Genomic DNA, 72,089 nt, shown 5'->3' with positions numbered 1-72,089 from the left:
CGCACACTACTGCATACTTGCAAAAGTTACGTGATTTGCTAGGTGTGAGAATTGTACCTTTGGACCCTCAGATCTTTGACTTACTCCTTTGAGTCTAAGTATGACTGAACGATTAAAAGTTCATGCACCCATTTCAGTAACCCATTCACACTGAAGCTGAGCTCATAGATGTCTGGTTTCACTAACTGCAATACAATATCGTTGAGCACTGAGCATTCTCTGCCTCAGAGATTTTGTTACCCCTGCCGAAGTATTCTCAGTGATTCAACCCTTCATAGGGACAAATAACATGACAAATTCTATTCAAGCATTCAGCAAATCTAGGGAAGTGGAGTGTATGTTCTCGTGACGTGTGTAATCTCTTAACCGTATTTCATTACTCTTCATATCGTTCAAATGGCTCTGAGCACTATGGGACATAACTGCTGAGGTCATCAGTCCCCTAGAACTTAGAACTACTTAAACCTAACTAACCTACGGACATCACATACATCCATGCCCGAGGCAGGATACGAACCTGCGTCCGTAGCGGTCCCGAGGTTCTACACTGTAGCGCCTAGAACCGCTCGGCCAGTCCGTTCGGCCTTATTTCATAGTAAGGGGTAAATGATGTCAACAGAAAATAAACAACATTTAAAAGACACGTGAAACATAGTGAGAATTTACACAAATGAGAACCACAACATAAAACATGAGTCGATTTCAAACGTGGCTTGAATATTAGGGTAATTGTCTCATTTAATATTTTGTTAGTTTTAAATTTTAGATGAGAGTGACCTTGTATCTTATCGCACATATGAAAATGGTGATGTCCCTCACGATAAACACATTAGGGAAGAGTACAGAAAAATTACATTTACTCTAATAAAATAAATACAGCAAGTCACACATAAATAAGAATGAAAGTACATATTTTTAGTCTCCCACTGTTTTATTCTGAATAGTTTTCAGGGAGTTGAAAATTAAGCTTCACATTAGTCATACAAATAAACATAGTACTACAATGATGAGGTGTGTATTGGTTTGGATGTGGCAGTTAATGGGAAGTGAGTTGGTGCTACTAAGAGAAGGGGTTACTTCTTTACTTACCCCTGTGGCAGAACCAGTTTCCTGTCTATGACATCATCACATAGGTAGCTGGACAATTGACAGTGCAACAGTTGACAAGTCCTCCAGCAGCCGTTGTCAGTGTTGAGGCGAGTGTCCAGACACCCCTAGCGTTTGGTTTGGGGTTCACCATCCCTGCAGCGGTGTTAGTCAGGTCTGGTCCCTAAAGACTGTGACATCAAACAGCAGTGGCCCCAAATGGTTCCGCGACATCAGGGGGCAGTCCTCTACTGCCCACAAGCTGTAAGTGAGGCTCCGCTGGTGATGCATCACAGCGCCTGGAATTCCTTCACCTCTCTGTTGCTGTGAGTGGAAGGGATGGGCAGGACTGTGTGAGTCCATCGCCTGTGAGCCACCCCAATGTAGCCACATCAACTGGCTGCCTGCCCTGGCGCCTGGGTGGAGGTGGGCTGGGGTAGGGGTAGGGGTAGGGGTGTTGTGGGGGTGGTGATGCAGGTGGGTCACCCGTTGCTGTCAGCTGCTAGTGTGCCCATGTGGTGACATCACACCAGTTGGTCGCTAGTACCGGTTGAGCGCTGTATTTTAGTGCCGTGTTTTTAGAATGATTAATTGCAAAAGCAGAAAGATTAAAAATCGTAACAAAAGTATGATGAAGATGATGAAGTCCCATACTCCGAAGAGCGTAGGGGACGATGCGGGAGACCCGCTCCGCTGACTAGGCAAGGTCTTAGGGGAGGTGGTTTGCCATTGCCTTCCTCCGACCGTAATGGGGATGAATGGTGGTGATGATGACGAAGGCGACACAACAACACCCCGTCATCTAGAGGCAGGGAAAATCTCTGACCCCGCCGGGTACCGCAAGACCGCGAGCTGCGGACAACAAAAGTATGAACTGTTTGTAATTGAAATTTTACGATATGATTAATGCAACGAACTGAAACATGCCTCACTGCTTTCTTCTGTTTCAAGGATAACACTAAAGTTCCGTAAGAAATTGCAATCATTTAAAGATCTTTTATGATTTTAATAGATTTTGATCACTAATTGCTTATCTAAAAGGCATAAACTAATGATAAAGCCGGCACAGCCTGCACATTTATACCTCGGACACTCTCACACCATGCAAAACTTACCTCCAATTATATTCTACACATTACCAAGTCTACATACCATTTCTGCTTTACACTAATGTGCATTTTGATGCTTTCCCTGATATCAACTTACTGGGCGGTGACGCTGATGCGGCTGTCTGGCGCAGTGTATGTGTCAAATACCGTTCACCACAATCTGTGTACTCCTTACTGGGCTGTCGCGATGGATCAGATTTTGGCAGGAATTCACCTTTCCCTCCGAAACTTTACCTAAATACCTCAAAAATCGGAGGGCAGGTATCATCAAATAACAGCTACTGTAAAGATATAAAATTCAAGTTTTATTTAAATGAGAGAGCATAATGATTGTAATAATCTTTTTTACTGTTATCCCACTCGTCATATCTTTCCTATTCATCTAGAAACGTACTAGCGTGACTTGCAGTCCACGTGCTCACACTACGTAACGCAATGCTTCGATGGTGACACACAACTCTAGGGCTGGCGAACCACAATGGAAACACCACAAGGCAAACATCATCACACTACTGGCGATAACCAGAGTCTAACCCAATAGTGAGAACACATCGCTCCACTGACGATATCCCGAATCGAACCACAGCGGAAAAACAAAGATACCTGAACGTCGACAAGCCTTTGGCGTGAATGACCCATGTTCAGGTCGCAAGAAACCCCCTATCGATATCAGGGCATGATCAAAAAATCTCGTCCAACATCCAGAAGCGGATCACAAATCAACTTATGTGGCACCAATATCGCTCCCTCCCTACGAATGGTGGAACGGACTGTGTATTCGCCCCACTGGCAATCGACACAATATCAACGGAAGAAACCAAACCATTACTACACTCCAAGATGAATTCTGAGAATAATTGTCTCCAGGATTTGTGAAATTATTTCTGAACCAAAAATGCAAGCTTCACTCTGTTCCCAGACGGACTTTTGCTGTGGCGTGACAAGCTACTGTTATAGAAATGCTCAAGTGTTCGTCAAACCAGTTGTTTTAAACCTAAGACTTTTCCGTCGAGAAATCAGAAAATTATTTCGTAGATTGCAATGTGCCATCCGTGAAACATGCAAATTTGCTGTAAATGATCAAAGTGCAAATGCCGTACAGAAAACCACAAACGCCTAACTCACTGATCACATGTCACAGGAGACCTTATCCGCTAATTATCAAAATAAATCATCCACAAAGTGTAAGAGAAAACAAATGAAAAACAATGCATTAAATGACTACATAAACTGCAAGACGTCGATTTTTTAATAACAGTATAAGCAATTTGCACATTTTCATGAGGGGAACGTAATGAAAAATTATTTACATAATGGCCACGAGGATGTAATAAGGTAATAAGCAACGCAGAATACAGCTCAATGTTTCGAAATGACCCAGACGCGTCCAGGAGCCTCGAGGAAGCGAGGGGGGGAGGGAGAGCAGGTATAGCCAAAGCCACCTGAGCGGACCACGGCACCACAGGCTGCCATCGCAACGCTTAGACCGAAGTGACCGTTGGGGCTGATGTAGTAGTGGAGTGAGGCAGTGACAGAGAGGGCGTCTGGACGAGAAGGATTGAGGCGGGGCAGCAATGACACTGACTTGAATTTCCCACCACACCCAAGTCCCATCAAGCGTGTCTCACAATACAGTGTAATAGGACCAGGTTGTATCGACTTACGTAGACGCTTTGTAAAAAAGTATCAGCTACATTGTCACACGGTGGCGTGGTCTACTGCTGAGAGTCGATGTTGAAAAGTAAAAGGTACAACAGAATGACTTCGCTGGTATTTTGCTACGAGACACTAACTTGCACCTATCAAGTGTAGCGACTACAACTTCAGTGGCAAGCTTTTGGAGCTTGGCAGCAGGTGTCACATGAATTCGGAAACTCGCCGTTAGAAACGTAATAAGGCGGTGGGGAAATCTGAATTAGCAGAGAGGCAGTTATGAGGCTGCGAATGGTAATGGAGGTAAGACTAAACACCATCCCTTTCTACTATTTGTCGATCAAGAAAAGGCCTTCAACATTGGAAAATAGTGCACTTCTCACAAGAAGAGCAGTCATCCCTAGCTCAAGAGGATAGAATGCGCTGTGTAGAAGACCAATACGAAATAATACATTGAAGCGGCAAAGAAACTGGCATAGGCATCCATATTCAAATACAGTTATATGTAAACAGGCAGAATGCGGCGCTGCGATCGGCAACGCCTGCATAAGGCAACAAGTGTCTACCGCAGTTGTTGATCGGTTACTGCTACTAGAGTGACAGGTTATCAAGATTTAAGTGAGCCTGAACGTGGTGTTATAGTCGGTGCACGAGCGATGCGACAGGGCATCTCCGAGGTAGCGATGAAGTGGAGATTTTCCCGTGCGACGATTTCAGGACAGTACCGTGAATATTAGGAATCAGGTTAAACATCAAACCTCCGACATCACAGTGGATGGAAAAAGATCTTGCAAGAACGGGACCAACGACGACTGAAGAAAATCGTCCAACATAACAGAACTGCAACTCTTCCGCAAACTGCTGCAGATTCCAGTACTGGGCTATCAAGTGTCAGCGTGCGAGCCATTCAATGAAATGTCATTGATACGGGCTTTTGGAGCCGAAGGCCCGCCCGTGCAGCCTTGATGACTGCATGACTTAAAGCTTTACGCATCGCCTGGGCCAGTGAATACCGGCATTGGACTATTCACGACTGGAAACTTGTTGCCTGGTCGGACGAGCTCGTTTCAAATTGTCTCGAGCGGATGGACGTGTACGGGTATGGAGACAACCCTCATGAACCCATGGACGCTGCATGTTAGCAGGGGAATGTTCAAGCTGGTCGAGGGTCTGTAATGATGTGGGGCGTGCGCAATTGGAGTTATATGGAACCCCCGATACGTCTAGATACGACTGTGGTTGGTGAGACTTACCTAAGCATTGTGTCTCACCACCTGCATCCATTCATGTCCATTGTGCATTCCGACGGACTCGGCAATTCCAGCAGGGCAATGCGACATCCCTAAAGTCCAGAATTGCTTCAGAGTGACTCCAGGATTACTGTTCTGTGTTTTAAACACTTCAGCTGGCCTCCAAACTCCACATACATGAACATTATTGAGCATATCTGGGATGCCTTGCAACGTGCTGTTCGGAGGAGATTCCCGACCCCTCGTATTGTTACGAATTTATAGACAGCCCCGCAGCATTCATGGTGTCATTTCCCTCCAGCACTACTTCAGAGATCAGACGAGTCAATGCCACGTCGTGCTCGCTTGAGAACTACGCGTTGGTAGGCAGGTGTACCAGTTTCTTTGGCTCTCCACTGCAGAAACGGAAAACCAAGAACGAAGAGCGTAAGACAAGTGTGTAGACCTTCTCACCAAATGTTTAACGTACATATCGACGAAGCAATTACGGAAATAAAATAGGGAATCATCAGTGGTTTTAAATTTCGGGGCAAAATGGTATAGATTACAAGGTTCACTAATGATATTTTTTTCTGTAGTGATAGCAAGGAACAGCTGCCGTAGCTGCTGTATCGAATGAACATAGTGATGTACAGGATTCATGGAAGGATAAGAGAGCAAAGAAAGACTAACGTAATGAAGACGAGTAGAAGTTAGGTTAACGATAAACTTAATATAAAAACTGGGGACGACATCTAATAAAACCAGAAAATCTGTGAATCGTAGTGTCTGTGATCTCGTGTTAGTTAGGGATGTTGAAAATTGCATATATTGATGATGTCAGAAGCGATGTGGTTCTCCACAAAATCGGCAATGAAAGGAATATTTGGAAGAGACAGACTAGAAGAATGGATAGGACGACAGGACGTTTGTTACGATATCAGAGGGTAGCTCCCACGTTACTGCAGTCTGATGTAGAACAGCCGTGCTGTGGCAGGTGGCGGGCTGGCCTACACGACACCAGCGGTGCCCTGTGCTGTCGCTGCCGGCTGCCACTTCTTCGTTTCGTCTGCCAGACCTCAGTGAACCGTCTCAGCAGGAGATCCAGTGTAGCGTGTAGCTTCGCGAGTCTTGCGATGTGTGACGGGCGTACTCGTACCAGGGGAGACACTGAGGACGTACTGTATATACCACGGTGAATTTTGTAGGAGCCGCGCGGGATTAGCCAAGCGGTCTTGGGCGCTGCAGTCATTTACTGTGCTGCTGGTCCCGGCTGAGCTTCGAGTCCTCCCTCGGGCATGGGTGTCTGTGTTTGTCCTTAGGATAATTTAGGTTAAGTAGTGTGTAAGTTTAGGGACTGATGGATGACCTTAGCAGATCCCATTAGATTTCACACACATTTGAACATTTTGTAGGAGATGTAGGACTTAAATATTGGTTTGGGGCATAAGTTCATAACGTTTTTCCGTAAGTTTAACAAACACAACAGATACACACAACCACGACTTCCGTCATCATTAGTATGTTCTCCTCCACTATTTACCATAGTCTGCCAACGCTAGCTAACTTTTTGATTTCGTGACAGCAAAAATCACTTCGTTTTTAGGCAAAGAACTCTTCGACTCATCTGCGGAGCGTATTTCCAACCGGAATGGAAGTGGGTTGGAGGTTGGCAGATAGTGAGCGGGAAAAGTGAAAATATGGGGGTACGAGATCAGGTGAGTAATGTGGGTGCGGAATGACTTCCTCACCCAACTGCTGCATAGCGATTTTCGTCACTCTGGCAGAATGCGGGCAGGCGTTCCCGCACTCTTCTGGTAGTTGTTCTTGGACTGCGTCCGCAAGCCATTTCAATTTTTGACAGTAAATGTCAATAGTGATGGTGACTCATCCGGAAAGCAATTCGTAATACACCACCAGATGCATAACTTTACCTTTTGTCTATGAGAGAAAGTCTTTGCAGGGGGAGTTGCTGCTTCGTTTGGGTTCAACCGTTTTCCCTTTTCCTTATGCTGACATAAAGACAACATTTCTCGTGAGCAATATCGATACAGGATAGGAATAGTCGGTGTTGTACACAAACAATTTGTTGACGAGCAAGCAGAGATGCGCACATGCCCACCCTCTGATTTTTGTGATTTTGGCTTGGAGCAAGCGATACCCAGACACTCGATTTCTGACCCTTCCCCATTGCATGGAAACTTCGCACGATGTTGGAATGATTACAGTTCATAACAAATGCCAGTGGATCATCCTGGATTAATGCGTTTAAACGATCTTCATCAGAACACAAAAGTCTTTCCCGACCGCGGATGGTCACTAATGTCAAAACAGTCCTACTTAAAACGAGAAAACTATTTTGTTGCCGTGCTCTGACCAGTGGCATTATCCCAATACTCGGCCAAAATGACCCTGGATTCCTCCGCTGCTATCACCCCTCTACTGAACGGAAACAGAAGAAGGTGTCGGGAATACTCCGATATATCTACCTGGTATTCCATTTTGTAGTGTCCGCACCTCCACTAATTCCAAATGACAAAATTTCAATATGTAACCTCAAATAACAACACTGAACTACAAACAAATTTGTCAATCAATAAATAAACGCGTAGCAACTAGAATACCAACATACAATACAAAAAATGCTACGAAGTTATTCACCAAGCTAATACAAAACAAGTTACCAACTATTTGCTGACAAAGCGTTAGAAAAAACCATCTTGCCAAGATTTTATGTAGCCAACGCAGTGCGACGCGCAACTTTGGAAAGATCTGTTGCGAAGCTGATATTTTTGCAATCGACGAAAAAAAAGTATTTTCGGGTGCCTAATAGTTTTAAAAATATGATGTAATCAGATTGTTTTTATGACAGGAAAAGTCTACAAACCATTTTTTAAACGAAAGTTGCAGAACTCGACAGCATACCTGAATTTCAGATTTTCCTGCGATTTTAAAACGAGACAGCGGACTACTTGTCGTGAGAACAGTGCAGTTTGGGACAATTATAGTCAGACGGCGGACGGTGCATTAAAGGACAAGGCTAGCTACAGAGACGGAGACTGGAATTTTTTCAACAAATAACAGAGGATGTTAGGTGTAAGAGATATTTTCAGATGCTGAGGTTTCCACTAGGGACAAAGTCTTGGCGAGCTGTGATATATCTCCTCTCCCCTCTCCGCCACTGACGCTGCTGTAATGAAAACGTCAAAGAGATGGGTCAAATGGCTCTGAGTACTATGGGACTTAACATCTGTGGTCATCAGCCCCCTAGAACTTAGAACTACTTAAACCTAACTAACCTAAGGACATCACACACATCCATGCCCGAGGAAGGATTCGAACCTGCGACCGTAGCAGTCGCGCGTCAAAGAGATGTTCAGGTAACTGAAATCGTGTTCTTTGGTAGGAAGGGTATGCTGTCTTACCGCAGCCTGGTCCAATTTCCCGAACGTGTAGACTGTAGGCTGTGGAACTTAGCTGCCTCCATCGCGCATGTCCTACAGGACGTGAGACAGCATGGGATGCGTACCGGTGTGTGCAGACAGCCATTTCTCCCTCGAACGGTACGCGAGTTGAGCAAGACGGGGACTGGATAACAGTGGTGTAGAGCTGCCTCGGCCACGAACCGACCTCTGTCTCGAGGAGTATACAAGATGTCCCACACTGCTAGAGTAGGTACCGCTCCTCGAGTCCAGAAAACCAAGTAAGGCAAATAGATGTTTGCAAGCAAACACATGTACAGATACAACTGATTCTGTCCTATGGTGCCATCTTTCTGTAAACAGTACAAGAGCTGTTCAATGTTCACCATTCGTTCTTGCATATCCCGTAGCCTTCATTGTCAAATTATGACGAACTCGTGATAACACACCTGCCTACTTCCGTCTTTGCTCACGTGCTTCGGAAACAGGATTTTGTAACGTGTGCCTGCCCTCGACAGCTGTGGAAGCCGCGAACGTATTCAACGGTAGCCAGAAACATAAGAGATTAAGGACAGATGGGCGAGCTGCTACTGCACTTTCCCAAAGAATCCATCAATCATGCAACGTCTTGTGCTACGACGGCAGTAGGGTTGTCAATCTGGGAGTGTAACGTTACCAAAAAACGTGCAATTTGTCGACTAGAAAGGATGATAATTACTACTTGTTTGTTTCCCACTTTATGAAAATGTCCGTATAAGCGTTTCACCCACAATTCCTTCCAACGTATTGACACTAAGACGAACCTGATGCCTTGCTTCAATAGTAGCTACACAAAATCCATTTGCCCACTGGCGTAACCCGTTGGGCTTGGGCTACGAGGACCTGCGCACACTGTAACTCACACAGTATGTGATCAAAGTATCCAGACACTTGGCTGAAAGTGAGTTACAAGTTCGTGGCGCCTTCCATCGGTAATGATGGAATTCAGTATGGTGTTAGCCCACGCTTAGTCTTGTCGACGGCTTCCACTCTCGCAGGCATACGTTCCGTCAGATGCTGGAAGGTTTCTTGGGGAATGGCAGCCCATTCTTCACGGAGTGCTGCACTGAGGAGAGGTATAGATGTCGGTCGTTGAGGTCTGGCACGAAGTCGGTGTTCCAAAACATTCCAAAGGCGTACTATAGGATACAGGTCAGGACTGTGTGCAGGCCAGTCCATTACAGGGATGTTAGTGTCGTGTAGCCACTATGCCACAGGCAGTGCATTGTGAACAAGTGCTCGATCGTGTTGAAAGATGCAATCGCCATCCCGGAATTGCTCTTCAGTGGGAATCAAGAAGGCGTTTAAAACATCAGTAGGCCTGTGCTGTGATAGTGCCACGCAAAACGACGAGATGTGCAAGTTCCCCACATGAAGAACACGACTGCCTCCGAATTTTACTGTTGGCTCTACACACGCTGGCAGATAACGTTCACCGGGCATTCGCCATAACCACACTGAGACGTGCTTCTGTCCGCCTCGTTTAAACACGCGCCCTAGTTACGCCTTGGCTTCCCGCCGGCGCTTTTCCGCGTGGCGGCGCCGTCTGTTCTCCTCGTCTTATGCCCCGCCCTCTAGGTCGGTGGAGTGGAGTGACTGAGTGGTGAGGCGTGGCAGTACGCCATCGACTCCGGAAGTGCGTGTTTGTCTTACTTGCGGTGGTTTGTGTGGTGTCGGCCGGCTGATTCCACCGTGAGGTTCTACGGCATAGCGTGTCTGACTTGGAGAAGCCGTTAGCTCCGATTATGCTTGTTCTTGTCGGAAGAGAACTGAAATAAGGAGCTGTGATGTTACTGTTCCGAAGAATAGTGGGAGTCGCCGGGGACGGTTGCTCCGGGAATGTTTGAGCACTGAGGGCGGCAGGTTTTCCTCCGGGACTGAAGTTGAGTGTATTTCGCTATTGCCGTTGTGCTTTTGACTTGCTATTGCCTTGTATTAGGGTGGTGTTTGCGACTTCCTTTATGTTGCTGCCGCCGACATTGTGTGTTTTCCGTCCACCGGTTTAGCTCGCCGGTTCTGAACCTATGAAGGGAAAGGTTGAATGTTTGTTCTGCACTGCGTTGCGGAGTTTGACTTCGAGTGTGTAGGTCGTTCTTGTACTGCTGGGCTGGTTCCTCGGTTAGGCGTCGACGTGAGCGTGAATTGCTTGCTTAAAATTTGCAGTAGGCACTCCGGGCATGGTCGATGCTGTACAGCGAGGATGGTAGAACGTGTTGAATCAAAGGCTGTGACTGTGAACTGTTGCTCTGTCGTGTCACACTAGGAGACTGTCTAATTAGGTGCTGATGTATTGGTGGCGATCTGTTGATTCTTGTGACCAATTTGGTAGTCAGCTCCAAGCCTACGTGTTCTATGAATGTGAGAGAAAGAAAAGAAATTTGGGTAGCACGTGGCTGTGCACACCTTAAAGGTTGTTGGTGCATGTGTTTACCTTAAAGATTGTTTTAACACCGTATGTTATTATCAGCCCCCTTTTAGACTGAAAATTTTACAGGGTTAGAGAATTTTATTTGTATGTTTGCCTATGTGAACAGTGTCGATTGAGCTGGTGGCTTTTACGCCAGTTTGTGAAATGTGGCAGCTTTACGCTGCGGTTTAATGATTTGTAATTGAAGGGCATCATTTAATTCCTCTTTGGGGCTCGCCTTGTATTTTTCCTGTTTCGTACTACCTGAAGATTGTAAATCATGATATTGGGGCACGATGACTGATTGGTAGCCTTGCAGCTGCTTGTATTTCATACTCAGCAACTGTGGTTAAACTTTTGTAAATTTGCTGGCCATGTTGGTGTGCGATTGTTTGCATTTTAAATTTAGATTTTATGCAAGTTTACCTTTTAGAAGTATACGCATGTATTGTTGTCCCAAGGTTTTAAGCTGGATAGTATCAATTGATTTATTTAAGGTTGCTAAATTTTAGGGAATTGCTTCGCTGTATGATAGTTCTTAACGCTTAAAGTGGATTCTAAATGAACTGTGGCCCTTAAGGCTCGATTACTGATAAATTGGTTGATTCGCCTTCTATTTTTGAGAACTTGCCTAACCTTAACCATCGGCCAGCCCTTCAGGCTGAGCTGTTTATTAAGTACCTTGATGAATTGGCCCTTCAGCCCCCCCCCCCCCCCCCCTCGTTTGGAAGCTCTACAGCCCTTAAGGCTTTGAAATCCAGTTTTAATACTTAACTTCCCTTGTTAGTGTACTGAGGCCCTTAAGGCCGGCTTACTGATAAATTCCTGGCCATTACTTACTTATTGCAGAATTTGTTTGACTAATTTCATTTATTACCTGGCCCTTAAGGTCGAGTTCTTAATAAGCACTTATTTTCCGGCTAATATTTTTAAGATTTTCTTATCTTGTTAATTTGGCCCTTCAGGCTTTCTTTGCGATTGCATCCCTTAAGGCATACGCAGTACTATGTTGCGTGGTACAATGTTAAATTGTTGATGAACTAGTTTCTTGAGGTTTAATTCTCCCTATATTCATTATCTTGGCAGAGTGTATATTGTATTTTAGCTAGTTTTAATAAATGCATTAGAAGTAAGGTGTTGTGTTACTTCTCCAGCACTTGGCCCTGCCTCCTCGCCCGATCCTAGTGGCTCCTTACTTCCACGACTGTTAGAAGTTTTACCCGTTAACCACTATAATTGGTTTCATACACCTTCACACCTTGCCATCGGATCACCACATTGTGTTCCGTGATTCGTCACTCCACACAACGTTTTTCCACTGTTCAGTCGTCCAATGTTTACACTCCTTACACCAAGCGAGGCGTCGTTTGACATCTACTGGCGTGACGTGTGGCTTATGAGCAGCAGCTCGACAATGAAATGCAAGTTTCCTCACCTCCCGCCAAACTGTCGTAGTACTTGCAGTGGATCCTGATGCAGTTTGGAATTTCTTTGCGATGGTCTGGATAGATGTCTGCCTATTACACATTACGACGCTCTTCGACTGTCGGCGGTCTCTGACAGTCAACAGACGAGGCCGGCCTGCCCGCTTTTGTGCTGTACGTGTCCCATCACGATTCCACTTCACTATCACATCGGAAACAGTGAACCTAGGGATATTTAGGAGTGTGGAAATCTCAAATACATATGTATGACACAAGTGACACCCAATCACCTGACCACAATCGAAGTCCGTGAGTTCCGCGGAGCGCTCCATTCTGATCTCTCACTATGTCTAATGGCTACTGAGGACGCTGATATGGAGAACCTGGCAGTAGCTGGCAGCAAAATGCTCCTAATTTGAAAAACGTATGCTTTTGGGGATGTGCGGTTACTTTTGATCACATAGTGTACGTCACCACTTCACAAGTGTGATACGACAACAGTAAACAAAACCCTCCAGGAGGCGCCCATTGTCTTTATCAGGCAATCCATCACGTACCTGCAGCATGTCCAAGAATTTTTCCCGCGTCAAAAAGACTCGAATACGAGTGCTGATTAGCCATACCCTGCACTCGCGATAAAATTTATACTTCTGAAATGTTTTTTGGTCCTAAGCTCTTGAGTTTACTAAGTGAGACCGAAAAAGGCTGAATGAGAGCAGTTTTAAAGCAAATGAAAATCTAACAAAAAAGAAGTGTTTGTCATGAAATGACGAAATAATTAAATGGTTAAGGTTGCAGTACCAGCCTTTAAAGATAATATGTTCGTTATAAATGAAATGTCGTGTGACGAGGGCCTCCCGTCGGGTAGATCGCTCCCCTGGTGCAAGTCTTTTGATTTGACGCCACTTCGGCGACTTGCGCGTCGATGGGGATGAAATGATGATGATTAAGACAACAAAACACCCAGTCCCTCAGCGGAGAAAATCTCCGACCCAGCCGGAAATCGAACCCGGGCCCTTTGGATTGACAGTCCGTCGCGCTGACCCTTCAGCTACCGGGGAAGAAACGGGGGATCCCTCAAAGAAAAGCGAGCGCATTTCACAAACACCGCCTAGATATCAATTCTGGCACCAGCAGCTATAATTACGGAGATGTGAAGCATATCGTTTCATTAGAAACAAAGTCGAAGTCGAAAGAGGGGAGGTTCCCATGTTGGAGTAGAATGCACGTAATGATCATCTTTCAGTGACGAAAGCATTATGTAAAATAGACCGGTTTTTTGTTTATATAACAAAATTTGTAAGAGTTACGTCAAAAAATAAAATTGTCTATGTAATAAATTTCAGTGACGTCTAAAGGTTTCCAGTGTCCTACGAAACTACTTCGTGTACTTGAGCACACCTTTTCGAAAACTTTACACCTTTTCACTGTTTGCGTCGTCTTCACTAAATTAGTCCAAAACAAACTCATCTTGGACTTCATTATGAATACTTTTCAGTGTCAGGAGCGGCTTATATACCGCAAACTGCCCAGCACTCAGCGTAACTGAGGAGCACATATAAGACTGAACTTGATGGCTGGCTGTAAAGAGTGTTCCGACTAAACGATCTCTGGTTCCCACCTTTGCGAGGTGGAGCCCCGTGACACACATAGTTCGTAACTGGACGTCATATCCTGTGTTTCTGTCCTTACAAAGGAATTTATATATATATGTTAAAGTTTAGTAATTACTGCCACTTGGTATTTCGAATTTTATCTGTCGAACATTTCAAGGAAAGAAATTAAAGTTGTAAGGCATGTTACCGGTAGGAACCCATTTCTTCGTGAAACACCTGTGCTGTTAAATGAGAAATGATCATTAATTATTGTGTATTTTGGTGTGCTGATTCTTAATGTAATATTGGAATTGCTCTTTTGGGCTGCAATTTTTTGTAACTCTTTTAGTCTGCTAATTCTGAATATGAAGCTAGAATCGCACTGTTGGGTTCCAATTACTATCATAATGTGTATATAATTTAAGCTACATTATTTATTATTGCACAATAACGTTTGTTTCTGTTATTTGAAGCTAAATTTTTTACTATTGCATACTTACATTTGTTTCTGTTATTTGCAGGTAACACTATACTGAAATAATATCTTCCTCTTAGAAAAATATTTAACCAGAGTCGTAAATCAGTGAAATCATAAACCTTCTACATTGTTGACAAATGTAATTTAGAACTTCGTAATTTTTTTTATTGTTTCTTGATTCTGTATATTGTGTTTGTGTACTAACAATGTCCTGTATGTTTGTTAACCACCCACACACTTTTCGTTATATCTCTGGAGAGTTAACTTTCAAATCTCAAACGAGAAATATAACCTCACTGATTAGAAAAACATGCCAGTTTTATTGTGGTAAATCCTGGGTCCCATGCATATGTTGTGTTTCATGTGTGAACCTGTCACATGCGATTTTTCGTTCCCATAGTTTGGAGAGACCACAGAACCATATAACAGATAGCTAATTCTGCATTACACAGATCTCTGGAGTAACATCGAAGACTAGGCGCATTGTCGAGTATTCTGATCTTGCTTCAACTAAAGGGCCTGTGCCTCACAGTTCAAGCCTGCCCAAACCTCAAAGACCAGAAACATGGAATATAGACACTGATGAGACCAATTTTCCGAATTAAGGTACATTCTGATTGTGAAAAACAGGATCCATTGTTTTCCGACACAAACATGTCAACTGAACCTCATATGATTACACAGTCTGAATTAAACGATTTGCTTCGTGATGCTGACTTGCCAAAAAAAAAAAAAAAAAAAAAGCTGCGAGTGTGGTTTAAAGGATGAAAGGATAGAATGTTCTACATAAAAAAAGCAAGGATATGCTTTTTCGTAAATCACAACAACAGTTTGAATATCTTTCCTTCAAGAAAGATAACTTGATGTACTGTAACGACGTGGAGAGTTTATTTGAAGTCATTGGAAACCCGCACAATCCCAATGAATGGAAGATTTTCATTTATTCTTCTAAGATTTGTTTCAAAGAAGTCATTCTGCACGTTGGCAACCGTTGTCCTTCGATCCCTCTTAGATATGCTGCATATATGAAGGAATCATACGACAGCATGAAGCTTGTGCTGAACAGAATAAAATATGATACCTATGAATGGCATACAAGTGGCGACCTGAAGGCGACAGTCCTGCTTCTTGGGTTACAACCGGGATGTACGAAGTTCTGTCGTTTCTTTTGTGAGTGGGACAGCAGGGACAGAAAGAAACCACTACTTTCGGGAACAATGATACAATGGCCATAGAGAAACTCCCAATGCTGGGACGAAAATTGCAGTTGATCAACCATTGGTGAAATCAGAGAATATTTATCCTCCACCAGTACACATCAAGCTGGGCTTGATCAAGAATTTTGTCAAAGGTTTTGAGTTACTCAAAACTTAATTCCCTAGGATCGGTGACGCCAAGATCAAAGGGGACATTTTTATTGGTCCACAAATGGAAATAATTAATGATCCTGCATTTGAAGAAAGTGTGAAAGAAGCTGAGGCAGCTGCATGGAGATGCTTCCAAAGCACTGTAAAAACACTTCCTGGGAAACCATAATTCCTATAACTATGCAGAAGTCGTTAGTCAGATTATTGACAGTTATGGGAAACTTGGTTCTAATATTGCTCTAACACTCTTTTTCTTGGGCTCGCGTTTAGACTTCTTCCCTCCAACCTTGGCGTGTAAGTAATAAACTTGGTTCACAGAAATGTAAATTTTAGGCACTATACAGAAAGATATAGCTTTTCTCGGCTCTAAATAAATGTCAAATTTCATAGAATTTAAATGTTTGTGTTTAATAAAAATTTATGTCTGTAAGGAAAAAACTGTGAAAAGATTTGAAATTATCAGACAAAACAACATATAAATCACCTTGCAGTTTCCACTGAACACAGTAAAAGTTTAATTTTGTTGCTCAGTGCTACAAAAGCACCGAGTGTATTAAAAACAGTTACATTATTTACAGAAAAATGTGTGTCATGTCTTTCCGGTTTGATACCAGTCATTTGGTCACGTGAAGGGGAATTCATCTCCGCGTCAGGAACGGAGCAGCACCAGTCGTAGAGAGGACGTCCCCAACTGGCTGACTGATGTGTTCACGGTGAGAGCCTGCTGAACTGTGCAGTCTCGCTGTAGCCAGTTCAAAAAGGTCACTGAAAGAATTCTGAGGTTTCGCATTTCTGACAACAAGACATGTCTTAGGGCTAAGATAGACGGATAGGTTCTTGCACAATAATAACAAATGTAAATCTCAAAAAGATAAAAATTTTCATTGTCTATACAAAAAGTAAAGCACATTTTGTGCAAGTTGCACGTTTGGTGGGATTTATCTACAAACGGCGCACCTGGCAATCAGCGCTCCGAGATAAGCTGATACGCCAACACCTGTTGTCGGAATTCTCCACGCGGTGAAGTAGCATATGAATTTTCTCTCTGCGTGCATCAGGATCAGTCAAGGCTGAACTGACGAGAATGGACACCGTCTCGCACAGTCTGATGGACCGAGCAGCTGGACGGTCAGCAGCGCCTGCAAGAGTCGAGGCCGCAACTGGAGAACGAACTGGGAGAGGTGGTGGAGAAGTTAAGGCCGAGACCCGCGGAATTCTGAATTCAAAGGAAAAGAAATTCGTCGACGGAAAGAAATCCCTGCCTGACACTCTTGACTCCATTCTCGACATATCACTCGAATGAAAAACTATACCCTTCCACCACTCAAGATATGTCGCAAATAGCAGACACAGATTAACAGATACAGTAGATATTCTCACAGTTCGAAAAATTATTGGGTACTGTGTGTACCTTATTGTGGCGTGGCTGTTACGAGAAAGTCATACTATCGGCCTTCTCAGACATGTGCATAGCCAAGAGAATTTCGGAAATTATGAACCAATTATAGCATACTGACAGAGAAAAATCGATAGAAACGAAAATCGTTGCATAAGCTCCGTAGGACTGTAGAATAGAACACTAATATTCTGAGGACGCTAAGCGGTTTAGAAGAGAGGGTAAATTGCATTCTGAGACCAAGTCACGGTGTACAGGAACGAGTAACGTTGTTATGACTTCAAGCAGATGCAGAATAACATTGTTCTTTACTTTTCACTTGGTTTCCTCTATGTATATATGTAGCAATGCAATCATAATAGCTAGCTGCGCGGAGTGACCGCGTGTTTGAGGCGCCATGTCATTGACTGCGCGGCCCCTCCCAGCGGAGGTTTGAGTCCTCCCTCGGGCGTGTGTGTGTGTGTGTGTGTGTGTGTGTGTGTGTGTGTGTGTGTGTGTATGTAGTTCTTAGCGTAAGTTAGCTTAAGTTAGTTTAAGTAGCGTGTAAGTCTAGGGACCGATGACCTCAGAAGTTTGGTCCCTTAGTAGTTCACACACACAATCATAATATCTACTATTAAGAGAAGAATCTCGTGTTATCCGGTTGCTAAATTTCAGGAGCAGGTGATGTTTGCATGAGATGGTATAGTATATTTGAAGATACTCCAATTATAAAAATAATATGAATCGCTATGAAAGTGACACGAAGTTAAAAGCTTAGGAAGAGAGTAAGTTGGGGAAAGTAGTAAAGGAATTACGTTTCTTGGAAGGGTCTGCAAAAATGTATAGCATCTATTTGTGATGTTACATACGGCACTGCAGTAAGCCCTGTTCTGGAGGCCTATTCTAGTATTTGGGGTGCACAGCAGTCGCTGAAGGGGTTCAGAGGCCCACAGTTGGGATCCTAACATGTAGCTGCAGCTCATTCAAAACTGTATCACAAATGACAGATGAATTTAGGCTGGCGAGATATGGAAGGAACAAGATATTGTTCTTGTAAAACAATGTCATTTATTTCATTAAGCCACTACACATTGTAGGCTTTGCAGTGACTCTACTGTCTTCAGTATGTGCCTCTCACAGGATCATCACAATAAGTGTACTATTCTGCACAGAAAATCTTCTCTTCCTCGACATGAATTCAGTACGACAAGAACTTTGACATGAAGCTTCATCCACTAAACATCAGCCTGTTTCCATTGAAAAATATTTGCCTTTCAGCAACATCTACTGTTCGCAAGCCACAGGCTGTTACGAGTTTTTGTAAATCGGTTTTGTGTTGCAGCATCGTGCAGTGAATGTCAGTAAAGCTTGTACTGACGACTGTGCAACCCATGGATGGGCAGCAGGAACACCTTGAGGCAGGACAGTGAGCTGGTATCGCCCCCTTCCCCCGCCTCACAAAATGGTTGCCTCCTGGTATGCTGCATCGCCTGCAGTGTCTGCCGCGTGTGCGGGGCTCCAGTCACTGGCAGTCGTGATCTGAGGATGCGGCGAGCAGTTGTGGCCACCATTACTGCCCCATCCACAGTTGCAGGTCTGACACAGGATCCCACGACTGTCATGCGAATACGGAAGCAGTAGGTTCATGATGTGCGTACTCAATGTTGTTCAAGACCTCAGTAGCCTCGCCCCGTTAGCGTCCGTGAGAGGAGTCAGTGTTCGCTTGACAATCAAGTATTGTACATCCATCTCACGTATGGTGAATCGAGAAATCACTTTGATAACAGCAAGGCAAGTACCCACACGGACAACCAGAAGACGTCTGCAGCGCTGTCATTAATCCGACCGTTGTTTCAGCTTTCATTGACAAAACAATATAGACAGGCACAATGACAATCGTACACCAACAACAGCACAGCCCATAACTGTAGCGCCGTGTTATCGTATTGGAAGAGTCACTGTTATTCATAGAGAAACACAATGGATGTGTGTCTATGCCAAGGAGAATCCTATGCAGGATGACTGCGCGATGATTTTAAGGACATTCAGAGCTGGTGGGGAAGGGAAAATACTTCACTCTGAGATGAAGGACCCTGGTCCGGAAATGAACAAGCCGGCAGCGGTAAGTGAAAATGTTGCTGACTCCCCTGTCAATGGAATACGTGTTCCGGAACGTTTGGTGCTAAGGTGGCAGAGCAGGAAACTTTCAGACTTGACTCTAAAGACCAAAACAACACAAACGTCTAGTAAACATTGGCTCTAGAATGCATACCTTCATAGCTATGAGCACTTGATCATCTTCAATAATGTGAGACTCAACGCGTCTACTGAACGTGTTCTTAAAGTGTGCATTTTACTTCCGATAAATACCGGACGTTTTTCATGCTTTGCTCTGTACTACCTCCTCCAAAATTATGGAAAGCAAAGACCTTGCAGTAGGAGATGTGTTTCACGGTATGGAAGATGAACAAGTGCCCTTCTCATTCCATCAGTTCTCACATATGACTATGCACTCGAGCCAAAAAGAACTGAACAAGAACATACGAAAGAGAGCCACGCTCATTCTGCAGCAGTAACAGGACGAGAAGATATTAAAAGTTTGATGTTGTTCAAACTGAGATTGAGACAATGTTTTCCGGCATACAGCTTCGAGTTTTAACTAGCATCACAATACACTCCGATATTTTGACTTCAGAGAAATCAGATGTCTACGTGGGACTAGATAGACGGATTGTATAAGGCTACTAAAGCGTAGGTTGTCGCACCTGGTGACAGACGCTCGAGATAAAACACGCTCTGATATCGCCACATCATTACAGTAGCCCGGCACGGTGACGTCACGCAGCTGCCTTCAGGCATATAATGAAGGGCGGGTCGTGTCCCTGAGCTCACTGCGACTCTAGCAGCTGTCGGGACGCTCCGTGTGTTGGCCGCGGCGACGAGCATCACTTGCCTGGAGACACCCCTCCCTCACTCTACGGTGAGTCCAGTTCACCCTTACGGTTGCTTCATATACTGAGTGCCCAGTTGTACTTCGAGTCGGTAATTCCTCTTCCAACTTTGCAACGGTACGAAATAGAGACTAAATCAAACCCACTTATCAAATGAACACAGTCCAACGCTAATTTGGAACCGCGCGACCGCTACGGTCGTAGGTTCGAATCCTGCCTCGGGAATGGATGTGTGTGATGTCCTTAGAATAGTTAGGTTTACGCAGTTCTAAGTTCTAGGGGACTGATGACCTCAGACGTTAAGTCCCATAGTGCTCACAGCCATTTGAACCATTTGAATCCAACCCTAATTACAGCCAAAGTGTGCCACCTGGCTTGTATCTGTTCGGCATCCATGGTGTTACATTTTGCGGGTGGCTGGTGTTCGGTTTTCTTTCTTACTGTCATCACATTCTCACAGTTCAATGCACCTACCTCGATAGGCTTTTTGTCTGCTCTATGTTCCTTCATTCTGTCGCAGCGCGTAGTGTCTAGGTGGTGCAAAGCACCGTGTGGTGTGCGTACTGTAAGACCTTCGGTACAAACACCATCAAATTATTTGGCTTGGCGCTCTAGCGAAGTAGGCGAGTGTCAGCAATATGTCTCGTGGTCTTATCGTGGCGTGTTTATCTTCTGCCGTTAGGTCAGACGATGGAAATGCCACTTGCACGCTTAGAGTAGCAGATTGACGATTACCAACTTCAAACAGAACTTGATTAATTTTCACACACATTTATTAAAATAATAAAAAATATAGACATTACGTTACTTGCTTCTGGATGCTGTTTACAATTGACAATCTGAAGTTCCTTTGGTCTTGGTACGTTAATCTTATTCTCACATATCTATGATACTTGATAAGGTGTCTATACATTTCTCTTCATGGCTATGTACAGGAATATGATAATCTTATAAGGCACAGACTGAAACTTGACTATAGACTAATGCAGACTGATTAATCGGAGGCCTGTACACTCGTTATATTACCTCGAGCGTTCAGGTATCTCTGCGCGAGTGTGATCCGCGAGGAGGAAAGGTTCTACGTTAGCAGCAATCTCATTGCCTGCGTGACATATTAATACGCGGATCGGCGGAAGCAGAATTTGGTCCGTCTCTAAGACAGTGCTATCTCGTAGTGCGGACACGGACGAGAGCTGCGCCTGCGCTGTTGTGCTTAGAGGGGCGCGCTCTTGTGGGAAAGTTGTGTACGCGCTGACTACGCGGAACTATGTACACAACACACCGTTAATGAAATTACCATCAATCCCATACCCACTAGTCGTCCGGGCTAAACCTTCATGTAGCAAAACGTTTAAAGTTCTGTTGACTGTTTATTGCCACTAACACTCATGAAATGGCTACCAAGTCCGTATTTACATCTGCACCTAATATTGCCTCTGTGTATCACATCTTTGCAACTGTAAGCTTGGATAGTCACACGGAAGCAACCACAATTTTGCAAGTGATACGAGCTTGTTACATTGCTGTTTTGCTAAGGATATTAATGCCTCTCTGGTACACTATTATTAGGTGTTATGCTTGATATTTATAACTATGTATGTTTACGATTCATCTCTTTCCACTTAATGGTAATTTATTCTGATTGTTGGCTTTTAGAGTCGTGATAAGATTCACTAATCTACATCTACATCCATACTCTGCAAGCCACCTGACGGTGTGTGGCGGAGGGTACTTTGAGTACCTCTATCGGTTCTCCCTTCTATTCCAGCCTCGTATTGTTCGTGGAAAGAAAGATTGTAGGCATGCCTCTATGTGGGCTCTAATCTCTGTGATTTTATCTTCATGTTCTCTTCGCGAGATATACGTAGGAGGGAGCAATATACTGTTTGACTCCTCGGTGAAGGTATGTTCTCGAAACTTCAACAAAAGCCCGTAACGAGCTACTGAGCGTCTCTCCTGCAGAGTCTTCCACTGGAGTTTATCTATCATCTCCGTAACGCTTTCGCGATTACTAAATGATCCTGTAACGAAGCACGCTGGTCTCCGTTGGATCTTATCTATCTCTTCTATCAACCCTATCTGGTACGGATCCCACACTGGTGAGCAATATTCAAGCAGTGGGTGAACAAGTGTACTGCAGCCTACTTCCTTTGTTTTCGGATTGCATTTCCTTAGGATTCTTCCAATGAATCTCAGTCTGGCATCCGCTTTACCGACGATCAACTTTATATGATCACCCCATTTTAAATCACTCCTAATGCCTACTCCCAGATAATGCAAGGAATTAACTGCTTCCAGTTGCTGACCTGCTATATTGTAGGTAAATGATAATGAATCTTTCTTTCTGTGTATTCGCAACACGTTACACTTGTCTACATTGAGATTAAATTGCCATTCCCTGCACCAGGCGTCAATTCGTTGCAGATCCTCGTGCATTTCAGTACAATTTTCCATTGTTACAACCTCTCGATATACCACAGCATCATCCGCAAAAAGCCTCAGTAAACTTCCGATGTTATCCACAAGGTCATTTATGTATATTGTGAGTAGCAACGGTCCTACGACACTCCCCTTCGCCACACCTTAAATCACTCTTACTTCGGAAGACTTCTCTCCATTGAGAATGACATGCTGCGTTCTGTTATCTAGGAACTCTTCAATCACACAATTGGTCTGATAGTCCATATGCTCTTACTTTGTTCATTAAACGAGTGTTGGGAACTGTATCGAACGCCTTGCGGAAGTCAAGAAACACGGCATCTACCTGGGAACCCGTGTCTATGGCCCTCTGAGTCTCGTGGACGAATAGCGCGAGCTGCGTTTCACACGATCGTCTTTTTCGAAACCCAAGCTGATTCCTATAGAGTAGATTTCTAGTCTCCAGAAAAGCCTTTTTAGTCGAACATAATACGTGTTCCAAAATTCTACAACTGATCGACGTTAGAGATAAAGTCTATAGTTCTCCACATCTGTTCGACGTCCCTTCTTGAAAACGGGGATGACCTGTCCCCTTTTCCAATCCTTTGGAACGCTACGCTCTTCTAGAGACCTACGGTACACCGCTGCAAGAAGGGGGCCAAGTTCCTTCGTGTACTCTGTGTAAAATCGAACTGGTATCCCATTAGGTCCAGCGGCCTTTCCTCTTTAGAGCGATTTTAATTGTTTCTCTATCCCTCTGTCGTCTATTTCGATAGCTACTATTTTGTCATCTGTGGGACAATCTAGAGAAGGAACTACAGTACAGTCTTCCTGTGTGAAACAGCTTTGGGAAAAGACATTTAGTATTTTGGCGTTCAGTCTGTTATCCTCTGTTTCAGTACCATTTTGGTCACAGAGTGTCTGGACATTTTGTTTTGATCCACCTACCGCTTTGACATAAGGCCAAAGTTTCTTAGGATTTGCTGCCAAGTGAGTACATAGAACTTTACTTTCGAATTCATTGAACGCCTCTCGCATAGCCTTCCTCACACTACTTTTCGCTTCTTGAAATTTTTGTTTGTCTGCAAGGCTTTGGCTATGTTTATGTTTGCTGTGAAGTTCCCTTTGCTTCCGCAGCAGTTTTCTAACTCGGTTGATGTACCATGGTGGCTCTTTTTCATCTCTTACGATGTTGCTTAGCACATACTCAACTAATGCATACCGTACGATGGTTTTGAATTTTGTCCACTGATCCTCAACACTATCTGTACTTGAGACAAAACTTTTGTGTTGAGCCGTCAAGTACTCTGGAATCTGCTTTTCGTCACTTATGCTAAACAGAAAAATCTTCCTACCTTTTTTAATATTCGCATTTACGGCTGAAATCATCGATGCAGTAACCGCTTTATGATCGCTGATTCCCTGTTCTGCGGTAGTTTTTTCAAATAGTTCGGGTTTGTTTGTCACCAGAAGGTCTAATACGTTATCGCCACGAGTCGGTTCTCTGTTTAATTGCTCAAGGTAGCTTTCAGATAACGCACTTTAAAAAAATTTCGCTGGAGTCTTTGTCCCTGCCACCCGTTATAAACGTTGGAGTCTCCCAGTCTATATCCGGCAAATTAAAATCTCCACCCAGGACTATAACATAGTCGGGAACTCTACTCGAAATATTTTCCAAATTTTCCTTCAGGTGCTCTGCCACAACAGCTGCTGAGCCAGGGGGCCTACAGAGACAGCCAATTACCATGTTTGAGCCTACTTTAACCGTGCCCTTCACCCATATTATTTCACATTTCGGATTTCCTTCGATTTCCTTCGATACTATTGCACTTTTTATCGCTATAAACATGCCTCCCCCTTCACTGTCCAGCCTGTCTCTGCGGTATACATTCCAATCTGAGTTTAGAATTTCATTACTGTTTACATCCCTAGTACTATGTGCGCATTGTGACCGTTTATTAATGAGAGCAGTTCTGGGACCTTTCTCTAGACGCTCCTGCAATTTACTATTACCTTTTAGTGTGCTGCTATTGTAAGTTTGTTTCCTATGCACCAATTACTGAGTCTTGCAAGAACTTCCCTACTAATTTCCACTAATGTAGCTTATGCACTGGCAGATTCTATGCGAGTATTTATTAGCTCATCTGCAAAGGAGATCCAGCCTCTAGTTTTTGTTATGGTTTGAAGTGTGCTCATTAATGACAACAAGTAGAAAACTGTGGGCAGCTTTTGGTGACGTTTTCACAATTTACATTCGACGTATTCCAGTTTCACCTGTCTGTCTGTGAAGTAATCTCTTAGGATTTTATAGAGACTATTGGGACAGCCCATCTGCGTCAGTCTTTTAACTGGGTAGGCAACCATAAATTTTTGATCTCCCAGGCTTGATCAGTCATTATGACTATAACGTACTTGTCTGAGGTATTCTCAATATGCATTGCGTGATTTATAGCACCCTCGGTGTATTTCCATTTCGTGACACCATAATACAGGAGCTCATGCCTATCATGAGTCTAAGATGGCTCAGATGGACGCACGAGGCGTTTCCCTGTACTTTGGCGGGGCTTTTACCAAATGAATTGTGCTGTAAGACTTAAAACCTCACAATACCAATGTGGGCAGGGATAGGGGTACGTTAATGCCTGTGTATAGCACATATTGTAGTCAGTTTATATTTTAAAATTTCGAAAAAGTATGTGGTGTTGTTAATGAATTCTGTCATATTCGATATATTACGGCTACGAAGTCTTTCGCGACGTATTTCTTGAATAAAAATGCCTCGGTGTACATGCCGCGTCAAATCAGGATAAAACTCCAAGCTTTCGACCACTACCTCCATGGTCGTCATCAGGGCTAAAACTGACTGTCGTAAACTTTTTTTTTCCGTTATTGAGTTTCGGTTCCCCCTAAAGGGGGCGGGCTGGCAGCAGCTTATTACGCCACTCTTCAGCCAACAGAATTTGTTTTAAAAAGGTGAAGATAATAAAAAAATAATAACAGTTGGCGATAAAATCGGTGACTTAAAGGTAAAATAGCAGAAAATTCTGGAGCTTAAAACATAAAACACAGGGTGGATGATGCTAATAAAATACACAGGAGGCAGAAAAATAATAGGCAGACAATTCAAAAAACACGGCGACAGTCTGGGTTCTGTTCGCAAGAGATATAAAAAGCACACCCAGCGACAGCATGATTTCTATTCGCAACACTGCGGAAGGACGCACAACACTGAACACTCACTTAAACACTGCACTAAAAGTTGGCACAAATATGACATACCACACCCGAGAGCAGGTGGAGGGAAACTGGTCAGATGACCGGAAAAGAGGGGGGGGAAGGAGAGAAAAAGTGAAGGGGGAGGGGGGAAAGGAGCTAATGGAAGAGGAGGATCCATAAGAGGGGTAGGGGGTGCTGAGCAGACGTGCCAGGGAGTGGGGAAGGCAGAGGAGGGGAGTACAAAAGGACTCGGGGGGGGGGGGGGGGGGAAGGAGATAGGGAGAGGATAGGCGGGGAGAAAACACAGGATGGAAGGGGGGAGGAAGAGGGAGCCCAGGGAAAGGACGGAGGAAAGGAGGGGGGGAGGATCAGAGTTGATAGGAAGGATAAATGGAGGGAGAGAGGGCATCATCCGGGAGGGGGAGTTGATGGAAGCCACCTTGGGAAAGGAGATGTAGGGTGTAGAGATGGAGGGTAGGGGGGACACAACGGTGAAGACGTGGCAGGGGGCAGGGATGGGAGAGGAGAGGAGCAACCAGGGGGTGAGGGGGTTCAAGACGGCGGGAGGTGTAGATGATGCGGATATGTTCGAGGAATAGGAGCAGATGGGGGAAAGGAATGAGATCATAGAGGATCCGCATGGGGGACAGGAGGCATATACTACGGAAGGTGAGGCGGAGTGCATGATGCTCAAGGATCTGGAGGGACTTATAGAATTTGGGGGGGGGGGCAGATATCCAGGCAGGACTGGCATAACAGAGGTTGGGACAGATTAAGGATGTGTAGGTGTGGAGGATGGTAGAAGGGTGCAACCCCAATGTCCAGCCAGAGAGGAGTTTAAGGAGTCGGAGGCAGTTGTGGGCTTTGGATTGGATGGAGCGGAGATGAGGGATCCAGGTCAGGTGACGGTCAATGATGAGGCCAAGGTAGGTGAGGGTGGGGGTGAGGCGGACAGGACAGGCGCAGACAGTAAGGGAGAAATCCAGGAGCCAGAAGGAGCGAGTGGTACAACCTACGATGATGGCCTGGGTCTTGGAAGGGTTGAGTTTCAGGAGCCACTGGTTACACCATGCAGCAAGAAGATCAAGGTGATTCTGGAGGGTAGGAGCGAGGGCGAGGAATGCGGTGTCATCAGCATATTGCAAGAGGTGTACTGGAGGGGGGGGGGGAGTTGCGGCATATCTGCCATGTACAGGAGGTAGTAGAAGAGAGGGGAGAGGACAGAGCCCTGCGGCACACCTGCAGAGGGGTAGAAGGTGTGGGAATTGGCATTATGGATGGTAACATAGGAAGGGTGGTGGGAGAGGAAGGAGGCCACCAGACGGATGTGGTTGATAGGAAGGGCATAGGTTTGGAGTTTAAACAGGAGACCGGGATACCAGACACGGTCATAGGCCTTTTCGAGGTCAAGAGAGACAAAAATGGCAGAGTGACGGGAGTTAAGCTGGAGGGAGAGGAGATGAGTGAGGCGGAGGAGTTGGTCATCAGCAGAGAAGGAAGGTCGAAAGCCACATTGCGTGTTTGGGAGGAGGTGGTTTTGGTGGAGGTGGTGATGGATGTGCCAGGAAAGGATGGATTCCAAGAGCTTACTGAACACCGATGTGAGACAGATAGGACGATAGGAAGAGGCATCAGATGGAGGCTTGTTGGGTTTGGAGAACATCAGGATACGGGAGGTTTTCCACAGGTCGGGACAGAAGCCAGTGGCAAGGATGACATTGTAGAGGGTGCAAAGATTGAAAGCAAGGAGGGAGGGCAGTGTTTGAGGTGGCGGTAGGTAACGCAGTCGTGGCCGGGAGTAGTGTTGCGTTTAGTCCGGAGTGTGAGGCTGATGTCCTGTGTAGTGATGGGAGTGTTAAGTGCAGATGGTGGGGTGTGGCCCAAGTACTGGAAGCTATGAGCAAGGGGAGGAACAGAGGTATTCCCCGGTCCATGACATCAGGGAAGAGGGAATAATCAAAGTGGGGATCATCTGGGATGGAAAAAACATCAGAGAGGTGGGAGGCAAAGTGGTTGGACTTACTGAGGTTGTCAGGAAAGGGACGGTCATTAAGGAGGAGAGGGTACTGGGGGGTAGGGCGGTTCCCAGTAAGGCGGTGGAAAGCAGACCAATACTTGGAAGAGTTTATGTGGAGCGTGGCGTTGAGTTGTGTACATGTCTGGCGACAGGCACGGCGTTTCTTCGCAGTAAGCAGGTTGCGGGTGTGTTGTTGTAATTGCCAGTGGCGGGTAAGTGTATCCCGGTCACGAGTGCGAAGAAAGGAGCGGTAGAGGCGGCGGGACTCTCGAAGGAGAAGGACGGCCTGTGGAGGCAGGGCGGGGCGGTGAGGGTGGATGGCTTTGGTGGGGATATGGGTGGCGACGGCGTCATACAAGGTCTGGTGCAGGAAGGCAGCAGTGCGAGAGATGTCATCAGGAGATTGGAGGGTAAGGTCGTGGACGTCAACCTGGGTGTGAATGGAGTCCCGGTAGGCATCCCAGTTAGCACGGGAGTAATCATGGACAAGTTTAGGAGGGACGTCGGGGCGAGGAGCGTTGCGGGGAAGGCGACCATTAGAGGTAGTGAGGTTCCCACTTTTGTAAGCAAAGGACGGCTGGAATACGTCATAGCAACAGCGATATGGCGCGTAGTGAAGTGGTGCCCTCTACTTCCATAGATGTAGTTTCTATCCCGCGTTGCTTGCAGCGCCATCCCTTGAATCAGGAGGAAAAGTGCGGGAAGTTTTTCTCTGCGATTTTTCTTTATCCAGTGCACTCTTCCAAGTGTTGCTAAGTGCATAGCCGTTGTCTCTGTTAAAGTTACTATCGCTAAGTCTAATTTCGACTGCTTCCCAGATCACAGAGTCCCAGTAATTCGATGCGTGGGCTATTACTCTGGTTTCTTCAAATAAAATCTTATGCTTGTTAAGCAGGCTATGTTCAGCCACCGCTGATTTTTCCAAATACCTGTATTTCAGGTGGCGCTGGTGCTCGATGCAGCGGTCGGCAACGGTTCTCACAGACTGGCCCACGTAATTCTTGCCGCATTCGCAAGGAATAGTATAAATTCCCGGCACTCTTAAGCCGAGACTATCTTTGACTGATCTCAACATTCCCTTAATTATGTTTAATATATGTTTTAAATATTTCAGTTCAGTTAACGTAAAAATTTAAGTAACAGTAGTAGATTTCACTCTCCCCAGTGAAACTCATAGTCAGTATATCCAAGTTATGGGCCATACTTACTCATCAGTGCCTCTTTAAAAATTACGTTTAGAGTAAAATACAACAACACTGAAAGAAATGTCCATTTCTTATATTGCCTGTGTTGGTTATGACGTCAGTAGTATACATTTTCGAAGGTGCTTTAATATTGCTAATAATCTCTTAAAAGGTATTTTCACGTTCTGGACCCTAATTACACATAATTACCTCTTCAAAAGCGTGTAGTTACCATAATTTTAATTTTTTATCAAGGGCACGAAGTACCACCTTCCCCCACCCACTACCCCCCCCCCACCTTTTCGTAATGGACGTTAACTAAAATACCTCGATATTGTTAGGGCGAAGTTGTTTTGGATCTTTGTGTTCTTCCTGATTTTACTTGGGGCGTTGCACATAATGTTTGCTCATACTTACAAAGGAAATTGTGGAATGACGCTGTCGGATACGGTAAAATCTGGTCCACTAGCTGATGCAACACTTGCGCTGTAACTATATCAAGCTCTATTGCTTCTTTCTTTTTTTGAATTTTTTTACTGCTCAGGCCTATTGTGCTTCTAGCCAAATCGAATCAAAACATCATTATTCACATGCTGCTGGAGTATTTCAGAGCGAAGATACTGTCATGTCTTCCGGCAACAGAGTCCTAATGTCTTCTGGTCCATCGTCGTCATACCTCTAGATCATCTCAAGGTCGATATAACAATAGGAATCGAATCGTGTTTGTTGAAAGTTTGTATGTGAAACACTAGATGTCTGCTACCATGTGGCTCTTCAAATGTAGCTCGCGTTTTTCTGCTCTTGTTAGGTGTAACAGTTCTTTATATTGTCATTTTACTGTTCGATAGAAACTCAGCCTTGTCATTCTGTTTCCCCTGAGGTTCTATGGTAGTGCCTTATCATCTGCTGTGCTGTCTATGGGGTGAAACATCAGGGAATTTTAAAAACCGTTGGCTGCCTGACAAATATAGGGATCGCCTTAATGTGCGCCGTCTGCAACATTTGGATAAACTTGTTGTCTGTGGCGTGAACATCAGTACCGATTTTTGCAGTGGCAGTACATTGAATGCTCCGTTTCAATGTTCCCAATTCGCTTTACGTAGATTGCATACTCGCTTGGGCTGCATATTAGCGTCTGAGACACTAACTGCATCTGTTATTCTAAACTAATTGAGATAATGGCCAGACTTTCCACTCTGCAGTATGGTCTCTGCGTTTTTAGTTTGCAAGGCTGATATTTATACTTGGTTCTGCACATGCGCGATTTTCGAAAGGCAGAGGGTTGAGAGGCCTGTTCAAGACATGAAGGCCGAGTGTGCACATGTCAAAACATTTACCAACTTTCGCTTAACACTGTTCTGTCTATGGCTCATACAAGTATAGAGTGTGCCGTGCGAGGAGAAATGCCTGCTGAGTGTCGCCATGTTCCAGAGTCATCCACAATGGAACCCAACCAGGAAGTTATGGAGACCACAGCTGTGGACCTGGGCGCCCTTCTGGACGCAGGGGACGGCGCAGTCGTCACACTGGTGGCGGGCGGCACACGTCTCGTGGCGCACAGGGCCGTGTTGGCCGATAGAAGCCCCGTGTTCTGCGCCATGATTCGCCACGACACACTGGAAGCCAGCACCGGTGAGGTCGCAGTCCCGGACGTGGAGGGCCCGGTGCTCCGCCAGCTGGTCGCCTACCTCTACACCCTCCAGGCCCCTCAGCTGCCCAGCCTGGCCCCCCAGATGCTGGTAGCCGCTGATAAATACGGCGTGTCGGCCCTGAAGGCTCGGTGCGAGCAGCTCGTGGCAGCTCAGCTGTCCGTCGAGACTGCGGCGGCCGCAGCTGTTGTGGCGATCAGGCACTCCTGCACCAGCCTCAGGCAGGCCGCCGTTAACTTCATAAAGGCCAACGCCTTCCAGGTTATGACCACACAGGGCTGGGCTGACGCAGTGCGCACTCAGCCTGAAGACATCGTCACACTGGGTCAGCTGCTCGCGGATCCTTCAGCAGAAACAAGGTAAGCTTGTAACGAGACACTTATCTGTGTTGCACATTTCTGTGTGTTCTTGTATTTCCGAGCTAATAATTATACTTAGTGTACAAGTATTTTAGAGCATAGACACATCTTACAGGAAAAAAATCACAACACCAAAAACTATTAAATGTGGAGCAATGAAATTTTGGGAACACGTTTCTCTAGGTAACATACGTAACTGATTAAGATGACATGTTAATGTAAGCGCCAGATTTTCCATTGCAAATGTGACATTCTGGCTAGTTAATAAGCAGTGTAACCGCCAAAATGTTGAATGCAAGAATGCGAAAGTTAATGCATTGTACTGTACAGTTACCACATGTCAATTTGTGTGATGGAGTACGTTGCCTGGTGCACTTGGTTCGTCAATACGGGGAGAGATAGCGCTGTTTGTGGATGACACTGGAGTTGCCATCTAATGATGACCCATAAGTGCCCGATTGGAGGTGGATAAGGCCATCGAGCATATCAAGGCAACATGTCGACACTCTGTAGAGCATGGTGTATTACAACGGCTGTTACTGACCGAGCGTTATCCTGGTGAAGAACACCTCCTGGAACGCTGTTCATGAGTAGCAGCACAACAGGTCGATTCACCAGACTGACGCGCATTTGCAGTCAGGGTGCATGGGATAATGATGACAGTGCTCCTGCTCTCACAGGAAATTGCACCGATGATCATAACTCCAGTTGTAGGTCCAATGCTCCTAGCATGAGGACAGGTTGGTTGCGGGGCCTCAATTGACCTCCTCCTAACCAACTTCCAGCCATTACTGGCACAGAGGTAGAACCAGCTTCCATCAGAAATGCGACAGACCTCCACCCTTCTCTCTAATGAGCTCTTTCATCACCCCACTGAAATCTCAAATGACGGAAGTTTGGGGTCAGTGGAGTGCACGCTACACGGCGTCTGGCTCAGAGATGTCCCTTGATATAAACGATTTCTAACATCTCGTTGCGTCACTGTGGTGCCGACTGCTGCTCAGGTTGTTGCTGCAGATGCAGTTCGATGATGGCATCTTTGTCCCAGTCAACTCGCTCTGTCCAATCCCTTAAGGTAACTAACGCTGACGATCGTTGCAGTACACATTTAAGGCAATCCTGATTTTCATCCTTATAGTGGCACTACTAGCGCCATTCTTAATGGACTGGCCCGAAATCTGAACTGACATGATCTTTCAGGTCAAGCTTTCGTTTATGCCACACTTCTTGGTGATGTAATTTCCTGCCTGTAAGGGTACATGTCTTAAAGTTTTCCTAAACTTCATGTATCAACTTCATTCAATACTATAACTGAACTTCGGTTAATTACAGGTAAGCTATCTAATTAAAATCAAAGAATAGACAAATATTTCATAGCTTTATAAACTGCTTTAACATTACCTGCTGTCATCAGCTCCATTACATTCAATGTATGGAACAACCGGGCATTTAGATTCCGGTATCAATGCTCTAAATAAAAGATACATTGACTGTGGGCAGAGCAGGAACCTTTGTAGTCGTGAATACAACTATGTGCTGTTCAACACACAAGAAGACACAGTGATGTTTACAGTTTGCAGCCAGGTCATTGAAGTGTACTGGCCTTTTTCTGTCTCCTGTACAGGGTCACTGTTAACCTGTTGATGCAAAAGAGTCTTCATTGTTCTTTGTCTCTGCTGCTGCGGGCGAGGGGGTAAATATATATAGTGTCATGCTATGTACAGGGAAGATGAACATGAGGAGCAAGTATGTCACCCAATACTAGCTACTCCGTAGCAGGCTGTAGCATGGATCAAGCAGGCAAGCAACTATGTTATCATTTATGATGTTACGACACAGTAAGTTAGATGTAGTAAAGCAAATGGTCAGAGTAACCACTACTCCCACATCACTACTACAAATTTGCATGTTGCTTATCCCTCATTAGCTTCCTTGGTAGATGTATGTAATACAACCGTAGTTTCCATAACACAGTTCCCTTACTTTCCCCAGTCGAAGTACTTGAGTTAGGTATAAATTTTAGGCAGTATTCTAGGCCCTAAGAAGGGTGTGGTTCCCATTCAAAGCACGAAAAGACTACTCTAGTAAAGAAGTTAGACCAAAACTACAGCATCGTATCCCTTATTCACGTTTCCCTCGTGTTTCTGTTTAGTTTTTCCTGAGGATACATGCAGTAGCTAAGTACACACCCGTCTACTACACACACTGGGAGGAGTTTCTATTGATCAAAATACTGTGTTGCTTCTTTGAGGAGTAGTCAACAGATCTCTGCTCGATTGTTCGTGCGTTGCTTGAACTTCTTAGTGTTACTGAAACTCATATAAAGTATTCTTCTGTGTTTCCTTCTACTGCGATCTTCCCCATGTCATCTGTTGTTCTTACTGAACTATATCCAAACAAATTCAACTCTGATGAAATGTTCAGGTGCAAATATTATTTCTTACATACTGTCTCATATTACAAATACTCCGTACAAACCTAGGACCACGTAAATCTCAAATGGTATAAATATTTATACCATAGTTAATGAGCTGCTTAATAAACTGCAACTTTTGTATTTGATATAATGTTGCCTAAGCAGCCTGACTGGTTTACAACACTCAATTGAATGAGAAATATCTCTGACTCAAACTCACCTGTCCAATATTTTATAAAGTATCGTAACACTAACTTATTAGCTTTAACTCTAGTTCTGTCTGCGTTATTCAAAGTAAAGTTTTGAAATAGTCTTGATAACTGAAATAGGAGCGATGTTTAATTAATAACCAAAATCTTCTTTATTGCATCAGGTGTCGTGGACAACTGCATCTTATTTGTCCACTTGTTTATGATGGCATCAATTTCCCACACAACTTCGTAGTTATGAAACTAGCATGTCCCCAATGGGCTTCATGATGTGTAAACTTTGAATTAATTTCTCATTGTTTTAGATCTGATAATAAGAAATAACGAACATTTACTCTACTTCATTCATAGACTAATTATTATAGCTATTAGGAGTAGCATATTTTTAGGTTCGTTTGTACCTCAAACTATGTCTGCCAAGAGCAGGTCATTAATGCTTATTTTTCCCTGGGCTGCAGTAGACTGGATGTCTAAGTGTGGAGATGTGGCCACAAAACGAACAGTCTATACCGATAGGCATAGTCCCTGAGTGGTGTAGCTACCACTGCGCAAACGTGCAGAAAACATGCTTGCTTATGATGACATCAATTTCCCACACAACTTTGTAGTTATGAAACTAGCATGTCCCCAATGGGCTTCATGATGTGTAAACGGTGAAGGTTTGTGATGTGTTAGTTCAAAGACACACTGGTGTGTGTACATGGTATGGTACAACATTATATGTGTATACGCCGCCTGCATGAGTGGTCTCAAGTTTCATTTTGAAACAGGAATCCCCCATTTTTATTGCATATACCGAATCTATGCCAAAAAAATGCATTCCATGTCAAATCAACAAATAGATTAAAATGAAATTAAGTATGCCTATAGTACTCATAAATAGTACCACAAATTACTTTTTTTAACATTTTTCTGATAAAAAGTTATCGAGTAATGGACTTACAAAAATTGAAAAAAATAGCAAATTTTGGACTCGCAGAACAAAGTTGTTTTTTTTATAACTCGTGTTCTAATTAAGCTAGAACAATAAAATGTACTTCATTGGAAAGATCTTTTAAAGAGTTTCTATATGATACCAACCATCATTAGTTTAAAATGTATATATGTATATATATTTACTGTTTATAAAAACAACATTGCTGAGTTTATCGAATTTTGAAAAACTGTATTTTTAAATTTCTCAAAAAAATACATGTGAAAGATAAAAAAACAGCAAGTACAAAAACGGCTAGGTTTAAGTAATTTGAAAGAAATTTACACGAACTTTACAGACAACCATCCAGAGCTCCACATTGGATTTTCAAAGTTTGCAGACCTACATCCCAAAAATTGTGTTTTAGCTGGAAGTAGTGGTACACTCAGTGTGTGTGTGTGTGTGTGTGTGTGTGTGTGTGTGTGTGTGTGTGTGTGTGTGTCCTACCCATCAAAACTTCAAACTCATGCTGACAAAGGATGAAGATAATCCAATAAAAACTTACAATGACTGCATTGAAAGAGTTGTATGTGATCCGTCATTACCTGCTTGTCATTTTGGTGAATGTAAATTCTGCCCTGGCCCAGAAACATTTAAGACATATTTACAAGATTTGTTGATTACTAATGATATAGATAATATACCTTATCAGCAATGGGTTTCCATTGATCACACATCTCTAGAAACAATCATAAAATCATCTGACAACTTTATTCATTGTTTTTTTGATAAATTAAAATCGCGTACACGACATTCATTTGCAGCTAGTAAACAATGAACCTTCCAAAAAGACACTGAGAAATGGACTTAAAGAAGGCGAGGTGTTAGCAATCCGTGACTTTTCTGAGAATTACTCCTTTGTCATCCAGGACGAAGTTCAAGACTGTCACTGGACAAACATACAAGCAACGATTCATCCCATTGTTGCTTATTACAAGGATGGGAACAAACTCGAGCACACAAGTCTTGTAATGATATCAGAATGCCTAACACGTGACACTGTTGCTGTGCATTTGTTCCAATCATACTTGATGGACTTCCTGACTGTTAAATTCAGTAGAAAACCAAGAAAAATACATTATTTCTCTGATGGAGCAGCAGCTCACTATAAAAATAGGCCATCATGAAGATGATTTCCAAAGTGAAGCTGAATGGCATTTTTGAGCCACCTCGCATAGGAAGGGAGCTTGTGATGGTGTTGACGGAACAGTTAAACGACTTCCAGCTCGAGCAAGTCTGCAACGGCCATACAGTGATCAAATAATGACACCAAAACAACTTTATATGTTTGCCAAGGATAACATAGAAAGAATGAACTTCAAGTATGCTACTAAAGATCACAAAAATGAAGAAATGAAAGTTATGGAGAGATTTGAGAAATGCTGCAAAATTGTAGGGACAAAAAAACTTCACACTTCAATTCCTTTTAGCAAGGACAAAATAATAACAAAAGTGTATTCAAACTCTGATGATAGTAAAATTGAAATGGTGACAGTTTCTGACAGTGATACAATACTGTTCCAAGACATAAAAGGATCTCTTACTGGTGGTTAACCTGTGTACTTGGAAAAAATCAGGAGGAGGATGAAATCACGGTTTCTTACATCCACATGAACCGTCACCATCTTTTACATTCCCGAGTCATTCATTGCATAAACAGTAGGGAAGCTGTGGCAATCGTGAACCCTCAAACTGCTACAGGGCCAACATATAAGTTATCCAGTGTAGAAATGTTGATGTGCAACAGACTGATTAATTCGAAGTATGAAGAAGTGCACTAATATGATGCCTATTAGTAAATAATAGTAATTACTAACTGAATTTAGGTCTGATTTCAGGTATTCATCTTTCTGTGTTTTATTTATTTATTTATTTTTAAGTTTTCATTTTGTATTTATTAATTACAGAAGCATGAAACTTGTGTTCTTTTGCAATTATAAGTTATTTTTAATTTCCACATTTTACAGCAAGATACAGCTGGTGAGAAGTCGGCCAAATATCTAAAATAAATTAGTTTTTACGAATTTTTAGATCACCACCCTTAATGTAAAATTGCTTTTGATAGTGATCCCATGCTCATCCAAAGTTGATACTTTTAGAATATGTAGATGTAAAGTGCATCTTTCACATACATTTTTCTGAGAATTTTCAAAATACAGTTTTTCAAAATTCTGTAAATTCAACAATGTTTTTTAACAATTTGTGTATATATATATAATTTAAAAGAGCTTTCCAATGAAGTAAATTTTATTTTTCTAGCTTAATTAGAACACGAGCTGTGAGAAAAACAATATTGTTCTGCGAGTAAAAAAAATTTGTCATCTTTTCAATTTTTGAAGGTCTATTACTCAGTAACTTTTCGTCAGAAAAATGTGAAAAAATCAATTTGTCATGATTTATGAGTAATATATGCATACTTAATTTTAAAAAAATCTGAGAGGGTCAGGTTGTAGCACTTGATTTGACATGGCATTGCCCGTTAACCAAACCATTGATTTCCATACATGGTAATTGGCGCTCTAATAGTTGAATTCGAAGAGTTCCAGTCTGTACAATTAAGAACCGACATATTTCATTGTAGATTTCGTTGAAGACGTAAATGTAAATTTTTGTGTCTTAAAGGTCAATATTCACGTTCGAAATTTAGAGCTGCAAATTTGACTGTACACAGCAGTGTGGTTAGCCGTTTCTGTGTCTGGCTCTAAACTATGTGTAGCATGATCGAGGAACAATGATGAGGATGTAATAGCTTTGTGTTCCCATCAGGATGCTTCATTTCAGTGAGTCTCCTGGCCTCTCACCACTGGGGTGCTCGATTTTGGTGAGCATTCATGGCACGTGCACCTGCCAATATCACGTCATGGACATTACACCTTATTACAGTGGTTGTGGTTTGTATTCTGCTGGTAGCCATGTAGTGGTCAGTGCGAGAGTTACGGCAGTTGGATGGAAACACAAACCGAAATGACCCATCTTAATAGTGGGATTCCAGGGTGGCGACCGAAATCAAACTTTCCGATGGTTTGGTGAGTCACCACAGTCAACCCCACAGGAAATTTAAACTATATTACCATACAGGTAGCTTTTATCATACAGGTAGCATATTTGTCAGATACGTCACTGTCTAACCATAACATTTGTTTTGTACAACACATTTGCAACGATGTTGTAACGAGTGAACATTAATATCAATCGTTACAAAACAAAACATAGAATCAAATACATAGATTCTTGAGTGAAAAAGCAGGCGCACTTGATATTTGTTGATTACACGAATGGGAAACAATGGTTTGGAAAATTCTGTGCACTTCATTTACTTGAATTTCCTTCACAAGTGTGTCCGAAAGCTGCTGCTCACCTCACTGTCATGTGAGCCTCCTACAGCCTGGACCATAACACATGAGCTACCAGAAACATTTGATTAAACCAATACCACAATAAGTACATTCGCAATTTCCGTGTGATTCTTGTTGTGTATTCGATTTTCGTATGAATCTAGCAAAACTGAAGTCTTTGTATCTACGTTTCATTTGTACTCTCTTTTGTTATTTGTTATGGTAAACTACAGGTCTGAGGAGCTCAGGAGAAGCAGTGTGTAAAGTGGTTAGATCGAGGGTAAGGTAATCATTGTAGCAGACCTACTATTGTCATTGGCAGTGTGTGTTCTGTTGTTTGTGTGAGGACGATCCCCCAGCAGCGATGCATGTAGTAACCTGTCCTCTGGCCCCCAAGTGGACAGAGTTTACCACACCCTGCCTGTCTGTCTTTGCAGCGCGCCGGCCTCTACAGACAGCAGTGGGCCGCAGGGAGACCGCGGCCGCACCCCTGCCACTGCTGCGCCGCCCACGGCCAGCCGCACCGCTCCTCCGCCAGATGACTCTGCCGTCTCTCGCCTGCGGTGAGTTCCGCCACTACACAGTGCGACTTGTCGGGGCATCAACCAATGGTTGAGTGCAAGGAAATCAAATAGCGCTGTAGTGCATATTTGGTAACACAGAGGCTATAATTATCGAGAGAATTTACTCCTTTTATAAATTCTGGTCGTGAATAGCCATAGATTAAGGGATTCCTTAAATCCCTCTCTGGGTTCACGGGATGAGTTGTATTTAGTTTAGGAATCAAGATATCATTCACTGCACTTATAAGGGAAAGATGTAATAAAACAAAATCCTTTTCCATAGGTACTGAATATACTGATGCATTGGATGCAATTTCTTCTCTCGGTGATGGCTCTCTGATAATGAATCATTTAGCAAATAGGTGAGACAGAAGGTGCTGATGCGTTGAAACTCCTATACACTTCCAATTTATGCCAGTAAATAATGTAGAAAATAATTATTTGGTGATATTGAAACAGAAATGTTGAAGGAATTGTAAGCAAGAAAAAGGAAACAAAACTAAAATGCAGCAGAATAAGGATATGGAGTGTTCAGATTTTGTATATGTAGGTTTAAGTGACTTTTCAGAGACTACTGAGCCCTGAAAACTTAAGCCCTGCTGGGCTCGGAATGCGTGTATTGCTCTCCTCAACAGACGACCACTGCTGGCTCAAACTTCCATTCGCTCTTCTATTGTGTTGGTGAATAATTTCGTAGCCTTTTTCCATATGTTAATTAAACACAACATAACAGAGGCTTCAGTCATCACTAACGTGTCCTCCTTCAGTATGTACAACAGTCTGCCAGCGCTGGAGCAACTTTTCGATCACGTGGATTTGAGTCGAATAACTCGTTGAGCCAAATTCCGAGCTATGTTCATCCAGCAAACAAGTTCCTTCACGATTTTTCCATAGAGAGCGCAGAAGGTAAAAATGGTGCACAAGATCAGGTGCATATGACAGTCTAGCATAATGTGTTCGGGCGTTATCGTGGAGCAGTATCACGTCACGCAGTCTTCCTGGCCGTTGTTCGCGGATTGCGTCTGCAAGACGTCTCAGTTGCTGGCAATAAATGTCAATAGTGGCGGTTACACCTCGGACAAGCAGTTCCAGTACACCACACCAGTAATGATACAGGATAGGAATGGTGGGTGTTGTTCACGAGCCAATGGATAACGAGCAGGCAGAGGCGCATATATGGCCAGCCACTGCGTTTTATGTTTTTGCCTTAGAACATGCAACAGAATCGTCTTGGGTCCACATTCAAATTCCGCTTCCATCAATTTCCTAAATAGTGTTCCGCAAAAAGAACGTTGGATTCTGACCATGTATTCCAACTTGAGTTCAGCTCATGAGTATGGAATTCATTTTGTTTAGATTTATTAATGGCTTTTAGCGGCGAACCATACAACCAGCCTCAGACAAGGAACAACACTAACCTGTTACATCTCATTAAACTGGATTTAACTCAATGATCGAATATAGAAAAAGAGAATTTCTTATGTTATAGTACGCTAAATATAACATATTTAGTGTACTATAAGAAATTCTCTTTTCCTATATTCTTATTTGACCCTCTGTTACAAAACTGTAGAGGAACTATAAATTTCTGTGCCTTCTGTTGCTAGAAGTATCTTAATGTTCGTAGACAGAGGACCTCAGATACCGTAATAGTTTCTCAAATTCTTGATACCTTTCGTGGCACCTGAAGAAAATGTGATTACCACCTTCTTCACTTCCGCATTCACATGAAGAAGATTTGACCATGTTCAGGTAGTAGAGATTTGGCGGAGTGTCCCATGACTGAAACAAAGTCGTGCCAATGTTACTATAAAGTGAGGTGACAAAAGTCATGGGATAGCGACATGCACATGGCGGTAATATCACGAGTGTTGGGACAAGGGGGCACAGGTCACTCTGCATTGTTCTCAGATGTATCCAAGATAGCGGCGAAGACGTCATCCAAGATGGCGTTGTGTGCACTTGGCAACAGTGCATGACGTCATCCAAAATGGCGGCAAGTTTGAATTTCCTTGGGAAAGTGCCACGTCCCCCTCACCCAGAAAAAAGGCTGTAAGTTCAAATTCCAATAGGATAATGGCCACACCTCCGGTTATCTCTACTAAGCAAAGAAAATCGCGCGAAATCTACCTCCACTAACCTAAGTCACCTGACCGCTACTTCCTCATATGAACTGGCGCCAAGTTTGAATTTAGGCGGTAAACAAAAAACACTTAGGATTTCGCTGTTAATCTGAGAAAATGGCGCGAAAGAAAGTACACTTGTACGAACCTCAGTTGCCACCACCTCCTAAAGATTCTTCGGAAAAAGGACTTTCTTCATTATGTAAACAATTTCATGCACGTGTGTTGGCTACTGGGTCCAAAGCCCAATTGACTAAGTACATTTCGTCGCCGCCAGAGGACGCTACCGTGGCATCAGGTGATGATGTAAGTACAATTATCCATGATGGCGGCAACAGTGTGTTCACCACGTGGTCTAGGACTCAGTACCACCAGCAGAGGACGCTGTCGTCCTTTTCGTAACGTAACTCCATGTGGTGTGTCCAAATGGCGGGAAAACGACTCTGGACATAAGTCTTTATTTTGCAGACAGTCTCTCCACCACGAAATTTAGAGTCCAACTGAACTAGTGCACATACTGCCACAAATGGTTCAATTGGCTCTGAGCACTATGGGGCTTAACTTGTGAGGTCATCAGGCTCCTAGAACTTAGAACTACTTAAACCAAACTAACCTAAGGACATCACACACATCCATGTCCGAGGCAGGTTAGAACCTGCGACCGTAGCGGTCGCGCGCTTCCATACTGTATCGCCTAGAACCGCTCGACCACCCCGTCCCGCCATACTGCCACAAGAGGGTGCATTCATCTCTCATGTGCCGTAAACCAAGATGATGGTCTGGAGGGGGAAAATGGCTGTTGGGGAGAGTAAGGAAGGAGTGTACTCTATTTATTTTGGAACATTTTATTTAGGGATGGAGTATAGTTACCACAGTGACACAAAGCACTCACCTTCATTTACTTGGGACCACTAAACACAGTCTGCAGACACGCAAACGACTCCTAACCTACCGAAATAATTTCAGTACACAATGGCAAACTGCTCCTAAAAAAAGCAGTACACAGATGTGTAGATATGCTCAGTACTCGTACACTGCCCAAATAACGCATACCACAGCCTACAGACCTGCTCACAAAATAATGCAATCAATGCGTGCAAGCACCCTCCGCCACCCCCTGTCCAGTAGAGCGTATAGACAGCCCCAACGAAGCGACTCGGCCGCCAGCCGTCAAACCACGCACAGCTGTCCTTAAGCATGAAGCAGCAGCATCCCTTTCATACTTGATGCTTGAGAAATTCCAATCGAAATACGTGTTCACCTACACGCCTATGGTGACGCTCCAAGCTGTACCACGCGGAAATGCGATCAACGCCGTCGCAGTACGCAAGTCAGTGTGTGCCATCGCTCTCACACAGCTGCAGTCTCCGTTATACCGGCGTCACTGAACTCCAAGATGCAGTCCCCATACTCGAGACACCTCAGGCCAGCATTGTCTTTACCACTGTTGATAGAATAGCACAGGCTGTTCTCCCCCCTAGCGCTTGTAATGGACCATACACGACGAGTTCAGCCATACGTACCTGCCCCAGCATGGCTCACGCCGCCTCTCCCGGCGAAACGTCTGTGTGTCGGCTCGCCATCTAACAACGTTCCCAATGTTATTCTTATGTCACATGGCTTTCTAAAAGTTATTTTGAATAGTGTCCCAGAAACAGTTAACGCTTGCTTTCTAGATGTCTCAGCTTGTATGCACGAAATTTCCTACTCTAACAGAACCTGTTTACGAAAATAACATGAAATGCACTCACCCAGCGCTCCTAACATGTTACCCTTCCAGATTTCCACATTCGCAAATGTTCCCTCCGCTATGTAGAGACTCCTTTATCCCAGTGCCAAAGATGTCAATCGATCGAGCATTCGGATTGGTTCTTACCGAATTTACACGCCGAATTACTGATGCTGCTGGTAGCGAAGCACCATCCACCTATTGTTTTTGGGCCTATCTGTGGTTATTTTGCACAGATCGCTGAACTGCATTGACAATTAAACCCACGAAGATGTCTACAGACTATCACGTACATACGAAACTCTCAAAAATATTGCAACCCAGGAAGATATTTCCCACTGTAACTACAATTAAATATTACGTTTGCTGTTACAGTCTGACACTGTCAGTATAGAGACAGTGTCTCCTCTTGACGACTGTCGTTCTGGAACTAATCTCATTATCTATCGTGCATATAATTGCCCACGTAAAAAAATCTCTCTCATACCCTCACGGTTATCGATGTGCTGAATCTATACAACCCTCACGATAGGGCACACAGTCATCCTCTCTAGTCGTGCCATAACATAAACCGGAGTAACTTTAAAATGCCATATATACACATTTTACACAATGTAAGCCACAGAAACTTTAAAATATGTACACATCTGACACATACAGTGCATTTATCTTTTATATCTGTACAGCATCCGAAAAAATTATGGTATGCCTACACTCACACTGGCTATATGTCACGATGCTCCCCTAGTTCTATGGAAACACCGTCAACCTTCTCTTTCTTTCTACAGACACGACATTCAGCGGTAATATACTATTTCCCAATTGACCAGCATTTTGCACCATCAACTAAACCTCGCAAAGTTGTCTGCTGATCATCGAATACATACGAGACTCGCAAGAATATTGGAGTGTGAAACCAATCACCACGCCAGCAATATATCACCGAGTACCGTGTCGATCTAGTAAACATACAGTTCATATCCTCCACCATACAAAATGATCCCTTTTTCATCAGTGGGACGCAGTCACTCTAAGAACTGTTCTACAAATTCAGAATCGCTTCCCCTCGGCACAAACGCATTACTGTCTCGGCATCCTTGCCTGCTCACTTTTCTACGCACATCTCTACACTCGTGGATTACAAGAGCACAGGTATTTTCGTCATAATACTATAACATTTTCGCAATACTTCTCGACATCAAGCACTAGGCAGCAACCTACTGATCGCTAACGCAATTCCCGAGGTATAGACTGGAAATTATTTCTCTACAAACCCCAAACTTTAGCGACGTGCAGCATGCTGAAAACCACTAAATCACCCAGATAATTTACAAGCCAACTAAGATCTTTCCCATGTCTAGAGAACAGGGAAACTTGTCTTCCACACGCTAGATGCACACATCAGAATCGATCTTCTTCTCAACTAAATAAAGGCGCGAAATGTGCAGAAGCAGTCAGCCGCTCAATTGACATTTGACGGAATAACAGTCCAGTGCAAACGCACCTCCATACACAATCTTCTCAAATTTCCATTTGATCACGAAAGCCGCCCAACACATACTATGTATTAGTTCGCTATTCGGACGATTACACGAGGGCAAAGTTAACTTACATACATTCCTACACTCCAACAGGCCTCCGCATTTGGACGGCTGCTGCCGTTAATGGGAAAGGCAATCATTCCCACCATAGGCAATGCATACAAGGAATCATTCCAGAAAACTGGTCACACATATGTTCTAGCATTATACCTTCATTAAAATGTTATGATCGCGGTCTCAGTTGAACGGATTCGACAATGTGCGAAGTATCGGAAATACACTCCATTCACTGCTGTGGCTCTGGAAATATCAGTAGCGTCCATATGACTGGACATACTCTTCCCTTTTCTATCACAGTACTCCGGTCAAATATGTACCTTCCCTACCACAAGTATATTAAAAGCTATATCCACTTTACAAATCGTGGCACGACATTACCTCTGAATGAGGTGATTTTCTTTTTTCCGGCAAATAGCGTGACGGTGATCGTAGGAATGTTTTAAGCCCATGATGCAACCTCAGGATAAAGTCAATTAACTTTGAAAGTGATTCGGCTAAGGAACATGGCATGTAAGCTGTACTTGCTACTTCTTCAGACCAACCCCTACTAGATCATTCTTTAGTATTTGCAACGCATTCTGTCTCGAGACCATATCAGAGTTGCCGCAATATATGAGCTGAATTATAGGCGATGACTAATTGACAACGAACATAAACAGTACTGGTAGATCATGTGCTGATTGAGGTCGTAAGAAGAAAAATGTACACTAGCTTCTCAGATCTCTAGTGTTACGCTATATGTTAGAAATTCTGTCCATCATTTGGAATCAGGTCTTTCCATTCAAGCACATACAAGCGTAGGCTCACACTCACAATTGAATCATATTTCGGGCACTCTCATATCTCTGAAGGAGCCATCTTCCTCGAACCTATCTGCTACTTGTACTTGCGTATCTTCTGGTTTGCGCCAGACAGTTTGTGCATGGGAACAAGTATGCGGCAACATGAGGAATCTAGGAAAACGCTGACATCGAAAAGAAGGGACTCACGGAGACAGTCAATTTTTTTCAATGAGGCAGTATTATACTGTGTGTCTATTGAGGTATCAGTGATAGACGCGAGTTGACTTCTGTATTTGGTGCTTTCGAGGATGACAGAAGTCTTCAGTTCTACACTTACTTGCATCTGCGCTAAAGGATAACAGAGAGTGGATGGGTTGATCGATTGAGATGTAACGAGGAACGATTTAATGGTTGACTGATTCATTCTAGAGAAGGAAAAGTTGCTGCAGATCAATTTTTTTCCAGTGTTCTGTCCGGATGTATCAGTCCCGTGACATAGCCTACGTCCTACTCTTATACAGCCACGTTACCACATGTGGATTAAAGCACTGTCTACTTGCGATCGCTAACAGTAAACCTGTCAATCATCATTAGTGATGAAAATTGACACAATCCTCTAAACGAGGTTTGATTTATGCAAACCTCCCTGTCGCATCGGTAAAATCGAGACTTCAGCGTCGTAACTAAGTTAGCGGTAGGATCTTGTGAGGCTCTGCAATCCCCTTTTACACAATTGCCCGACAGATGTGGTGTTTGCAGAGTTAGTGACGGATTGACTTGTAATTTTCACATGTAGGACGCTGCTGCTAAGCGTTTATCTGTTTCCATGTTGGAGGTATCCCCCACTGGTAATTATCATTTTACATAGGCCCGATGCAAGAATTGTAAAATTTATGAACTGTGATCCGATGTGAATAGTGGACACTATGCGTCTCCCCAAAGCTATATGTGCTCCTATCATGCAGAGCGAGTGTTTTACGGAAGTAGTTTGTTTTTCGTTTTACAGTTCGATAAGATAGTTCATCGTAGAGAAATCGGGAAGAGGGTTGTGTCATGCGCTTGAAATATATTTCTCACAATCGAATATCAACGCTGCATTCTATACGACTGATAGGTCGGAAACGTAGGCTATCTAAGATCATAGGCCCCTTTTAAGTGCAGAACATTATAGCCTTAGGAGTGCATGTGTTTATGTTCTCTCTCTTACCAGTACCATGTAGGTACCGATCCTAGACTCTAGAACAATACTTCAGAGTTGAGAGCTTGGATGATTTACGTAAAAATGTCTCGAAATCTATCTGTCTGGAACTCCATCGGGTATAAAAATGAATCGTTTCTTGTTCTTAACTGTCTACTACTACATCACGACACTTTGAAATCTGTTACTATAAATCGATAAGGAGTGCTAAGCTCCTCGACGTGGTCGCATCTCGAGAAATCTCGTGCACTTGGATGGGTTAGGAACCGGAAAGCTCAATTCATTCATGAGACGTGGAGTGTAGAGGTCTTCTTCCTCTGATCGGTTGCAGATTAATTGGGTAACGTTGCTGCATGGTGGGCTGTTCAATGACATTGTGAGGATGGTCTTTCACTATCTAATTTTACCCTAAGACAGCGAGAATGCTCTGTGACTCCCACACTCAGAGATGGATCGTAAATTAAGTACGGTCGAGGTCTTAGAAATACACTCCTGGAAATTGAAATAAGAACACCGTGAATTCATTGTCCCAGGAAGGGGAAACTTTATTGACACATTCCTGGGGTCAGATACATCACATGATCACAGTGACAGAACCACAGGCACATAGACGCAGGCAACAGAGCATGCACAATGTCGGCACTAGTACAGTGTATATCCACCTTTCGCAGCAATGCAGGCTGCTATTCTCCCATGGAGACGATCGTAGAGATGCTGGATGTAGTCCTGTGGAACGGCTTGCCATGCCATTTCCACCTGGCGCCTCAGTTGGACCAGCGTTCGTGCTGGACGTGCAGACCGCGTGAGACGACGCTTCATCCAGTCCCAAACATGCTCAATGGGGGACAGATCCGGAGATCTTGCTGGCCAGGGTAGTTGACTTACACCTTCTAGAGCACGTTGGGTGGCACAGGATACATGCGGACGTGCATTGTCCTGTTGGAACAGCAAGTTCCCTTGCCGGTCTAGGAATGGTAGAACGATGGGTTCGATGACGGTCTGGATGTACCGTGCACTATTCAGTGTCCCCTCGACGATCACCAGTGGTGTACGGCCAGTGTAGGAGATCGCTCCCCACACCATGATGCCGGGTGTTGGCCCTGTGTGCCTCGGTCGTATGCAGTCCTGATTGTGGCGCTCACCTGCACGGCGCCAAACACGCATACGACCATCATTGGCACCAAGGCAGAAGCGACTCTCATCGCTGAAGACGACACGTCTCCATTCGTCCCTCCATTCACGCCTGTCGCGACACCACTGGAGGCGGGCTGCACGATGTTGGGGCGTGAGCGGAAGACGGCCTAACGGTGTGCGGGACCGTAGCCCAGCTTCATGGAGACGGTTGCGAATGGTCCTCGCCGATACCCCAGGAGCAACAGTGTCCCTAATTTGCTGGGAAGTGGCGGTGCGGTCCCCTACGGCACTGCGTAGGATCCTACGGTCTTGGCGTGCATCCTTGCGTCGCTGCGGTCCGGTCCCAGGTCGACGGGCACGTGCACCTTCCGCCGACCACTGGCGACAACATCGATGTATTGTGGAGACCTCACGCCCCACGTGTTGAGCAATTCGGCGGTACGTCCACCCGGCCTCCCGCATGCCCACTATACGCCCTCGCTCAAAGTCCGTCAACTGCACATACGGTTCACGTCCACGCTGTCGCGGCATGCTACCAGTGTTAAAGACTGCGATGGAGCTCCGTATGCCACGGCAAACTGGCTGACACTGACGGCGGCGGTGCACAAATGCTGCGCAGCTAGCGCCATTCGACGGCCAACACCGCGGTTCCTGGTGTGTCCGCTGTGCCGTGCGTGTGATCATTGCTTGTACAGCCCTCTCGCAGTGTCCGAAGCAAGTATGGTGGGTCTGACACACCGGTGTCAATGTGTTCTTTTTTCCATTTCCAGGAGTGTATGTAGAGCGCAGGCTGGTATAGTCTGATGATTTGTGTGTTCGAGAATTAACAGTGACTGGGCGTACTGAGCAGTCAGCTAGCCATGTTCACAATCATACTCGCAAAGTAGAGAAGGGATGGTTTAGCTATGATACTGAAATTGGGGAAACATGCTGTCACATGATTGGCGGGTGTTGGAATAAAGTAAAATTGCTAAAATTGTTCGTGCTGTCCAGTGTGTTGCTTAATATTACAGTACATCGGCGGTGTCTTTTCCATCCCATCTGTGCATTGGTGCGCTGTTGGTTACCACTTAATGATTGACTGAGAAAGCTTGTTTGAGCTGGGGAGCGGGTTTTGTGGATGGGTGGCAGCTTCTGGGGGTTGGTAGCAGCGAAACAGTGATCGTGTACACGAGTGCAAAATGAGGAATCACTCGAAGTAGAACTCAAAGCCATAAACTATTTCGTCATTGTGACATATGAGTTTAAATGTCGAGGTTGTCAACAGCTTTCCGACATAAGTTTGGAAACTCTCCACAACGCAGCCAAACTATTCTAGTTTCCTTAACTTGTAACTGTATTTTATTTAAAATCATCCACTATATGTCGCGTGTTATGGTAGTTGGAGTAGCAAAAAGAGTTACACAGTGCGATGTCTTGTTTCCTGTGACAGGCCGTGGATCAGAACGTCTTAATGTCAGTTTAGAACCCGACACAGGTATCGAAGTCATGTCAGAAGAATTAAATGTTTGATGTTGTACAAAATCGTGTTAGAAAACAGTGTTTGAAACAACTAAACAAGACCAGAGGGAGCGTCTCATACGATCATTTGTCTAGAGTATAGGTGATCAAACTTTAAAGTGGTCTCTGCCGTGCCTGTATATTTATTAGGATCATGTCATACAGTCAGTAGCAGTAGCAGTTTGATGTGAGGGACTGGGTACGCCCCTTAGGAATGATTGGAAGGCTGCGGCTACGCTATTCTGGGGAAGTATTGTGAAATCTATTTTTCCACACTGGACGCATACCGCAGCTCTGCGTCATTGCACCCCCATCAGCGCCTTGGTGATTTCTAAATCGTCTGAGCTTTTATAGTTCGTAATTCTTTTGTTGGGGGATAGGGAATAATGATATCATGTTCGGCTGATTGATTTTTATGGACATGGATCTGTAGTACTTGTATCCAGTTTGGGGACGTAGCACATTGCGCGCATTTCCACTGAATGCTGAAAACATGGTCCTGTTGCAGTAACTCAGGTCGTTCTTTTTCTACATGGTGTGCAGAAGGTGTTGGATATGTCTTTCTCCAACTTCCGCTCACTTCCGACTTAAGTTGAAGCAATCATGTGGAAGAAGCTGTAGAAATGAGTGCAGCTGTAAGATATTTAGCGTGTGACTAAAACCAGATGTGATTTTACTGTAGCAGATAGGTTCGATGAAGGTGGCTCCTTCAGAGATATGAGAGAGCCTGAAATATGATTCACTTGTGGGTGTGAGCCTATGCACGTATGTGCTTGAATGGAAAGACCTGATAACAAATGATGGACAGAATTTCTAACATATAGCGTAATACTAGAGATCTGAGATGCTACTGTACATTTTTCTTCTTATGACCTGAATCAGCACATGCTCTACTACTGCTGTTTATGTTCGTTCTGAATCAGCCATCGACTATGACTCAATGCATATATGACAGAACCTCTGATATGGTCTCGACACAGAATGCGTTGCAAATACTAAAGAATGATGTAGTTGGGGTTGGTGTGAAGGAGTAGCAAATACAGCTCACATGCCATGTTCCTTAGTCGAATCACTTTCAAAGTTCATTGATTTTATCCTGAGGTTGCATTGTTGGCTTACACATTCCTACAATCATAGTCCAGGAAAAAGAGGACCACCTCATTCAGAGGTAATGTTGTAGCACGATTTGTAAAGCGCATATAGCTTTTAATATGGATACCTGCGTGCACCTGTAGAACCAAGAGCGCTTGTGAGAGTAACATGCAGTAGTTGTTGGGATCAGGCTTTTTCTTTAACATCTGATTGGTTACGTCTCTCTTTCCATGACACAGTGGTAGGACTCGTAAGAACCACATAAGAGACAGGCACACCCATCGTTTATTTTCGGTCAGTATTATTTCGTGTTGTAGGCAATCATTTATTCACGAAGTATTACACTTAGTAGTAGTAGTGGTGGGTGCGTGATACGTAAACATTTGAGCATCAGGTTTATAAAGTATGTGTTTGTGAAAAGGATATGACAATGCCCTGTTGTAGGGAAGGTATGGATTTGACTTTGAGTGCTGTGATAGCAAAGGGAAGAGTATATCCAGTCATAAGGAAGGTGTGGATATTTCCAGAGCCACAGCAGTCAACAGGGTATATTTCCAATACTTCCCTCATCGTCGAATGCCGTTCAATTGAGACTGCGATCATAACATTTAATTGTAAGTACAATGATGGAACATATATGTGATCAGTTTTCCGGAATGTTTCTGTGTATGCTTTGCCTGTGGTGGGAATGATTCTCGGTTCCCATTAATGACAGCAGCCGTCCGAATGCAGAGGCCTGTTGGAGTGTAGGAATGTATTGGAGTTAAGTTTGACCTCGTCTAGACCACCGAACAGCGAACTAGTTCTTAGTATGTCTCGTGCGGCTTTTGGGATTAAGTGGAAATTTGAGAAGATTCGTAAACAGGTTCTGTTAGAGTAGAAATTTTCGTGCATAAAAGCTGAGACATCCAGAAAGCGAGCGTTAAGTACTTCTGGGACACAATACAATTCCTGAGACGTCGAGTTGGCTCGTATGTTTTCTTTAGAAAGCCATGTGACATATGAATAACATTGGGGACATTGTTAGATGGCGAGCCGACATGCAGACGTTTGGCCGGGAGATGTGGTGTGTGCCATGCTGGGCCAGGTACGTATGGCTGATCTCGTCATGTATGGTCCATTACAAGCGCTAGGGGGGAGAGCAGCCTGTGCTATTCTACCACAGCGTTAGGGCAATTCTAACATGTCCGATCGCGTCATCATCGGCGTCTAGGTGAATATGTATTTCGATAGGAATTTCTCAGGCATCAAGTATGAAAGGGATGTCGCTGCCTCACACACGAGGGCAGCTGTGCGTGGTTTGACAGCTGTGGCCGAGTTACTTCGTTGGGACTCTCTGTACTCTAAACTGGACAGGGAGTGCTGAGGGTGCTTGAGTGTGTCGATTACATTATTTTGTGAGCACATCTGTAGGCTGTACTCTGCGTTATTTGGGCAGTTTACGAGTACCGAGCGTGCCTACAAGTCTGTGTACTGCATTGGCTCAAATGGCTCTGAGCACTATGGGACTCAACTGCTGTGGTCATCAGTCCCCCTAGAACTTAGATGTACTTAAACCTAACTAACCTAAGGACATCACACACACCCATGCCCGAGGCAGGATTCGAACCTGCGACCGCAGCATCAGCGCGGCTCCAGACTGGAGCGCCTAAAACCGAATGGCCACCGCAGCCGGCAGTACTGCATTATTTAGGAGCAATTTGCCATTGTGTTCTAAGATTATTTGTTTGGGTATCTGCAAACTGTGTATTCTGACCCAAAGCAAATCAGGATGAGTGTTTCATGTCAGTGTGATAAATATACTCCATCCCTAAATAAAATGTTCCAAAATAAATACACTCCTTCCTTACTCTCCTCAGCAGCACAGCGCCTTGAGTCGTCATCGCGCCATTTCCCCCCCCCCCCCCCCCCCTCCAGATCACCAGCTTGGATTATATCACATGAGGGATGATAGCACCCTCTGGTGGCAGTATTGTGCACTAGGCCAGTTGGACTATAGATCTCGTGTAGGAGAGACTAAAATAAAGACTTTTGTCCAGAGTCGTTTTCCCGCCATTTACCCCCGCTATCTTGTTTACGTCACGAAACGGAGGACAGTGTCCTCTGCTGATGGTACTGAGTACTAGACCTCGTGGTGAACACAATGTTTGCCGCCATCATACATAACTGTACTTGCGTCATCACCTGACGTCATGGTAGCGCCCTCTGGCAGCGACGAAATGTACTAAGTCACTTGGATTCTAGACCCATTGGGGAACACACCTGCATGAAATAGTTTAAATAATAAAGACCGTTTTTCCCAAGAATCCTTAGGAGGAGATGGCGACTGAGGTTAGTACAAGTGTACTTTCATTCAGGCCATGTTCTCAGATTAAGAGCGAAATCCCAAGTAAACTTTGTTTACCGCCAAAATTCAAACTTGGTGCCAGTTCATAGGAGGAAGTGGAGGTCGGATGACTTTTTTTACTTGAGATAAACAAAGTTGTCTATCTTCGAGCGATTTTCTATGCTTAGTAGAGATAATGTAGGTACTGTGCATTATCCTGTTGGTACTTGAAATTACAGCAATTTTTTGGGGAAGGGGGGCGTGGCACTTTCCTGCCAAACTTCAAACTTCCCGCCATCTTTAATGACGTCATGGCTGCCATCCTGGATGACATCATGCGCTGTAGCAAGTCTACACGACTCCATATTGAACGACGTCATCGGCGCCATCTTGGATATATCTGGCAACAATGCAGAGTGACCTGATGCCCCACTTGTCCCAATACTATCATGTACATGAGGTATGAAAGGGCAGAGGATTGGCGAAGCTGTTATCTGTACTCAGGTGATTAATGTGGAAAGGTTTCCGACGTGATTATGGTCGCATGGGGCGAATTAACAGACTTTGAATGTGGAAGGGTCTTTGGAGCTATAGTCATGGGACATTCTTTTTCGGAAATCAAGTATTCCTAGATCCATTGTGTCAAGAGTGTGCGTAGAATGCCAGATATCAGGCATTACCTCCCACCACAGACCACACTGTGACTGATGGCCTTCCTTAAAGTTCGAGAGCAGAGGCGTTTGCGTAGAGTTGTACCTGCCAACAGACAAGGAACGTTACCTGAAATAACTTCAGAAATGTTGGACGTACAACGAACGTATCTGTTAGGACAGTGCGGCGAAATTTGACGTTAACGGGCTATGGCAGCAGACGACCGACGTGTGTGCCTCTGCCAACAGCACGGCATCGCCTGCAGTGCCTCTCCTGGCCTTGTGACCATATCGGCTGAAAATGCGCGGGCTGGTCAGATGAGTCCCGATCTCAGTTGGTAAGAGCTGATGGTAGGATTCGAGTGATGTGCAGGCCCAACGAAGCCATGGACCCAGGTTGTCATTAAGGCTCTGTATAAGCTGGTGGTGGCTACTTAATGGTGTGAGCTGTATTTACACGGAATGAACTAGGTTCTCTGATCCTACTGAACAGGTCATTGACTGGAAATGGTTATTTCCGGCTACTGGAGACCATCTGCTGGCATTCATGGACTTCATGTTTCCTGAAATCGATGGAATTTGTGTGGATAACATTGCGTCACGTCACTGTTCTTCTGACCTGTCGCAAACAGTTGCGACCCATTCTGGAGAATTCGAACGCCCAACATGAATCCCATATATAATTTATGGGACATAGAGGCCAGTTCGTTGACAACATTCTACACCGGCAATACTTTTGCTGTTACAGACGACTGCTGGGGCCTTCCAACGACTTGTTGAGTCCTTGCCATACCGAGCGGCTGCACTGTGCCAGGCAAAAGGACACGGTATTTTGAGGTATTCGGCGACTTTTGTTATCTCAGTGCAAAGTTTCTACTACATCTACGATTTTGGTATTTAGTTCGTGATGGGAGATTAGCTACCACTGAGGCAGAGCATCTTTCTTCAATGCCGCAAACAGTTGTAGATTTTCACTCCATCTGGCACTGATTATAATTCTTATGCTGTGAAGAACATTGTCGGGTGGCACTTCATCGTATTTCGCTGCAGCGGTGTAAAGAGCTTTCCTGACCAGCTTGTCTACATTTTCATTTATCTTTATTCTATTGTGCATCTTGAGCCGTAATACGTTGGTCGTCATATTTCTTAGCCGCGCGGGGTTGCTGTGCCGTTTGAGGCGCCTTGCTGTAGTTCGCGAGGCTGGCCCCCTCTCGGAGGTTCGAGTCCTCCCTCGGGCAAGGGTGTGTGTGCGTTGTCCTTAGAGTATGTTTAAGTTTGTGTAAGTTAGATTAAGAAGTATGTAAGCCTAGGGACCTATGGCCTCAATAGTTTGGTCCCATAGGAACTTACCACAAGTTTCCAATATCTTATTTATGCAGGAAATCTCCTGCATCGCTTGTATAATGCGATATACTGGATAATTTTCGGTACATCGGCATGGTAGCATTTTAACAGCACCATCACTGAATGTGAGTCTGATAGAATTGATTTTTTTCTTCTTGCACTTCTTTAGCGTATTTAAATCCGTCTAAAATCGCTTTGAGTTCTTCAGGGAGTGTGGACGCAACTTCAGGGAGCTTGAATTTGCCTCAGCGATTAGCCTTGGCATCTACAAATGCACTTCCTGCCCCTCTTTTTATTTAGATCCGTCCCTCGTAGATCAGTCATGAGGATCGTCCAGGTGAAGGTTTTCGAGCTAAAATTTTCTCATTCAGTGTATCTTGGTTGAAACGAAATTGAGTCTTGATATTCAGCTTCAGTAAGGTGTGAGCATAGGACGTGCTGAAGCATCTTATATTTTGCGAAGTGGCCACGTATTTGCAGAAGGAGGGATCATCGATGTAAAATTCTGCTAAAGGTGGTAGTTTCTTCGTATTCATGCCTGCATAGCACTTTAATCTCTGTTATCAAATTTTCATTTAAGATGTGAGAACGTTCTAGGAGGAATCTGATGAAGAATTTGACAGTGATGAAATGTTATTAGACCTGCGCCGGAAATACATTTACTTTTATTAGCCATGCGTTAGTTGGAGTCGATTTGGATGCTCTGGCAGCTTCACAGTAACACACAGTTTTTGTAGTAAATTATGCGCTCTGAACTGTAACAGATCCATCCATAATCCAAGTAAGGTATTATTTGCGCGCTAAATATGCTAACGAATGTTCTTGAGTGTGCTTCCCAACGAACTCCTGTAACAGTCCAACGGATTTCCCTGGCACCTTCGAATTTGTTGATTACGTGATTTGTGTGATGTGATCATATTAACTTATGATGGGTATAAAGCCCTAAATACTTGACCACTCTTTAGAGAGAATGTAAAGTCCTAGTCTTACAAGTCTTGTTTCGTTAAGCCTATGTCTCATGTATACGCACACAGCTGATTTATCAGGCAACATGTCGAGGCAGTCCTCATTCAGCCATTCACTGAACACTATCACAGCGTTAAAATATATAAAATATATAAACCATCTGCATTCTGCATGCAACTACATTCTGCACTTTAGTGAAACACTGAATGACGTTCTGACGTAAATAGACGAAACAGAATGGTGAGCCTTTTAATATCCTTTTGCTTTCTCTCCTTGGTCCTACTGTTTCATAGTGTCTTGTACAATCTGGGTTCTATCGGAAAACAATCGGTATAGCCTGTGAATGAATGACTGCGGGATGTGATGATTATTGTACCCATTTATCAATAGCGGCATAATAAAAATTCCATAATCGGTTTTCGTATCCGTATACACTGCTAGCAAATACTGATTGTCACTTAACGCAGCTAGTATATCAATGATAATAGTACCAGTGTTTAAGCTGCGCCGTTACACTTCCTAAAACCCGTTTGTCCAAGGAGGAGTGCTTTTAGACTATCTTTCCACCCTATCATTTCTCTATCGTGTGTTAACGAGACCTAGGAATGGATGAATGCACTGTATGATGGAGAGTACTGAGGCATTTTGTGTATTTGTAACATTCGAGCAGTCTTCATTTCTGGGTTGTAGGTTTGCTTGGTCCATATTTTATTTAAAACGTTCAATAAACGTATTCATCCCTTCTCTGACATGTGTTGGAGCAATCAAAGGCACTCAGTCCGGGCCACATAGTCCTTCTGCACGCTATTGCTCGAGGCGTTTCCAACAGGGAGAAATTCCCATTTAGTAGATGTTCCAGCTGACGCTCTACCATGAACACGCTTTCTGCTTTTCTGATCCGCTTGGGGTCAAGTTGCATAAAATGTTTTCAAAGAAGATTTTAGATGTTGTCTGTAGTTTTCCCATTGCTGTATTAATACATATTCTCTAGATTTTATTCCAAACGATAGTCATGAATCATTGAGTAGATGAGATATTACGTAAGTGTCAGCAGGTTCCGTTTTTTATTTTTGTATAGATGGTGCGCCTTTGCTTCCATATGTTTAAAGAACAGAAAGTTTTCCTCCGTGGCCTGTCGCTTATAGGTGTCTAGAGATTGTCTCCCCTTGTTAGCTGCCGTCTTGTGTTCTTCATCCCACTAGACTGGAGGCGGCCTGGGAGAGGCACAGAAGGGTGTGTTTTGTAGGGTTGAGTCTAGACTTTCAGTATTATGTACTAGGATGGCATAATCCACTCCCAGACTCTCTCTTTAAAGTCTTTCATCTTCTCCATCAACATTTCCCCATATTCTGTCCACTTTGCTTACGTTCTGTTGCATTTGTAAGCTATACTATCTCACTTGCAAGAGTAATAGTACGAATTTGTAGTCCAGTTGCTTTAGAGTCTAGACTATAAAGAATTTGCTACATTTTATTCATGATGACATAGAATGCAGGTAGGTGGTAAGTTCCTATGGGAGCAAATTGTGAGGTCACCGGTCCCTAGGTTGAAACACTACTTAATCTCACTGAAACTAACTCACGCCAAGGACAGCACACAAACCCATGCCTGAGGGTGACTCGAATCTCAGACAGAATGGAACGCTGTTCATACAGTCATAATGTAGGTATTGTGAAGGAAACTCATTGTAATGAGGCTGTCACACACGAAGGACATGAGGTGTTCATCAGTAAATACATAAGCAGTGTCAGGACTACAGTTTTCAGGACCTCTACTACAAATAGTAATCCAACCAAGCACATGAATCATTAATTTGCTTTCAAAAACTGCAAGATTTTCTGTTGCCTTTAGACACATTACAGCTACAAGAAATTAAGTTAAGAGTATGTTTGTATTTGTACGTGTGTGAGTGTGTGTAAGGGGGAGGTGTGGTGGTGTGGTTCTGTGTATGTGTACTTGTGAATGTGTGTGCACATGAGTGTGAGAGACTGCTTGTGGATATGCTTGTTATCATGCAAAGACTCTTCTCAGCAATCTTGTACATGTGTATATGCCAACATGTGTTTGTGTGCATGGATAAAAAAGTAATCTACAGCTATTCCTATATCTGAAATATTTGGATTAAATTGTTCCCTGTTCAGCATTAGCTGACTCTGTTGATGAGGCTGTTTTGATAAATTTGCAAATAATAGAACTGCTATGACAGGAAATTTAAATACCTGATGACATGACTGTTTGAGTGCCACGTTTGGGTGTACTAAAAATGGGGTTGCAGCATATAGGACTATTACACCTTCATAAGGCATCTGTTTCAGTGGTGAAAATTGCAGATTAGTTAGTGGTGGTTGGACAGATCTGCTTTTTGGAACTGGTCTCATCTCAGGTTCTTCTGCAGTATTCTTAATCAGAAGTGTGTACTTGGAGAAAAATTAGACAGTTTGCCCTTTTTCCACAGGAGCCTTCCTGAAAAGGAGAAGAACAGCAGGCTGATGCAGGCTGCGAAGGAGGAGGATTCAGTCGGCGAGCTGCAGACACTGCTGGCAGCTGGTGCGGATGTCAGGGCGAGGGATGAGGACGAAGACAGGTGGACCACTCTCCACTGGGCAGCAAACAAGGGGCACCTGAAGGCAGCGAGGTGCCTGGTGGAGGGTGGAGCAGAGGTGAACGCCAGGTGCAGCAGCTGGCAGAGCACACCCCTGCACAAGGCTGCATACAGTGGCCACGAGGCTGTGGTGCGGCTTCTGCTGGAGGCAGGGGCGGAGGCTGATGCCAGGAACAAAACGCAGAGTACGCCCTTGCATGTGGCTGCATATCATGGCCACGAGACTGTGGTGCGGCTGCTGCTGGCGGCCACTCCTTACCACAGCGCCAGGAATCAGTGGGGGGACACGCCGTTGCATAATGCGGCTGAGAACGGCCACGCAGAGGCGGCTTCTGCACTGCTCGAGGCTGGAGCCGACCGTCTGGCCAGGAATAACGACGGGGAAACACCACTGGACCTCGCCAGGCAGAACAACCACCAGCAGCTGACAGACATGCTAATGTGAAGCTAGCAATCCGACAGACATCCTTGGAGTAAAACGAAAAGAACTCCATGACTTTTGTTCATTATTGAAATATAGAATGTGATAAATTTAAACCTGCAGTCATTCACTGTTTCTCTATTCCCACTTCAAGGAGAAAGTGTGCCTCGGCACCCTTTTATGGCCGTTTCTAGTGAATCTCACAATAGATGTATAGTACATGATATTATTCCAGTTTCAATTCATCGCACACTCCTTTGATTTTTGCAGGATTTTTCGTAAATTATAAAAAATGCTGCAAGATTAAACTTCTCTCAAATGTGAAAACGTGTTCGAAGGTTCCCAGGGTCAAGAACCTAGGAACAAATATTCGACTCAAATTCAGAAATACACTTCTGAGGAGATTTTCTCGACTGCAGCAATATACCTGTTACATTATTACTCAACTACACACCAATAATTATTAAATTAAATTAAATTAAGAATTCGTTTTATAATAAAACCGTTAAAAATTATAAACATGTTGAAATAGGAGCTATTGGCAACTAACACAATGTTCAGTTCTCAAGACAGGTGGAATTCTTAAGAGATTAAAGATACTCAGTTTATTTGCAAATACCACATGTTCCATCCTAGAACGCTTTCTTTACACCTCTGATATGGCATGCCTTAACTGCTGACACATTCTGTAGAAACCTTTAAGAATATATACAATTTTCCTCACAGTAAAGCACTCTAACTGAAGAATTAACAAAATATCCGAAGTAACCTCAATGTACTATGCAGTATTTAAATACGTAGAACACAAAATGATTGCAAATGCTGCAAGTCTATTTCCTCATCTCTAAAGACAACAGAACATTAGAAAATGGAGCAAACTGCTTAATACATTGGTTCATCTGATTCTAAAATTGATTTTTGGTCGGTAGTTATCTCGAGTGACTCATGTTTTCCTGGGTACATTATCCAGTAGGATCAACACATCCCTTACTTGTAAGTATGCAAGTATCATCATAACAAAAGCGACAATGAGAGATATCTACGAGGTCATACTGAAAACTAATGCTTGAGAAATTTTTATGCTCTTCTCTATATTCGTTGATGTGTTACATGTCATGCATGTTACTCAGCCGTCTTTCCCACTCCACTGACACAGGCTACTGCTTGCTGCGACTAAACTGTAGCATGTGACTAGGCTTGGTGCAGCGTAACTATCTCGGCAAATTGTGAGACTCTCAGAAAACTGTCCACACGCGGACCATCCTCTCCTTCTGCTCGACAATGCTGTACCACACAAGAGCGCTGCATGTCTGCAACTGTCCAATACCTCGACTTCACTGTCCCTGACCATCCTCCATACATTTCCGACTTGGCCCCGTCCTGCTTTCATGTGTACCCAAAACTTAAGGAACGCCTTCGAGGGCTTCGCTTTTGACTTTGATATCGATGGAAATGTGCAGGTTGTGGATTCGTCAGCGAACATTCTGTAATGGCAGTATCAAAAAACTAGTCTCTCGTTGTCAGAAATTGTTCTTCTCCATGGTGACTATGTTGCGAAATAAATTTGCGTACGTGAAGAGTAAAGATGTGCAATGGTAATAAAATTTGCTGTATTTAAAAGCTATAAGCGTTTTAAAATAGAAAAAAATTCGGAGGTTTTTTTTTCAACACACCCTTTTAAAAACTAATCCAATAAGATTCAAGCTTCCTTTTGTGCAAACAACAAAAATCGAAAACCAGTTATTACAGCATCTGATCACAGAAAAGTAGTTAACTGGATCGTGGTTTGTGCCAAGTGAAACTACTGCAGATTTCACTCTATCCAGGTTCAAACTGGCTCTGAGCACTATGTGACTTATCATCTGAGGTCATCAGTCCCCTAGAACTTAGGTTAGTTAGGTTTAAGTGGTTCTAAGGACATCACACACATCCATGCCCGAGGCACGATTCGAACCCTATCCAGGTAACAGCCACATACTGCATCTTCATGTCAGACCCAGCACAGAAATTACTTCTGTGTCTCCTGTGCAGTAATTTGTGTCTGTACGTACAGTGTGACACCATTAGCAATAGTCACACGGCATTAGTTATGAACCCAAGCTGAATTAACTCATGTGTCTGCAGTACAGATGGTTTGACAGCTACTGTGTTTAATTATAATGTGGTGTCGATTGCAATATTCACACGATCTGCTTATTTGAAATCGCATCATTAGTTTCACCATTTGGAAACGATCTTAGGACAACATCAAATAGTACAGTTCCCATACAGTCGTAGTGCTGCAGTTGTAAGATGTATCACCACGTACCAGGTGATGTGTATCTCCAATCACACTCCACAGAGTGCTGCAATGCATTTTCTCTTCTTCCACATTTCCCTTCTGTGTATCTGCAGTGCATTTCCCTCTGGCCAGTGTCATGCTGCTGGAGCTTCTGCAGTGGCCGCCATGCAACCCACTGCTTTTAAACTCTGCCAAGAGGGCCCTCATTGACCGAGCTGGCAGTCTGCTAAACTACGGCTCTCAACAACAGTAAAAATGAACCACGAATTATTGTAGGTAATCCAGTCAGAATTATAAACACTTTTCAGGAGTGCTATACGCCTTTGAAAGGGTGAAAACTCGTATTTTCTAATATCAAGACACAAAGGATAGAATTATGTAGCTGCTGGGGAGCACTGATTAAATCAATGAGGAAAATTTGTACTAGGCTGGCATATGTAGCTGCTGGGGAGCACTGATTAAATCAATGAGGAAAATTTGTACTAGGCTGGCATATGAACCCGAGTCTTCTGCTTGCTAGGCAGATGTCCTGACCATTGCACCATACAGACACAGTGATCATAGCAACTGCACAGACTACCCTAGCACACCTCGTGACAGATTTAAGTTCTCAACATATACCATCCACTACTGTTGTAGTACCACTTGATCATTATCTTCTTTTATTGTGGCATTTCGCCTATTCCAATAAAAGTTCGAGCGTGGTGTACACCTGCAGTAAAGTGATCATTGGCCATCCTCAACTTAATTATATATGAAGTCTGTTGTTTTTTATGGTAATGAGGCTAACAGGCAAGGTGAACTAGATCAATAATGTGTGGATAAGTTTAGATTTTGGTCTGACAGGAGGAATGCTAGGGTTGTTTCTGCAGCTGTGAAGACCACTGTGTACAGATGATGCAGTCTCGGAGACAACCACCCCTAGAGACCATCTCGAACAACGCTCTCCATCGAAGGTTTAAGTGATTTTGGTGCCTTCGCTTCGTTGAACGATTTGCGTTGCAGCGAGTGTACTTGTTGCTTGGTTGCCCTAATGTACAGTTGTTGAAGTAAGAGCAGCCGGCAGTGTGTGTGACCGCATTGAGACCACCAGTTATTTCTTTTTAAAAAATGCGCTGGTTGGATTACTATAAGGATGCTGAGTAGTACAAAGGTGAGTAATATATTTATACATTTTTTTGGGACGGTATCCAGAAGTTTATGTATCGTCTGTATGATTTTTTCAGTGTATTTTTATTGCCATCAAGTAAATAAAACTACTTAAGTTATTGTTACTTTAATTAAATGAATTGTTTATATCCTCATTAATGGAAATTATATAGTTTCAATAAAGTGCAGCAAAAGTTAATGTAATAATTAGGAGCCTTTCGTACATCAGTACCTCAATACAGCTGTACCACTAATGTGCCTCACTGAGGGAGTCATCAGCTGCAGACTCAAACCACAATGACCAGATTTCACTTGAAAATTATTTCAAAATTCTTTTAGTGTAGAGGACTCGGATTTCGTATATGCAGATTACTGTTGATCTGTCGCTAGGACAGCAGATGTAAATGAGGCGTCGATTAATATTCAGTGAATGATTATCTCCTAAGGAAGACCTCATCCCTGCAAACCAACATGAGTTTCAAAAATATCGATCAAGCAAAACGCACGCTGCGCTCTTCTCACATTTCACCCTGAAAGAAATGGTTCAACACAGACAAGTGAATGCAGCATTTCTTGTTTGCAAGAAGCGTTGGGAACACAACTACATCCAAGTTACTAGCTAAAGTAATACCATATGGAGTACCAAGTAAATTTGAGATTGGGTTTTGGATTATTTTGTAAGGAGGACACAGCATGTTATCTTGGACGTGGAGTGATTGGAAGAAGTAGAGGTAACTGCGAGTGTGCCACAGGGAAGTATGTTGCAACCCTTGTTGTTTATGTTGTATGTTAAAGACATAGCAGGGCATTACGCATATTGTCATTTTATGCAGTTGTACAGAATGAAGTGTTCTGTGACACAAAAACTTCACAAATATTCACGTCCTTTAAGAGTTAAGGATTGTGCAAACATTAGCAGCTTGCATTAAATGGTCAGAAATGTAAAACTGTGCACTTCAAAAAATGCAAAATCTCGTCTCCTTTGATTTCCGTATCACTGAAGTAAAACTGAAATTTATCAACTGATACACATACTTGGCGGCAGCCGTTTGTAGGGATATAATGATAGCGTGGGCTTATTTGTACGTAGAACAGGTGGTAGATCTTCGTTCATTGGTATGACACTGGGAAATTCAGTCAGTCATCGAAGAAGATCCCTTACAAATCCCTTGTACATCAATAATAGAATGTTGTCCTTTAATGTTGGATTCACAGCAAATACAACTGACAGGCGGTATTAAATATTTGCAAAATGGACAGAACGAATGGTCAAAGATTTGTCTAATCCATGTCAGAGAATCATAGAAATGGCTAAAAACAGTAAGTAGTAGACATCTTAACATAGACGACAACGACCGCATGGAAATATACTTGTATATTGAAGAAACTGGTATTACTTGAGAAACTTATGCTAATAGCAAACCACCCACCCCCTCCCCTACATAAGGGATCGTAGAGACAAGATCGGACTAATCAAAGTGTGCACAAATGTGACTGAGCGATCACATTTCCCTCAGTCCCTAAACGAATGAAACGCGTAGAGCGAATATTTTGTAGTGTGATGAGAAGCACTGGTTTGCAGAGTAAGGATGTTGACGTAGAAATGTTCAGAAACCTACCAGAGCCATGTAAAATACAGACCAGAGTGTGCCCCATAACAAGTTTGATTGATGTCTTACACGAGTAGGCCAGTACGTATTGCATTCATATGGTCCATAGCCTCCTTTAGATTATTCCAGAGATCTCCGCACTGATAAAGTAAGCAACCAGCGGAAAGGCTGCTTATATTACCATCAGCACCAGTTTCCTGAATTTTTATCGAACTGGGTTCTTTGGAAATGATGTCTTTCTTCCAAAAGTCCCATTTAAATCCCAGTTATTCGCAGCTACTCCTTCGTCTAGAAAATATAATCCCATTAAGATCACAGCGACGGCTACAGCCACAGATTGCAAACATTGGGTAAGTGTTCTAGAGTAGGTTGCAGTAGTCCCTTTTGTACGAATTACACCACAATTTCAGAGAATCCTCCTAACAAATGCAAGTCTACCGTGCTGCTTGGATGGCGACGATATAAGTAGCTGATAGTCTGACATCAAGTTGCGTATCAACAATACTGTTATTGCTCGCTGTGAAAATGAGAGCAGTTATATCTAAAGATAGAAGTGGTTATAGACAATGTTTGTGCAAAGTGTTGTGACTTGTGGGACAGAATGGACGACCCTGAGAAAGAGAATAAAAGAAATGGTCTATGGAATGCAAATTATGTGTTGAACAAGGTGATGTTTAAGCTGGAGTAAAAAGCCGTTTATGAAATGAAGACACCAGGCAAATTATGGAATTGTATTTAACCTTGGTACAGTAGATATAAAGGAATGAACTGTAGCAGTTTGGCTGTGCGTAATGTGTAGATGACAACATTGGCTCTGTGCTTTGGCTTAACCTCCCAATACTTCACTTACGTCTGTAGGTTTCACAAACTGGTCTAGAGCGATGAAGACCTGTACAATAACTAATTAAAGTATTCGTCTCCCAGAACTGCGCAATGTTGCCATTTGGTCTCCCTTAAGTTTGTTGTAGACGTCACATCTAGAGTCATTAACTGAAGTAAAAAATAAATGTCTTACATTTTTTTTCAAATACTGCCATCAAGTCATATTAAACAATAAGTATTCCTAACGCACATTTCTTTGTACAACTCTTAATGTTTATTTAATTCAGTGAATCTGAGGACAGAGATTAACAGCCGCTGTCCATATCGAAGGAATGAATTTCTGGTTAGAAACGCACTAAGTGCGGTCTCACTATCAAAGTTTTTCTCGTAGTGTGACATATTATTTGTGCTCCTTTCTTCATAGTGATTTAGCAAGATAGCATCCCAGAGCACTTGTATTTCGGCTTGTTGGAACACAGTTTTCGACTTGGCGTACAAAAACTCTCAATAAAATGTTCCATACCGGACATTCATTTTCATTCCCGTTTAAGTAGCCTTTGATCAAGTGGTCTTAAAAAAAATCATATCTGAGTATTTTCCTAGTGTTTTAGAGAGCAACTGTCTTCCTCGTACAGCGCTCATGTCTTGCATATATTGATGATGTCAGAAGCGATGTGGTTCTCCACAAAATCGGCAATGAAAGGAATATTTGGAAGAGACAGACTAGAAGAAGGGAAAGAATGATAGGACGTTTGTCGCGATATCAGAGGGCAGCTCCCACGTTACTGCAGTCTGATGTCGAACAGCCGTGCTGTGGCAGGTGGCGGGCTGGCCTACACGACACCAGCGGTGCCCTGTGCTGTCACTACCGGCTCCCACTTCTTCGTTTCGTCTGCCAGACCTCAGTGAACCGTCTCAGCAGGAGATACAGTGTAGCGTGTAGCTTCGCGAGTCTTGCGATGTGTGATGGGCTTACTCGTACTAGGGGACACACTGAGGACGTACTGTATATACCACGGTGAATTTTGTAGGAGCCGCGCGGGATTAGCCGAGCGGTCTTGGGCGCTGCAGTCGTTTACTGTGCTGCTGGTCCCGGCTGAGCTTCGAGTCCTCCCTCGGGCATGGGTGTCTGTGTTTGTCCTTAGGATAATTTAGGTTAAGTAGTGTGTAAGTTTAGGGACTGATGGATGACCTTAGCAGATCCCATTAGATTTCACACACATTTGAACATTTTGTAGGAGATGTAGGACTTAAATATTGGATTGGTGCATAAGTTCATAATGTTTTTCCGTAAGTTTAACAAACACAACAGATACACACAACCACGACTTTTGTCGTCAATAGTATGTTCTCCTCCACTATTTACAACAGTCTGCCTACGCTGGGTAACTTTTTGATTTCGTGACAGCAAAAATCACTTCGATTTTAGGCAAAGAACTCTTCGACTCATCTGCGGAGCATATTTCCAACCGTAATGGAAGTTGGTTGGAGGTTGTCGGATACCGCGAGGGCAAAGTGAAAATATTGGGGCACGAGATCAGGTGAGTAATGTGGGTGCGGAATGACTTCCTCACCCAACTGCTACGTAGCGATTTTCGTCACTCTAACAGAATGCGGGAAGGCGTTATCGAGGAGTTGCATCACTTCACTCAGTCTTCCGGTCGTTGTTCTTGCACTGCGTCTGCAAGCCGTCTCAGTTGTTGACACTCAATGTCAATAGTGATGGTTACACCACCGGAAAGCAATTCGTAGTGCACCGCACCGTAGCTGTTCCACCAATGCATAACAACTAAGCATTATAAGACTTAACATCTTAGGTCATCAGTCCGCTAGAACTTAGAACTACTTAAACCTAACTAACCTAAGGACACCACACACGCCCATGCCCGAGGCAGGACTCGAACCTGCGACCGTAGCAGCAGCGCTGTTCCGGACTGAAGCGCCTAGAAACGCCCAGCTACAGCGGCCGGCGATGCATCACGTTATTTCTGTTTCATGCCCGCAAGTCTTTGCACGGGGTGTTGCTCAACCATTCCTTTCTTTTCCTTAGCACAAAGACACCATTTCTCGTCGTCAGTACCGATGCAGGATACGAATGGTCGGTGTCGTTCACGAATTATCTGATGACGAGCAAGCAGAAATGCACATATGTCCATCCACTGATTTCTGTGATTTTGGCTTGTAGCATGCCATCGATACACAGACAATTTTTGAACCTTCCTCATTGCATGCAAATGTCACACGAGGTTGGAATGATCGCAGTTCCTCACATATGCCAGTGGATCATTCTGGATTAATGCGTTTAAACGATCTTCATCATAACGCAAATGTCTTCCTGAGCATGGATCGTCACTAATGTCAAAAGCATCCTCCGTAAAACGAGAAAATATATTATTGCCGTGCTCTGTCCTATAGAATTATCCCTATAAAAGGCGCAAATGATCCTGCTTCCTCCACTGCTATCACCCTCCTACTGAACTGAAACAGATGAATATGTAGGAAATGCTCCGATTTATCTACTTGGCATTCCGTTTTCTCACGTCCACACCTCAACTGACTCCAAATGACAAAATTACAATATGTAAACTAAAATAACAACACTGAACTACAAATAAAAACGTCAATCGGTAAATAAACTCATAGCAACCACAGTACAAACATACAAAACAAAAAATTCTACGAACTTACGTAGCAAGCCAATATAATACAACTTACCAGCAAATTGCTAACAAAGCGTTAGAAAAAAGCATCTAGCGAAGGTTTTATGTAGCAATCGCAACGCGATGTACAAATTTGGAAAGATCTGTTGCAAAGCTCGTATATTTGCAAACGACAAAAAAGGTATTTTTGGGTGTCTAATAGTTTTCAGAATACGATGTAATCAGTTTGTTTTTACGACAGGAAAATTCTACGTATTTTGTTAAACGAAAGCTTAAGAACTCGACAGAGTACGTGAATTTCAGATTTTTCCGCGATTTTCAAAGGAGACAGCGGATTACTTGTCGTGAGAACGGAGCAGCCTGAGACATTTAACGTCATGTGGCAGCTAGTCAAAAGCAGACAGCAGACGGTGTATTAAAGGACAAAGTCAGCTGGAATTTTTCCAACAAACAACTGAGGATGTTAAGTGTAAGACACATTTTCAGATGGTGAGGTTTCCATATGGGAGAAAGTCGTGTCGAGCTGCGACAAATCGGTCGGAAGAATGATGAATCACCTCTCCCCCTCATTGCCACTCACCCAGCTGTAATGAAAATGTCAAAGACAGGTTCAGATAACTGTAATGGAGAGCTTTGGTAGAATGGGGCGTTGTCCTCTCGTAGCCTGGTTAAATTTCCGGAGCCTCTATAGACGGTGGGCTGTGAAACTGCTCCGCTGCCTCCATCGCGCGTGTCCCACAGGACGTGAGACAGCATGGGCCGCCTACCGAGGTGTACAGCCAGCCATTCCTCCCTCGACTGGTACGCGGGTTGATCAGGAAACAGAGGTGCAGAGCCGCCTCCGTCACGAACCGAACTCAGTCTCCAGGAGTATGCAGGATGTTCCATACTGCAAGAGCAGGTAGCGCTCCTCAAGCCCAAGAAAAGGTATTGCAAATTAGATGTCTGGAAACAACACATGTCGAGGTACAAGTGATTCTGTCCTATGGAGCCATCTTTCTGTAAACAGTACAAAAGCTGTTCAATGTTATCACCACTCATTCTTCCATATCCCGTAGACTTCCTTGTCAAAGAATGACGAACTCGTGTGAACACACCTGTCTACTTCCGTCTTTGGTCACGTGCTTCGGAAACAGGCTTTTGTAACGTGTGCTTGCTGTCGACAGGTGTGGAATCCGCGTACGTATTCATCGGTAGCCAGAAACATAGGAGATTAAGGATAGGTGGGAAAGCTGCTACTGGAACATCCAAACCAACCTACCAATCATCGAACGTCTGTGTAACACACGGCAATACGGTTGTCAATCTGCGAGTGTAACGTTATCAAAAACATGTAATTTGTCGAATAGAAATTGGTGGTAATCACTATGTGTTAATTTCTCGTGTTATGTTTACCGTATAAGCCTTTCACCCACAATTCCTGCCAACGTATTGATAGGAGACGAACCTGATGCCTTGCTTCAATGGTAGCTACTGGAAATCTATTTACCAACTGGCGCAACTCACTGGGCCTAGAGTATGAGAACCTGCACACGCTGTTAAGTCATACAGGAAGAGTAGCAGAACTGATTGCGTGAGAGAATAGCTTACGTCTCCAGAAACCGCAGGTTTTCGCACACGTGTTTCGGCATCACCTTCTACGTGATGCAGCACTCGCTCTTCCATGCCAGGCCTGCCAACCGTGCGAGGCATGACGCGACATCTTGAGCAAGTTGCAGATGATCCCGCACCTGCAAGTCGTTGGAACAAACGGTTGAATATTTTTTTTTTTTTAGATGCAACGTGTCGGTGAGAACCTCTTAGGGCGAAGATGTCATACTCGTTTCGGTAAGTCCCGTCTGGAAGTCCCGTTGTCTGAACCACAGCAGGAGACTCGTACCGAAGTGATGAGGTGATGCTGCTCCCTTGGCAGACCTGCCAAGTCCCCCGCGATACTGACTTTCTCCAACTTTTTATTATTGCATTTAGAAAATTATGTAATTAGTGAGGTAGTTTTAATAGAAATGAAGAGTTATTGAGAAATATTACTTAAATGAACGATACAGATGCAACGATATTGATAACTGTCCTGTATGTGCAACCCCAACAGAGATGTACCTGTGAAGAGGCCAGATTATCTCTTGATCCCTGAAGTAGCAGCAGCCTTCCCGGTAATTGGAGAGAAAACTATCTGCGTGGTTTACTGATTTGGCGTTGGAACTCTACTCGATCTTACTGTGCTGGTACTGCGAACGGCCACAAGCAAAGGAGAAGCTAGACTTGTGACACTCTTTTTTTTCGAAAAGAAAGGAAGGAAGGAGGGAGGGAAGGAAGGAACTGTATGCTTCAAAGTTCCGTCGACAACGAGGTTAGTAGAGGCGGAGCGCCAGCTCGGAGTGTTTCAGATATGGGGGAGGAAATCAGCCGTGGTCTTTCGAAGGAACCAAGTCGGTAGTTGACTGGAAAGGCGGAGAGAAATCACGGAAAATCTAAATCGGGATGGCCTTATGCATACCGTAACCATCGACCTCCAGAATGTGAACCCAGTGTGCCAGTCACTGCAACATCTCACTCAGTATTTGTTCTTTGTTTCGCAAGGACATGCTGCCGTGATGTACAGTTAAACGATGATGGCATCCTCGCTGGAAAATATTTCAGATGTAAAAAAAGCCCTCCGTCTGGATCCTTTGATGTTACACTATTGGCCATTAAAATTGCTACAGCAAGAAGAAATGCAGATGATAAACGTGTATTCATTGGACAAATATATTATACTTGAACTGACATGTGATTACATTTTCATGCAATTTAGATGCATAGATCCTGAGACATCAGTACCCAGAACAACCACCTCTGGCCGTAATAACTGCCTTGATACGCCTGGGCATTGAGTCAAACAGAGCTTGGATGGCGTGTACAGGTACAGTTGCCCATGCAGTCTCGACACGATACCACAGTTCATCAACAGTAGTGACTGGCGTATTGTGACGAGCCAGTTGCTGGGCCACCAGTGACCAGACGTTTTCAACTGGTGAGGGATCTAGAGAATGTGCTGGCCAGGGCAGCAGTCGAACATTTTCTGTATCCAGAAAGGCCCGTACAGGACCTGCAATATGAGGCCGTGCATTATCCTGCTGAAATGTAGGGTTTCGCAGGGATCGAATGAAGGGTCGTAACACATCTGAAATGTAATCTCCACTGTTCAAAGTGCCGTCAATACGAACAAGAGGTGACCAAGACGTGTAACCAATGGCACCCCATACCATCACGCCTGGTGAAACGCCAGTATGGCGATGACGAATACACGCTTCCAATGTGAGTTCACCCCGATGTCGCCAAACACGGATGCGACCATCATGATCCTGTGCACAGAACGTGGATTCATGAGAAAAAAAGACGTTTTGCCATTCGTGCACCCAGGTTCGTCGTCGAGTACACCATCCGAGGCGCTCCTGTCTGTGATGCAGCGTCGAGGGTAACCGCAGCCATGGTCTCCGAGCTGATCGCCCACGGTGCTGCAAACGTCGTCGAACTGTTTGTGCAGATGGTTGTTGTCTTGCAAACGTCCCTATCTGTTGACTCAGGGATCGAGACGTGGCTGCACGATCCGTTACAGCCATGCGGGTAAGATGCCTATCATGTCGACTGCTAGTGATACGAGGCCATTGGAATCCAGCACGGCGTTCCGTATTACCCTCCTGAACCCACCGATTCCATATTCTACTAACAGTCATTGGATGTCGACCAATGCGAGCAGCAATGTCGCGATACGATAAAGCGCAATCGCGATAGGCTACAATCAGACCTTTATCAAAGTCGGAAACGTGATGGTGCGCATTTCTCCTCCTTACACGAGGCATGACAACAACGTTTCACCAAGCAACGCCGGTCAACTGCTGTTTGTGTATTAGAAATCGGTTGGAAACTTTCCTCATGTCAGCACGTTGTAGGTGTCGCCACCGGCGCCAACCTTATGTGAATGGTCTGAAAAGCCAATCATTTGCATATCACAGCATCTTCTTCCCGTCGGTTAAATTTCGCGTCCGTAGCACGTCATCTTCGTGGTGTAGCAGTTTTAATCGCCAGTAGTGTAGATTCTTTAATTTGGGAGAGGTTCGGGAAAATTTAAAGAGGGTAATGTAACAGCGTGAAGAACAGGAGTTTTAATGATGTCATAATAATGTTATCAAAACAAAATCGGATAGGGATAAGGCAGAAGGTACAACGAATAAGAAACTGGGAATGCCGACACACTGCTAGGTTCAGTGTAATAAAAGCATTATCGTAGCGAAGAGAGACACAAAGCCAGCAGGTACTACATTAGTACGACTTTAAACGCCAACCATATCCGCAGATGAAGAAGCGATTGACAGAAAATATGACGAGATAAAGAAACTATTCCAATAGATAAAAGAGATAAAAATTTAGCTATAATGGGTGGCTTGGATTCAGTAGTAAGGAGAGCAACAGAGAGAAGAATAGTAGTAGGGAGGAAATAATGAAAAGGAAAGCACAGATTTTTTTTTAACACATTCATAAGATGATTTTTCATCAAGTCCCTGTTCGGGCGCCCAGTGTAGCGTTGCTCTTGGGGGGGGGGGGGGGGGGGGGAGGGGGGGGCAAAGGAAAAAGAATTGTTATATTATATTTTTTGGAAAATGTCGAAAAAATGAATATTTTGGTGGGCCACTTGGCAACAGAATCAGGGATTGATTACCCTATTATAATAACATACGTTGAGCATTAAATACCTGAAATGAAATCAAATGATCGTTTGGCATTGTTGGCCGGGAGGCCCCATACGATACCTGGTTGGATTATTTTGAACATGAGCAGCAGATTAATTTAGTTGAGATCGTTCGGAAGAAACATTATCATTTCTCTCCATTTTTATAGTCGCGATGTAGTCATATCCGGAACAACACTAAGGGACCAGATTTATAGACTTTATAAGAAATGCAACAGTACACAATTAAAAAAAAGAGCTGATTCAGAAATAATAGGAAAACGATAATTTCACTTCTGCCTCTTGCTGCGTTCGGCCCATCAGCATGATCGTAATTTCTGGTGATGAACTAACACAAAATAATTAACATTCAAGTAAATGAGGAGATGGAAATCATCAAGGTTAATCTACTAAAATAAGCACACTTATCTTTAACACACGTTTTTTTTAATGCTACGCACCTTTTCTTATTAAATTACAATAGATGACTATTGTGGTTAAATACTTTACACATAACAGTCAAAATGTCCTCTTGATGCTGTCTGTTCGTAATCAATTATAAGAAACTACATGTGTTCTGATTGGAAAAATAACAGTTAGCATATTTACTGAATATTTTCACACAAAATGTAAAATACCGATGCGGAACGCAGCAAGTCCGCGTCCGCCTTTCATGGAATACAAACAGTAAAAGGTGAGGCGCCCAATGCGTCATTTGTCTTGAAAGAACAGAATTCTTTTTTATATCATTAATCGATACTAATACACAGAGATTTCCTGGCACCGCGCAAGAACGGTAAAGATAAAAAATAATAGATTCTGTCGCTGCTTCGCGATAGTTCATTTCTTTTACTTTACAATTGTTTGTTAACTTTAGGCCATCAGGCGTTTACTATTGAGTTTATATTAATGTTTGT

The 72,089-nt window shown here is 43.7% G+C and overlaps 1 protein-coding gene across 1 annotated transcript; it reads left to right on the top strand.

The window, feature by feature from the left end:
- The first annotated feature begins 30,571 nt into the window (after window positions 1–30,571).
- Window positions 30,572–58,061, top strand: LOC124544965 (ankyrin repeat domain-containing protein 23-like). Its single transcript, XM_047123712.1, has 3 exons — window positions 30,572–30,981; window positions 38,352–38,477; window positions 57,378–58,061. The coding sequence occupies exons 1-3, from the start codon at window positions 30,572–30,574 to the stop codon at window positions 57,967–57,969; spliced, it is 1,128 nt and encodes a 375-aa protein (XP_046979668.1). The 3' UTR covers window positions 57,970–58,061.
- Window positions 58,062–72,089: the final 14,028 nt, after the last annotated feature.

The sequence above is a fragment of the Schistocerca americana genome, chromosome 8 (genome assembly GCF_021461395.2).
Source record: "Schistocerca americana isolate TAMUIC-IGC-003095 chromosome 8, iqSchAmer2.1, whole genome shotgun sequence".
Lineage (NCBI taxonomy): Eukaryota > Metazoa > Arthropoda > Insecta > Orthoptera > Acrididae > Schistocerca > Schistocerca americana.
Note: the sequence above shows the minus strand (reverse complement) of the source record. Positions and strands in the feature narration are given on the sequence as shown.

Bases quoted from the DNA above. Each gene is read 5' to 3' on its own strand.
- LOC124544965 (XM_047123712.1), top strand. From the start codon at position 30,572: ATGATTCGCCACGACACACTGGAAGCCAGCACCGGTGAGGTCGCAGTC. The intron at 30,982-38,351 runs GTAAGCTTGTAA...CTGTCTTTGCAG, and splicing joins GATCCTTCAGCAGAAACAAG to CGCGCCGGCCTCTACAGACA. The intron at 38,478-57,377 runs GTGAGTTCCGCC...CTTTTTCCACAG, and splicing joins TCTGCCGTCTCTCGCCTGCG to GAGCCTTCCTGAAAAGGAGA.